We start from the raw sequence: 65,006 nt of genomic DNA on the forward strand, positions 1-65,006 counted from the left end.
GATGCTGATTTAGTTAGGTCCCTTCATTTCATAATGGCTTATTCAGTGTGTGATTGTCAATGAAACGGCAACGTACCAGCTCGAGCTCAGCGATCTATGTTTTTCTACGTCATTGGGGCCATCAGTATACCAAGTTTGGGCCCAGAGGCTGCTTTGGTTCTTGAGCTAGAGGGTGCAAAAAGTGATCTTGAGAAGAAGAAGAAGAAGGAGAAGGAGAAGACTAGAAACCACAGTTGTGTTTGACCAAACACGAATATCTATGCCCGTGGCCCACACTCTCTCTAACACCCCAACAGACCATATCACTCTCTTATACTCCACCAGACACTCACTCGCTCTAAAACACCACCAGACTGGACCACACTCTCTCTAATACCCCACTAAGCCTTCACTCTCTCTTATACCTCATCAGACCATCAATCTCTCTAAAACACCACCAGACTGGACCACATTCTCTCTAATACCCCACCAGACCCTCTCTCTTATACTCCACCAGACACTCACGAAAACACCACCAGGCTGACCCATGCAACTCTCTCTAATACCCCACCAGACCCTCACTCTCTCTTATACGCCACCAGACACTTACTCGCTCTAAAACACCACCAGGCTGACCCAAACTCTCTCTCTAATACCCCACCCAGCCATCACTCTCTGTTATACTCCACCAGACACTCACTCGCTCTAAAACACCAACAGGCTGACCCATACTCTCTCTAATACCCCACCAAGCCTTCACTCTCTCTTATACTCCACCAGACACCCACTCGCTCTAAAACACCAACAGACTGACCCATACTCTCTCTAATACCCCACCAAGCCTTCACTCTCTCTTATACTCCACCAGACACTCACTAGCTCTAAAACACCCCCAGATTGGCGCACACTCTCTCTAATACCTCACCAGACCCTCACTCTCTCTTATAATCCACCAGACACTCACTCGCTCTAAAACACCATCAGGCTGGCCCAAACTCTCTCTAATACCCCACCAAGCCATCACTCTCTCTTATACTCCATCAGACCCTCACTCTCTCTGAAACACCACCAGACTGGAGAATACCCCTTTAATCCCAAAACATTGTGTCCCTTTAAGCGGTTAACCTCTTAACCCCCATTGTACGTCTTGACGTATATTTGAAGCCTTCATCATTGCAAATACAGGTAGCTACCAAAATGCTACCTATTGCGATACACTGTGTTAACCGGTCGTACCTATTTTACTTTTTAAAGCATATGAACTTTGACCTCTGGGGTTGCGGCTAGCATAGCATACTTCTAGGGTCATAGGCCATCATTGTACCAAGTATGAACCCTGAGGGCGCTATAGTAGTTGAGCTAGAGCTGTTTGAAATTTTACACATATTGCCCCCTGTAGCCCATGACCTTTGACCTTTGGGGTCGGGGGGTACCCTAGGATGTATCTAGGGGTCATGGGCCATCATTGTACCAAGTATGGGCCCAGGGGCTACTTTAGTTCCTGAGCTAGAGGGGTGCAAAGGACTGATCTTGAGAAGGAGAAGGAGAAGGCGAAGAAGGAGAAGACGGACTAGAAACCACAGGTGTGTTTGACCAAACACGAATATCTATGCCCGTGGCCCACACTCTCTCTAACACCCCACCAGACCATCACTCTCTTATACTCCACCAGACACTCACTCGCTCTAAAACACCACCAGACTGGACCACACTCTCTCTAATACCCCACCAGACCCTCACTCTGTCTTATAATCCACCAGACACTCACTCGCTCTAAAACACCATCAGGCTGACCCATACTCTCTCTAATGCCCCACCAGACTCCCACTCTCTCTTATACTCCACCAGACACTCACACGCTCTAAAACACCAACAGGCTGACCCATACTCTCTCTAATACCCCACTAAGCCTTCACTCTCTCTTATACTCCACCAGACACTCACTCGCTCTAAAACACCACCAGACTGGACCACACTCTCTCTAATACCCCACCAGACCCTCACTCTCTCTTATACTCCACCAGACACTCACTCGCTCTAAAACACCATCAGGCTGACCCATACTCTCTCTAATGCCCCACCAGACTCCCACTCTCTCTTATACTCCACCAGACACTCACACGCTCTAAAACACCACCAGGCTGACCCATACTCTCTCTAATACCCTACCAAGCCTTCACTCTCTCTTATACCTCATCAGACCATCAATCTCTCTAAAACACCACCAGACTGGACCACATTCTCTCTAATACCCCACCAGACCCTCTCTCTTATACGCCACCAGACACTCACTCGCTCTAAAACACCACCAGGCTGACCCAAACTCTCTCTAATACCCCACCAAGCCATCACTCTCTCTTATACTCCACCAGACACTCACTAGCTCTAAAACACCACCAGACTGGCACACACTCTTTCTAATACCCCACCAGACCCTCACTCTCTCTTATACGCCACCAGACACTCACTCGCTCTAAAATACCACCAGGCTGACCCAAACTCTCTCTAATGCCCCACCCAGCCATCACTCTCTCTTATACTCCACCAGACACTCACTCGCTCTAAAACACCAACAGGCTGACCCATACTCTCTCTAATACCCCACCAAGCCTTCACTCTCTCTTATACTCCACCAGACACTCACTCGCTCTAAAACACCACCAGGCTGACCCCAACTCTCTCTAATACCCCACCCAGCCATCACTCGCTCTTATACTCCACCAGACACTCACTAGCTCTGAAACACCCCCAGATTGGCTCACACTCTCTCTAATACCTCACCAGACCCTCACTCTCTCTCATAATCCACCAGACACTCACTCGCTCTAAAACACCACCAGGCTGGCCCAAACTCTCTAATACCCCACCAAGCCATCACTCTCTCTTATACTCCATCAGACCCTCACTCTCTCTGAAACACCACCAGACTGGAGAATACCCCTTTAATCCCAAAACATTGTGTCCCTTTAAGCGGTTAACCTCTTAACCCCATTGTACGTCTTGACGTATATTTGAAGCCTTCATCATTGCAAATACAGATAGCTACCAAAATGCTACCTATTGCGATACACTGTGTTAACCGGTCGTACCTATTTTGCTTTTTAAAGCATATGAACTTTGACCTCTGGGGTTGTGGCTAGCATAGCATACTTCTAGGGTCATAGGCCATCATTGTACCAAGTATGAACCCTGAGGGCGCTATAGTAGTTGAGCTAGAGCTGTTTGAAATTTTACACATATTGCCCCCTGTAGCCCATGACCTTTGACCTTTGGGGTCGGGGGTACCCTAGGATGTATCTAGGGGTCATGGGCCATCATTGTACCAAGTATGGGCCCCGATGCTACTTTAGTTCTTGAGCTAGAGGGGTGCACACGGTTGTTTGATGGCATGTAAAACTGAGTCATTTTTAAGAAAAGTTGAACAATGATGGCGCTATTTATCTAAAACATTGTTTGCATCTTTACAAGAGGAAGACACTTGTAAAATGGTATTAGAATATCCGCAAACAGACTAACAAATGACAAGTGAATTTTCAAAAAACTTTTTATCATGAAATGTTAGGTACAACTCATATTAATTGGCTTATTTAAATTTAAAATATATGTAAATAGCGCCCTCAATTTGCACACCTATGTACAGTTTATTGAATTAAATTTGCCATAAAAAAGCAGAAAAAGATGATTAATTTGATATAGAAACGAAAATTTATGTTAAAAATTGCTGCAAAATATATGCGCATATACAATTTATTAGTGTGATAGCTGTTGGTATTATTCAGGTCTAGAATTGAACATTATAATAATGTTTTGTTAAACAAATTAATAAATGATCACATCAAACAGCCGTGTGCAAAGGACTGATCTTGAGAAGAAGGAGAAGGAGAAGGAGGAGAACTAGAAACCACAGTTGTGTTTGACCAAACACGAATATCTATGCCCGTGGCCCACACTCTCTCTAACACCCACCAGACCATCACTCTCTTATACTCCACCAGACACTCACTCGCTCTAAAACACCACCAGACAGGACCACACTCTCTCTAATACCCCACCAGACCCTCACTCTCTCTTATACTCCACCAGACACTCACTCGCTCTAAAACACCATCAGGCTGACCCATACTCTCTCTAATGCCCCACCAGACCCCCACTCTCTCTTATACTCCACCAGACACTCACACGCTCTAAAACACCAACAGGCTGACCCATACTCTCTAATACCCCACTAAGCCTTCACTCTCTCTTATACTCCACTATACACTCATTCTCTCTAAAACACCACCAGGCTGACCCATACTCTCTAATACCCTACCAAGCCTTCACTCTCTCTTATACCTCATCAGACCATCAATCTCTCTAAAACACCACCAGACTGGACCACATTCTCTCTAATACCCCACCAGACCCTCTCTTATACGCCACTAGACACTCACTCGCTCTAAAACACCACCAGGCTGACCCAAACTCTCTCTAATACCCCACCAAGCCATCAATCTCTCTTATACTCCACCAGACACTCACTAGCTCTAAAACACCCCCAGACTGGCACACACTCTTTCTAAAACCCCACAAGACCCTCACTCTCTCTTATACGCCACCAGACACTCACTCGCTCTAAAACACCACCAGGCTGACCCAAACTCTCTCTAATACCCCACCCAGCCATCACTCTCTCTTATACTCCACCAGACACTCACTCGCTCTAAAACACCAACAGGCTTACCCATACTCTCTCTAATACCCCACCAAGCCTTCACTCGCTCTTATACTCCACCAGACACTCACTAGCTCTAAAACACCCCCAGATTGGCGCACACTCTCTCTAATACCTCACCAGACCCTCACTCTCTCTTATAATCCACCAGACACTCACTCGCTCTAAAACACCACCAGGCTGGCCCAAACTCTCTCTAATACCCCACCAAGCATTCACTCTCTCTTATACTCCATCAGACCCTCACTCTCTCTGAAACACCACCAGACTGGAGAATACCCCTTTAATCCCAAAACATTGTGTCCTTTAAGCGGTTAACCTCTTAACCCCATTGTACGTCTTGACGTATATTTGAAGCCTTCATCATTGCAAATACAGGTAGCTACCAAAATGCTACCTATTGCGATACACTGTGTTAACCGGTCGTACCTATTTTGCTTTTTAAAGCATATGAACTTTGACCTCTGGGGTTGCGGCTAGCATAGCATACTGCTAGGGTCATAGGCCATCATTGTACCAAGTATGAACCCTGAGGGCGCTATAATAGTTGAGCTAGAGCTATTTGAAATTTTACACATATTGCCCCCTGTAGCCCATGACCTTTGACCTTTGGGGTCGGGGGTGCCCTAGGATGTATCTAGGGGTCATGGGCCATCATTGTACCAAGTATGGGCCCAGGGGCTACTTTAGTTCCTGAGCTAGAGGGGTGCAAAGGACTGATCTTGAGAAGGAGAAGAAGGAGAAGAACTAGAAACCACAGTTGTGTTTGACCAAACACGAATATCTATGCCCGTGGCCCACACTCTCTCTAATACCCCACCAGACCTTCACTCTCTCTTATACTCCACCAGACACTCACTCGCTCTAAAACACCATCAGGCTGACACATACTCTCTCTAATGCCCCACCAGAACCCCACTCTCTCTTATACTCCACCAGACACTCACACGCTCTAAAACACCAACAGGCTGACCCATACTCTCTCTAATTCCCCACCAAGCCTTCACTCTCTCTTATACTCCACTATACACTCACTCTCTCTAAAACACCACCAGGCTGACCCATACTCTCTCTAATACCCTACCAAGCCTTCACTCTCTCTTATACCTCATCAGACCATCAATCTCTCTAAAACACCACCAGACTGGACCACATTCTCTCTAATACCCCACCAGGCCCTCACTCTCTCTTATACTCCACCAGACACTCACTCGCTCTAAAACACCACCAGGCTGACCCAAACTCTCTCTAATACCCCACCAAACCATCACTCTCTCTTATACTCCACCAAACACTCACTAGCTCTAAAACACCACCAGACTGGCACACACTCTTTCTAATACCCCACCAGACCCTCACTCTCTCTTATACGCCACCAGACACTCACTCGCTCTAAAACACCAACAGGCTGACCCATACTCTCTCTAATACCCCACCAAGCCTTCACTCTCTCTTATACTCCACCAGACACTCACTCGCTCTAAAACACCAACAGGCTGACCCATACTCTCTCTAATACTCCACCAAGCCTTCACTCTCTCTTATACTCCACCAGACACTCACTCGCTCTAAAACACCACCAGGCTGACCCAAACTCTCTCTAATACCCCACCCATCCATCACTCTCTCTTATACTCCACCATACACTCACTAGCTCTAAAACACCCCCAGATTGGCGCACACTCTCTCTAATACCCCACCAAGCCATCACTCTCTCTTATACTCCATCAGACCCTCACTCTCTCTGAAACACCACCAGACTTGAGAATACCCCTTTAATCCCAAAACATTGTGTCCCTTTAAGCGGTTAACCCCCATTGTACGTCTTGACGTATATTTGAAGCCTTCATCATTGCAAATACAGGTAGCTACCAAAATGCTACCTATTGCGATACACTGTGTTAACCGGTCGTACCTATTTTGCTTTTTAAACCATATGAACTTTGACCTCTGGGGTTGCGGCTAGCATAGCATACTTCTAGGGTCATAGGCCATCATTGTACCAAGTATGAACCCTGAGGGCGCTATATAGTAGTTGTGCTAGAGCTGTTTGAAATTTTACACATATTGCCCCCTGTAGCCCATGACCTTTGACCTTTGGGGTCGGTGGTACCCTAGGATGTATCTAGGGGTCATGGGCCATCATTGTACCAAGTATGGGCCCCGAGGCTACTTTAGTTCTTGAGCTAGAGGAAGGCAAAGGACTGATCTTGAGAAGGAGAAGGAGAAGAAGGAGAAGGAGAATCCGAAGACTAAACAGAACAAATACAATATCTATGCCCCGTTGCACGGGCATAGATAACTAGAAACCACTTGTGTTTGACCAAACACGAATATCTATGCCCGTGATCCCACCCCTTAACCAAGCACCCTCCTTGTCCCATCATGAAAACCTTTTGAAGTGGTCCAAGGAACCAAAATCAAAATGCCTACACATTCCCTTTTAAGGGAGTTTTTGTCAAGTGATCAGTTTTCTTGACGTACGATTCAGACCGTTATCATTGCAAACACAGGTAGCTAACAAAATACTACCTATTGCGCTACACTGTGTTAATATGTTTTACCAATTTTGCATTTTAAAGTCTTTAGACTTTGACCTCTGGGGATGCGGCTAATATAGAATACATCAAGGGTCATGGGTCATCATTGTACCAAATATGAACCCTGAGGGCGCTGTAGTTCTTGAGCTACAGCTGTTTGAAATTTTACACATATTGCTCACTGTAGCCCATGACCTTTGACCTCTGGGGTCGATGTTACTGCAGGAAATATCTAAGGGTCATGGGTCATCATTGTACCAAGCATGAACCCTGAGGGCGCTATAGTTCTTGAGCAAGAGCAGTTTTAAAAATTTACACATATTGGCCCCTGTAGCCTGTGACCTTTGACCTCTGGGGTCGAGGCTACATTAAGTTACATCTAGGGTCATGGGCCATCTATATACTAAGTATGAACCCAGAGGGCGCTATAGTTCTTGAGCTAGAGCCGTTTGAAATTTTACACATATTGCCCCCTGTAGCCCACGACCTTTGACCTCTGGGGTCGGGGGTACCCTAGGATGATGCTAGGGGTCACGGGCCATCACTATACCAAGTTTGGGCCCTGAGGCTACTTTTGGTTCTTGAGCTAGAGGAGTGCAAAAAGTGATCTTGAGAAGAAGAAGAAGAACTAGAAACCACAGTTGTGTTTGACCAAACACGAATATCTATGCCCGTGACCCCACCCCTTAACCAAGCACCCTCCTTATCCCATCATGAAAACCTTTTGAAGTGGTCCAAGGAACCAAAATCAAAATGCCTACACATTCCCTTTTAAGGGAGTTTTTGTCAAGTTCACTATCTTTTATACCCCCATCAGACCATCACTCTCTTCAAAACACCACCAGACTGGACCACACTCCTCTAACACCCTTTAACCCACCCCGACACCCTTAACCTACATTAATACTTCTTAACTCGGCATACTTAATAGTTCGCCTTTATCCACCCTAACAGCCCATAAACCACCATGACTCTCCTTAATTCACAGTACCACCACTCAACTGTAACGCAACTTACCATGCATTTATACTCAATCGCTTTTGCAGAAACCTGAATCGCACGCATGATCAGTGCACTAAATCGCCGTCGCATTTGCCTGCTGAGCATGCGCATGATTCGCTGTTTTTCGAAAGCGACACGTAGGCCTATATTAAATCCATCTGTCGGTCAACGTCGTAGTTAACGACAATGATTCAGTCTGATGATGAGTAACCCATGGGTATAAACACAGCTTTACACAATGACTAATTTACATAGGCACAAAAGACCGTGTTCATGTACCGTTACTCAGCCAAACATGGCAGAGTAGGTCCCGGATCTTCGTACATGTTCCTATCTCCTCAACGTTATACCTTTCCAACAAGGAAAGAGATACGAAAGGCGAACGTCTAACTCACCTGATAGATAGCGTGTTGATTTGACCAGTCAGTCCCACTTCAACTCGGCCCCCTGTCAATTCGGACCCGTGCCATTCGGTACCATACCAATTCGGCCGCAAACCAATTCGGACACATGCCAATTCGGTCCCAAACCAAGCCATGCAAAGCTCATGCCGAAAGGGGGGGCAAGCAATTTTCGGCAAGCCAAGAAGGGGGGCAAACGATTTTTGGCACGCATTCATGGGACACCATTTTAATAAAACACCTTAGGAAAAGTGTCAGTGTAGGCCTAATATTAAAAAAATGAAGGCCTATAGGGTATATTGATCCATGAATTACCCTTTTCTGGTGCATTGTGGGATTAAAAAGGGAGCAAATTAGCGATCGATTTGCCCCCTTTTCTATCCCACAATGCACCAGAAAAGGATAATCAATGGATCAGCAATATACCCTATTCCATAAATTATTATTAGGCCTATACTTCTTAAAATTATGCTTATGCATTAAACCGGGCACCTGTGACTACAGTTTCTTTAATTTTGGCATAGGCCTATCTCCCTTATTGTCCTCATTCATTTCGTCTTTTAATATTAAGCATGTGACCGAATTGGTTTGGGACCGAATTGCCATGTGGCCGAATTGGTAAGTGGCCGAATTGGTTTGGTCCGAGTCGACCTGCTACCCCGTGAATGCCGTTTTTATAGAGGTCCATTCTCCGATAAAGCGTTCAAGTTTGGTCTCAGGAATGACAAAATGCCAACCACGAAGAATTCATAAAATTCATTCAGATCGTAAACTTTAATAGTTTAATAACACAAAACAATGCATGGGTGATTTTTCAACAATACTTCATTTTGAGCAATATTACTTGTACGTATTGGGGGTAAGGTAACGTCTGTGGTAACGTATCTGTGAAGCCTTTCCCACCGTCTTAATCGTGCAAGTGTAAAAACTGACCGACTTAATACCCATACTTGATCAGTCATCACCCAATGTACTAAAGTCTGGTATGGTATTTGGCTTCATTTATCACAGCGTTTTTTCCGAAGGGAGTAGAATTTAGTAACGTATCTGTGACGACATGAACGTATAAACGTCAGGACTTTTTGCCATTAATAGACCTGATTTTTTTAACTTTGAAACCATTGTGTATATGTTCCATATAATATAATATAACTATGGAGCCTGCTTGATCCATCACATATGAGAACATTTATCTAGCCAATTATTTTCACAGATTGTTATCCATTAGAAATATGGTAATGTATCTGTGAACAATATTGGCGACAGAGTCTCAAAGTCCTGTTGGAAAAATTTAATAATCTGTGTTGTGATGTTTTATACTTTATAATTAGGGCATGATACCAGCTAATGAAAAGTACCTATAATCCATTATATGCGCGCATGTTTAGAGAGCAGGGACATATTATACGGAACACACCTTGGCTGGCGACATGCAGGAAAACAATGGACATGCATATAAATCAGCTTTATTGTTTACTTTCTAGGCACGTTACAACCTCTAGCCTCACACATTTTAGAAAGCAACTCCTAAGTATAAGTTAGGCCTATATTAATAAAAGTTATTTCTTTCTGACGAAACAAGTCTGAATACGACTTGAAACTATGGGCGACACAGATTGGGCATTTTGAACACTTTATCGGAGAATGTCCCTAGAGTTTAGGAATACGCAATATCCTGTTGCGTAAATGCAGCATGGTGATGGTCATATTCCTTCATTTAGACTATGAACTTTGACCTCTGGGATTGCAGCTACCATAGTATACTTCTAGGGCCACGGTCCATCAATGTTCTAAATATGAACCCTGAGGGCGCTGTAGTTTTCGAGCTAGAGCTGTTTGAAATTTAACACATATTGCCCCCTGTAGCCCATGACCTTTGACCTCTGGGGTCGGGGGTACCTTAGGATGTTTCTAGGGGTCATGGGCCATCATTATACCAAGTATGGGCCCCGAGGCTACTTTAGTTCTTAAGCTAGAGGAGTGCAAAGGACTGATCTTGAGAAGGAGAAGGAGAAGGAGGAGAAGGAGAAGGAGAAGGAGAAGCCGAAGACTAAACACAACAAATACAATATCTATGCCCCGTTAACACGGGCATAGATAAGAAGGAGAAGGAGAAGACTAGAAACCACAGTTGTGTTTGACCAAACACGAATATCTATGCCCGTGGCCCACACTCTCTCTAACACCCCACCAGACCATCACTCTCTTATACTCCACCAGACACTCACTCGCTCTAAAACACCACCAGACTGGACCACACTCTCTCTAATACCCCACCAGACCCTCACTCTCTCTTATACTCCACCAGACACTCACTCGCTCTAAAACATCATCAGGCTGACCCATACTCTCTCTAATGCCCCACCAGACAGCCACTCTCTCTTATACTCCACCAGACACTCACACGCTCTAAAACACCTACAGGCTGACCCATACTCTCTCTAATACCCCACTAAGCCTTCACTCTCTTATACTCCACTATACACTCACTCTCTCTAAAACACCACCAGGCTGACCCATACTCTCTCTAATACCCTACCAAGCCTTCACTCTCTCTTATACCTCATCAGACCATCAATCTCTCTAAAACACCACCAGACTGGACCACATTCTCTCTAATACCCCACCAGACCCTCTCTCTTATACTCCACCAGACACTCACTCGCTCTAAAACACCACCAGGCTGACCCAAACTCTCTCTAATACCCCACCAAGCCATCACTCTCTCTTATACTCCACCAGGCACTCACTAGCTCTAAAACACCACCAGACTGGTACACACTCTTTCTAATACCCCACCAGACCCTCACTCTCTCTTATACGGCACCAGACACTCACTCGCTCTAAAACACCACCAGGCTGACCCACACTCTCTCTAATACCCCACCCAGCCATCACTCTCTCTTATACTCCACCAGACACTCACTCGCTCTAAAACACCAACAGGCTGACCCATACTCTCTCTAATACCCCACCAAGCCTTCACTCTCTCTTATACTCCACCAGACACCCACTGCTCTAAAACACCAACAGGCTGACCCATACTCTCTCTAATACCCCACCAAGCCTTCACTCTCTTATACTCCACCAGACACTCACTCGCTCTAAAACACCACCAGGCTGACCCCAACTCTCTATAATACCCCACCCAGCCATCACTCTCTTATACTCCACCAGACACTCACTAGCTCTAAAACACCCCCAGATTGGCGCACACTCTCTCTAATACCTCACCAGACCCTCACTCTCTCTTATAATCCACCAGACACTCACTCGCTCTAAAACACCACCAGGCTGGCCCAAACTCTCTAATACCCCACCAAGCCATCACTCTCTCTTATACTCCATCAGACCCTCACTCTCTCTGAAACACCACCAGACTGGAGAATACCCCTTTAATCCCAAAAAATTGTGTCCCTTTAAGCGGTTAACCTCTTAACCCCCATTGTACGTCTTGACGTATATTTCATCATTGCAAATACAGGTAGCTACCAAAATGCTACCTATTGCGATACACTGTGTTAACCGGTCGTACCTATTTTGCTTTTTAAAACATATGAACTTTGACCTCTGGGGTTGCGGCTAGCAAAGCATACTTCTAGGGTCATAGGCCATCATTGTACCAAGTATGAACCCTGAGGGCGCTATAGTAGTTGAGCTAGAGCTGTTTGAAATTTTACACATATTGCCCCCTGTAGCATCATTGTACCAAGTATGGGCCCTATTCACAAACAAAAACTTGGTGAGCACCATGTGAAACCCCTTGTTTTAAACTTTCATTTGATATACAAGTCATGTAGGCCTAATGCTCATAACACTAGACTGGCCCACACTCTCTCTAATACCCTACCAAGCCCTCACTCTCATTTATACCCCACCAGACCCTCACTCTCTCTAAAACACTACAGACTGGACCACACTCTCTGATACCCCACCAGACCCTCACTCTCTCTTATACTCCACCAGAAACTCACTGGCTCTAAAACACCACCAGGCTGACCCATACTCTTTCTAATACCCCACCAAGCCTTCACTCTCACTTATACTCCACTATACACTCACTCTCTCTAAAACACCACCAGACTGGCCCACACTCTCTCCTATACCCTACCAAGCCTGCACTCTCTCTTATATCCCATCAGACCATCAATCTCTCTAAAACACCACCAGACTGGACCACACTCTCTCTAATACCCCACCAGACCCTCACTCTCTCTATACTCCACCAGACCATCACTCTCTCTCAAACACCACCAGACTGGACCACACTCTCTAATACCCCACCAGACCCTCACTCTCTCTTATACTCCACCAGACACTCACTCGCTCTAAAACACCACCAGGCTGACCCATACTCTCTCTAATACCCCACCAAGCCTTAACTCTCTCTTATACTCCACTAGACACGCACTCTCTATAAAACACCACCAGACTGGCCCACACTCTCTCTTATACCCTACCAAGCCTTCACTCTCTCTTATACCCCATTAGACCATCAATCTCTCTAAAACACCACCAGACTTGACCACACCCTCTCTTATACCCCAGACCCTCACTCTCTCTTATACTCAACCAGACACTCACGCTCTAAAACACCACCAGACTGGCCCACACTCTCTCTAATACACTACTAAGCCTTCACTCTCTCTTATACCCCATCAGACCCTCACTCTCTCTTAAACACCACCAGACTTGACCACACTCTCTCTTATACCCCACCCCTTAACCAACCACACTCCTTGTCCCATCATGACAACCTATTGAGGTGGTCCAAAGAACCAAAATCAAAATGCCTACACATTCCCTTTTAAGGGAGATTTTGTCAAGTGATCAGTTTCCTTGACGTACGATTCAGGCCGTTATCATTGCAAATACAGGTAGCTAACAAAATGCGGCCTATTGCGCTACACTGTGTTAATAGTTCGTACCTAATTTGCAGTTTAAAGCCTTTGAACTTTGACCTCTGGGGTTGCGGCTACCACAGAATACATCTAGGGTTATGGGCCATCATTGTATCAAGTATGAACCCTGAGGGCGCTATAGTTCTTGGGCTAGAGCTGTTTGACATTTTACATATATTGCCCCCTGTACTGTAGCCCTTGACCTTTGACTTCTGGGGTTGAGGCTACCATGGGTCACTTCTGGGGGTCATGGGCCATCATTGTACTAAGTATGAACCTTGAGAGCGCTATAGTTCTAGGGCTAGAGCTGTTTGAAATTGTACACATATTGCCCCCTGTAGCCCATGACCTTTGACCTCTGGGGTCGAGGCTACCATATGTTACTTCTAAGGGTCATGGGCTATCATTGTACCAAGTATGAACCCTGAGGGCACTATAGTTCTTGGGCTAGAGCTGTTTGAAATTTCACACATATTGCCCCCTGTAGCCCGTGACCTTTGACCTCTGGGGTCGAGGGTACCCTAGGATGTTTTAAGGGGTCATGGGCCATCATTGTACCAAGTATGGGCCCCAAGGCTACTTTGGTTCTTGAGCTAGAGGAGTGCAAAGGACTGGTCTTGAGAAGGAGGAGGGGGAGGAGAAGGAGAAGGAGAAGGAGAAGGAGAAGACTAAACACAACAAATACAATATCTATGCCACCGTTCCACGGGCATAGATAACTAGAAACCACTTGTGTTTGACCAAACACGAATATCTATGCCCGTGACCCCACCCCTTAACCAAGCACCCCCCTTGTCCCATCATGAAAACCTTTTGAAGTGGTCCAAGGGACCAAAATCAAAATGCCTACACATTCCCTTTTAAGGGAATTTTTGTCAAGTGATCAGTTTTCTTGACGTACGATTCAGACCGTTATCATTGCAAACACAGGTAGCTAACAAAATACTACCTATTGCGCTACACTGTGTTAATATGTCGTACCAATTTTGCTTTTTAAAGTCTTTAGACTTTGACCTCTAGGGGATGCGGCTAATATAGAATACATCAAGGGTCATGGGTCATCATTGTACCAAATATGAACCCTGAGGGCGCTGTAGTTCTTGAGCTAAAGCTGTTTGAAATTGTACACATATTGCTCACTGTAGCCCATGACCTTTGACTTCTGGGGTCGATGTTACTGCAGGAAATATCTAAGGGTCATGGGTCGTCATTGTACCAAGCATGAACCCTGAGGGCGCTATAGTTCTTGAGCTAGAGCAGTTTTAAAAATTTACACATATTGCCCCCTGTAGCCTGTGACCTTTGACCTCTGGGGTCGAGGCTACATTAAGTTACATCTAGGGGTCATGGGCCATCATTATACGAAGTATGAACCCTGAGGGCGCTATAGTTCTTGAGCTAGAGCCGTTTGAAATTTTACACATATTGCCCCCTGTAGCCCACGACCTTTGACCTCTGGGGTCGGGGGTACCCTAGGATGATGCTAGGGGTCACGGGCCATCACTATACCAGGTTTGGGCCCCGAGGCTACTTTGGTTCTTGAGCTAGAGGAGTGCAAAAAGTGATCTTGAGAAGAAGAAGAAGAAGGAGAAGGACTAGAAACCACAGTTGTGTTTGACCAAACACGAATATCTATGCCCGTGGCCCACACTCTCTCTAACACCCCACCAGACCATCACTCTCTTATACTCCACCAGACACTCACTTGCTCTAAAACACCACCAGGCTGGCCCTACTCTCTCTAATACCCCACCATGCCTTCACTCTCTCTTATAGCCCATCAGACCATCAATCGCTCTAAAACACCACCAGACTGGACCATACTCTCTCTAATACCCCACCAGACCCTCATTCTCTCTTATGCTCCACCAGACACTCACTCGCTCTAAAACACCACCAGGCTGGCCCTACTCTCTCTAATACCCCACCAAGCCTTCACTCTCTCTTATACCCCACTATACACTCACTCTCTCTAAAACACCACCAGACTGGCCCACACTCTCTCTAATACCCCACCAAGCCCTCACTCTCTCTTATACCCCACCAGACACTCACTCGCTCTAAAACACCACCAGACTGGCCCACACTCTCTCTAATACCCTACCAAACCTTCACTCTCTTATACCCCAGCAGACCCCCACTCTCTCTTATACTCCACCAGACACTCACTCGCTCTAAAACTCCACCAGGCTGGCCCCATATACTCTCTCTAATACCCCACCAAGGCATCACTCTCTCTTATACTCCATCAGACCCTCATTCTCTCTGAAACACCACCAGACTGGAGAATACCCCTTTAATCCCAAAACATTTTGTCCCTTTAAGCGGTTAACCTCTTAACCCCATTGTACGTCGTGACGTATATTTGAAGCCTTCATCATTGCAAATACAGGTAACTACCAAAATTCTACCTATTGCGATACACTGTGTTAACCGGTCGTACCTATTTTGCTTTTTATAGCATATGAACTTTGACCTCTGGGGTTGTGGCTAGCATAGCATACTTCTAGGGTCATAGGCCATCATTGTACCAAGTATGAACCCTGAGGGCGCTATAGTTTTGAGCTAGAGCTGTTCGAACATTTATACATATTGCCCCCTGTAGCCCATGACCTTTGACCTTTGGGGTCAGGGGTACCCTAGGATGTATCTAGGGGTCATGGGCCATCATTGTACCAAGTATGGGCCCCGAGGCTTCTTTGGTTCTTGAGCTAGAGGAGTGCAAAGAAGTGGTCTTAAGAAGAAGGAGGAGGAGAAGGAGAGGGAGAAGACTAAACACAACAAATACAATATCTCTGCACCGTTGCACGGGCATAGATAAGAAGACTAGAAACCACAGTTGTGTTTGACCAAACACGAATATCTATGCCCGTGACCCCACCCCTTAACCAAGCACCCCCTTGTCCCATCATGAAAACCGTTTGAAGTGGTCCAAGGAACCAAAATCAAAATGCCTACACATTCCCTTTTAAGGGAGTTTTTGTCAAGTGATCAGTTTTCTTGACGTACGATTCAGACCGTTATCATTGCAAACACAGGTAGCTAACAAAATACTACCTATTGCGCTACACTGTGTTAATATGTCGTACCAAGTTTGCTTTTTAAAGTCTTTAGACTTTGACCTCTGGGGGATGCGGCTAATATAGAATACATCAAGGGTCATCATCATTGTACCAAATATGAACCCCGAGGGCGCTGTAGTTCTTGAGCTACAGCTGTTTGAAATTTTACACATATTGCTCACTGTAGCCCACGACCTTTGACCTCTGGGGTCGATGTTACTGCAGGAAATATCTAAGGGTCATGGGTCATCATTGTACGAAGCATGAACCCTGAGGGCGCTATAGTTTTTGAACTAAAGCGGTTAAATTTTTTTACACATATTGCCCCCTGTAGCCTGTGACCTTTGACCCCTGGGGTCGAGGCCACCATAGGTTGCTTCTAGGGATCATGGGCCATCTTTATACTAAGTATGAACCCTGAGGGCGCTATAGTTCTTGAGCTAGAGCTGTTTGAAATTTTACACATATTGCCCCCTGTAGCCCATGACCTTTGACCTCTGGGGTCGGGGTACCCTAGGATGATGCTAGGGGTCATGGGCCATCACTATACTAAGTTTGGGCCCCGAGGCTACTGTGGTTCTTGAGCTAGAGGAGTGCAAAAAAGTGGTCTTGAGAAGAAGGAGGAGAAGAAGCCGAAGACTAAACACAACAAATACAATATCTATGCCACCGTTCCACGGGCATAGATAACTAGAAACTCACAGTTGTGTTTGACCAAACACGAATATCTATGCCCGTGACCACACCTAACCCCTTCCCTATTCACAAACGAAAACTTGGTGAGCACCATGTGAAACCCCTTGTTTTAAACTTTCATTTGATATACATGTAATGCTCATAACACTAGACTGGACCACACTCTCTCTAATACCCTACCAAGCCTTCACTCTCATTTATACTCCACCAGAAACTCACTCTCTCTAAAACACCACCAGACTGGCCCACACTCTCTCTTATACCCTACCAAGCCTTCACTCTCTCTTATACCCCATCAGACCATCAATCTCTCTAAAACACCACCAGACTGGACCACACTCTCTAATACCCCACCAGACCCTCACACTCTCTTATACTCCACCAGACACTCACTCGCTCTAAAACACCACCAGACTGGCCCACACTCTCTCTAATACTCAACCAGACCCTCACTCTCTCTTATACTCCACCAGACCATCACTCTCTCTAAAACACCACCAGACTACCACACTCTCTCTAATACCCCACCAGACCCTCACTCTCTCTTATACTCCACCAGACACTCACTCGCTCTAAAACACCACCAGGCTGGCCCATACTCTCTCTAATACCCCACCAAGCCTTAACTCTCTCTTATACTCCACTATACACGCACTCTCTCTAAAACACCACCAGACTGGCCCACACTCTCTCTTATACCCTACCAAGCCTTCACTCTCTCTTATACCCCATTAGACCATCAATCTCTCTAAAACACCACCAGCCTGGACCACACTCTCTCTAATACCCCACCAGACCTCACTCTCTCTTATACTCCACCAGACACTCACTCGCTCTAAAAAACACACCAGACTGGCCCACACTCTCTCTCTCTAATACACTACTAAGCCTTCACTCTCTCTTATATCCCATCAGACCCTCACTCTCTCTCTCTTAAACAACACCAGACTTGACCACACTCTCTCTTATACCCCACCCCTTAACCAACCACACCCCTTGTCCCATCATGAAACCTATTGAGGTGGTCCAAGGAACCAAAATTAAAATGCCTACACATTCCCTTTTAAGGGACTTTTTGTCAAGTGATCAGTTTCCTTGACGTACGATTCAGGCTGTTATCATTGCAAATACAGGCAGCTAACAAAATGCGGCCTATTGCGCTACACTGTGTTAATAGTTCGTACCTAATTTGCAGTTTAAAGCCTTTGAACTTTGACCTCTGGGATTGCGGCTACCACAGAATACATCTAGGGTTATGGGCCATCATTGTACCAAGTATGAACCATGAGGGCGCTGTAGTTCTTGAGCTGGAGATGTTTGAAATTTTATACATATTGCTCCCTGTAGCCCATGACCTTTGACCTCTGGGGCCGATGTTACTGCAGAAAATATCTAAGGGTCATGGGTCATCATTGTACCAAGCATGAACCCTGAGGGCGCTATAGTTCTTGAGCTAAAGCAGTTTTAAAAATTTACACATATTGCTCCCTGTAGCCTGTGACCTTTGCCCTCTGGGGTCGTGGCTACCATAAGTTACTTCTAGGGGCCATGGGCCATCATTATACTAAGTATGAACCCTGAGGGCGCTGTAGTTCTCGAGCTAGAGCTGTTTGAAATTTTACACATATTGCCCCCTGTAGCCCATGACCTTTGACCTCTGGGGTCGGGTGTACCCTAGGATGATGCTAGGGGTCATGGGCCATCAGTATACCAAATATGGGCCCTGAGGCTACTATGGTTCTTGAGATAGAGGAGTGCAAAAAAGTGGTCTTGAGAAGAAGAAGGAGGAGAAGGAGACGGAGAAGACTAAACACAACAAATACAATATCTATGCCACCGTTCCACGGGCATAGATAAGAAGACTAAACAGAACAAATACAATATCTATGCCACCGTTCCACGGGCATAGATAACAGAACAAATACAATATCTATGCCACCGTTCCACGGGCATAGATAACTAAACAGAACAAAGACAATATCTATGCCACCGTTCCACGGGCATAGATAAATACATCAAGGGTCATGGGTCATCATTGTACCAAATATGAACCCTGAGGGCGCTGTAGTTCTTGAGCTACAGCTGTTTGAAATTTTACACATATTGCTCACTGTAGCCCATGACCTTTGACCTCTGGGGTCGATGTTACTGCAGGAAATATCTAAGGGTCATGGGTCATCATTGTACCAAGCATGAACCCTGAGGGCGCTATAGTTCTTGAGCAAGAGCAGTTTTAAAAATTTACACATATTGGCCCCTGTAGCCTGTGACCAAATCCAAAAGTTGATGACCATTATGTGGAAGCCCTTTTTATAAGCTTTAATTGATATAAGTATCATCCTCATAGCACTTAAAATAAAGTCACCCCCTTACTAACCATGACAATCCTTAACCCTCCTAATACCCATTAACCAACCACACGCCATGTCCCACAATGACAGCCTTTTGAGGTGGTCCAAGGCACCAATATCAAAATGCCTACACATTCCCTTTTAAGGGAATTTTTGTCAAGTGATCAATTTTCTTGACGTACGATTCGGCCTGTTATCATTGCAAACACAGGTAGCTAAGAAAACGCTACACTGTGTTAATAGGTTGTACCTAGTTTGCTTTTTAAAGCCTTTGAACTTTGACCTCTGGGGTTGCGGCTACCACAGAATACATCTAGGGTCATGGGCCATCATTGTACCAAGTATGAACCCTGAGAGCGCTGTAGTTCTTGAGCTAGAGCTGTTTGAAATTTTACACATATTGCTCACTGTAGGCCCATGACCTTTGACCTCTGGGGTCGATGTTACTGCAGGAAATATCTAAGGGTCATGGGCCATCATTGTACCAAGCATGAACCCTGAGGACGCTACAGTTCTTGAGCTAAAGCGGTTTTAAAAATTTACACATATTGCCCTCGGTAGCCTGTGACCTTTGACCTCTGGGGTCGAGGCTACAATAAGTTACTTCTAATGGTCATGGGCCATCATTATACCAAGTATGAACCCTGAGGGCACTATAATTCTAGAGCTAGAGCTGTTTGAAATTTTACACATATTGCCCCCTGTAGCCCATGACCTTTGACCTCTGGGGTCGAGGGTACCTTAGGATGATGCTAGGGGTCATGATCCATCCCTATACCAAATTTGGGCCCCGAGGCTACTTTGGTTCTTGAGCTAGAGGAGTGCAAAAAAGTGGTCTTGAGAAGAAGGAGGAGAAGGAGGACTAGAAACCACAGTTGTGTTTGACCAAACACGAATATCTATGCCCGTGACCACACCCAACCACCCCTTCCCCTATTCACAAAACGAAAACTTATACCCCTTGGTATAAGCTTTAAATGATATAAGTATCATTATCATAGCACCTAAAATTAAAAAAACCGCCCAATTAGGCGCCAAATGCAAAAGTTAGTGACCATCATGTGAAAGCCCTTGTTATAAACTTTTATTGATATAAGTATCATCCTCATAGCACCTAAAATAAAAAAGCGCCCAATTGGGCGCCAAATCAAAAGTTGGTGACCACCATGTGGAAGCCCTTGTTATAAACTTTAATTGATATAAGTATTATCCTCATAGCACCTTAAATAAAAAAAGCGCCCAATTGGGCGCCAAATCCAAAAGTTGGTGACCATAATGTGGAAGCCCTCTTTATAAGCTTTAATTGATATAAGTATCATCCTCATAGCACTTAAAATAAAAAAGCGCCCAATTGGGCGCCAAATCTAAAAAAACTGGTTACCACCCCCTTGGTCACCCCCTTACAAACCGTGACAACCCTTAACCCTCCTAACATCCATTAACCAACCATACGCCATGTCCCAAAATGACAGCCTTTTGAGGTGGTCCAAGGCACCAATACACATTCCCTTTTAAGGGAATTTTTGTCAAGTGATCAATTTCCTTGACGTACGATTCGGGCCGTTATCATTGCAAACACAGGTAGCTAACAAAACGCTACCTATTGCGCTATACTGTGTTAATAGGTTGTACCTAGTTTGCTTTTTAAAGCCTTTGAACTTTGACCTCTGGGGTTGCGGCTACCACAGAATACATCTAGGGTCATGGGCCATCATTGTACCAAGTATGAACCCTGAGGGCGCTGTAGTTCTTGAACTAGAGCTGTTTGAAATTTTACACATATTGCTCCCTGTAGCCCATGACCTTTGACCTCTGGGGTCGATGTTAATTCAGAAAATATCTAAGGGTCATGGGCCATCAATGTACCAAGCATGAACCCTGAGGGCGCTATAGTTCTTTAGCTAAAGCGGTTTTAAAAAATTACACATATTGCTCCCTGTAGCCTGTGACCTTTGACCTCTGGGGTCGTGGCTACCATAAGTTACTTTTAGAGGTCATGGGACATCATTATACTAAGTATGAACCCTGAGGGCGCTGTAGTTCTTGAGCTAGAGCTGTTTGAAATTTTTCACATATTGCCCCCTGTAGCCCATGACCTTTGACCTCTGGGGTCGAGGTATCCTAGGATGATGCTAAGGGTCATGGGCCCATCAGTATACCAAGTTTGGGCCCCGAGGCTACTTTGGTTCTTGAGCTAGAGGGGTGCAAAAAGTGATCTTGAGAAGAAGAAGAACTAGAAACCACAGTTGTGTTTGACCAAACACGAATATCTATGCCCGTGGCCCACACTCTCTCTAACACCCCACCAGACCATCACTCTCTTATACTCCACCAGACACTCACTCGCTCTAAAACACCACCAGACTGGACCACACTCTCTCTAATACCCCACCAGATCACTCTCTTATACTCCACCAGACACTCACTCGCTCTAAAACACCATCAGGCTGACCCATACTCTCTAATGCCCCACCAAACCCCCACTCTGTCTTATTATACTCCACCAGACACTCACACGCTCTAAAACACCAACAGGCTGACCCATACTCTCTCTAATACCCCACTAAGCCTTCACTCTCTCTTATACTCCACTATACACTCACTCTCTCTAAAACACCACCAGGCTGACCCATACTCTCTCTAATACCCTACCAAGCCTTCACTCTCTTATACCTCATCAGACCATCAATCTCTCTAAAACACCACCAGACTGGACCACATTCTCTCTAATACCCCACCAGACCCTCTCTCTTATACTCCACCAGACACTCTCTAGCTCTAAAACACCACCAGACTGGCACACACTCTTTCTAATACCCCACCAGACCCTCACTCTCTCTTATACGCCACCAGACACTCACTCGCTCTAAAACACCACCAGGCTGACCCAAACTCTCTCTAATACCCCACCCAGCCATCACTCTCTCTTATACTCCACCAGACACTCACTCGCTCTAAAACACCAACAGGCTGACCCATACTCTCTCTAATACCCCACCAAGCCTTCACTCTCTTATACTCCACCAGACACTCACTCGCTCTAAAACACCAACAGGCTGACCCATACTCTCTCTAATACCCCAGCAAGCCTTCACTCTCTCTTATACTCCACCAGACACTCAGTCGCTCTAAAACACCACCAGGCTGACCCCAACTCTCTCTAATACCCCACCCAGCCATCACTCGCTCATATACTCCACCAGACACTCACTAGCTCTAAAACACCCCGAGATTGGCGCACACTCTCTCTAATACCTCACCAGACCCTCACTCTCTCTTATAATCCACCAGACACTCACTCGCTCTAAAACACCACCAGGCTGGCCCAAACTCTCTCTAATACCCCACCAAGCCATCACTCTCTCTTATACTCCATCAGACCCTCACTCTCTCTGAAACACCACCAGACTGGAGAATACCCCTTTAATCCCAAAACATTGTGTCCCTTTAAGCGGTTAACCTCTTAACCCCATTGTACGTCATGACGTATATTTGAAGCCTTCATCATTGCAAATACAGGTAGCTACCAAATGCTACCTATTGCGATACACTGTGTTAACCGGTCGTACCTATTTTGCTTTTTAAAGCATATGAACTTTGACCTCTGGGGTTGCGGCTAGCATAGCATACTTCTAGGGTCATAGGCCATCATTGTACCAAGTATGAACCCTGAGGGCGCTATAGTAGTTGAGCTAGAGCTGTTTGAAATTTTACACATATTGCCCCCTGTAGCCCATGACCTTTGACCTTTGGGGTCGGGGTTACCCTAGGATGTATCTAGGGGTCATGGGCCATCATTGTACTAAGTATGGGCCCAGGGGCTACTTTAGTTCCTGAGCTAGAGGGGTGCAAAGGACTGATCTTGAGAAGAAGGAGAAGGAGAAGGAGAACTAGAAACCACAGTTGTGTTTGACCAAACACGAATATCTATGCCCGTGATGACCACACCTAACCCCCTTCCCTATTCACAAACGAAAGCTTGGTGAGCACCATGTGAAACCCTTGTTTTAAACTTTCATTTGATATACACGTAATGCTCATAACACTAGACTGGCCCACACTCTCTCTAATACCCTACCAAGCCTTCACTCTCATTTATACCCCACCAGACCCTCACTCTCTCTAAAACACCACCAGACTGGACCACACTCTCTCTGATACCCCACCAGACCCTCACTCTCTCTTATACTCCACCAGAAACTCACTCGCTCTAAAACCCCACTCGGCTGACCCATACTCTCTAATACCCCACCCAGCCTTCACTCTCTCTTATACTCCACAATACACTCACTCTCTCTAAAACACCACCAGACTGGCCCACACTCTCTCTTATACCCTACCAAGCCTTCACTCTCTCTTATATCCCATCAGACCATCAATCTCTCTAAAACAACACCAGACTCCTTGTCCCATCATGACAACCTATGAGGTGGTCCAAAATGCCTACACATTCCCTTTTAAGGGAGTTTTTGTCAAGTGATCAGTTTCCTTGACGTACGATTCAGGCCGTTATCATTGCAAATACAGGTAGCTAACAAAATGCGGCCTATTGCGCTACACTGTGTTAATAGTTCGTACCTAATTTGCAGTTTAAAGCCTTTGAACTTTGACCTCTGGGGTTGCGGCTACCACAGAATACATCTAGGGTTATGGGCCATTATTGTACCAAGGATGAACCCTGAGGGTGCTGTAGTTCTTGAGCTGAAGATGTTTGAAATTTTACACATATTGCTCCCTGTAGCCCATGACTTTTGACCTCTGGGGTCGATGTTACTGCAGAAAATATCTAAGGGTCATTCGTCATCATTGTACTGAGTATGAACGCTGAGGGCGCTATAGTTCTTGAGCTAAAGCGGTTTTAAAAATGTACACATATTGCCCCCTGTAGCCTGTGACCTTTGACCCCTGGGGTCGAGGCTACCATAAGTTACTTCTAGGGATCATGGGCCATCATTATACTAAGTATGAACCCTGAGGGCGCTATAGTTCTTGAGCTAGAGCTGTTTGAAATTTTACACATATTGCCCCCTGTAGCCCATGACCTTTGACCTCTGGGGTCGAGAGTACCCTAGGATGTTTCTAGGGGTCATGGGCCATCATTGTACTAAGTATGGGCCCCGAGGCTGCTTTGGTTCTTGAGCTAGAGGAGTGCAAAGAAGTGGTCTTAAGAAGGAGAAGGAGAAGGAGAAGAAGGAGAAGACTAAACACAACAAAAACAATATCTATGCCCCGTTGCACGGGCATAGACATAGATAAGGAGGAGAAGGAGAAGTCGAAGACTAGATGGCACAGTTGTGTTTGACCAAACACGAATATCTATGCCCGTGTTTCCCACCCTAACCCACCATGACACTCTTAATCCATCATGACACCCCGTATTCTAAAAGGGCTATCAGTATACCAACGAAAAAAATTAAAATTAATTAATTAAAAATCAAATAATACCCTTTAATTGCATTTGCTGTGTAAACGCTTGAGGGCGCTCCTCCTTAAATAATGCAACAAACATATTCCAAAAAAAAAAAAAAACAAAACAAACAAAAACAAAATCTAAATACCCCTTTAATTCCAAAACGGATTGTCCCTTTAATGGCTGTTCCATCACCCCATCGTCCCTTAACTTACCATGACACCTTTAATCCACCCTGACACTCTGTAATATTTTTGATTCTAAAAGGGCTATCAGTATACTGACTCAAATATTAAAATATTAACTTGAAAATCAAGGAATGCACCTTTAATTGCATTTGCTGTGTAAACGCTTGAGGGCGCTCCTCCTTAAATAAATCAATAAACATGTTCCATGCAAAAAAAAATCAAAAAAAAAAAATCAAAAATTCTGAATACCCCTTTAATCCTAAAACGGAGTGTCCCTTTAATGGCTGTTCCATTGAATTTACATACTCCATCTGGAATAGCTTTATAACAATACCTATATACATAAGAATCAATTGGACACATGCTAATTAAGCTATTGTCACATCCTGATTTAAGTATCCTTGGCAATAGCGCGATGAGCACAAGGCTAACATCCTATATACCTTCAAGGTTGACATCCTATATACCTCTTACGTAGAGATGGTGACATTCCTAAATATACACATATTGCTCCCTGTAGCCTATGACCTTTGACCTCTGGGGTCACTGCTAACATATTATACTTTTAGGGTCATGGGTCATAATTATACTAAGTATGAACCCTGAGGGCGCTATAGTTCTTGAGCTAGAGATGTTTTAAATTTTACACATATTGCCCCCTGTAGCCCATGACCTTTGACCTTTGGGGTCGGGGGTACCCTAGGATGTATCTAGGGGTCATGGGCCATCATTATACCAAGTATGGGCCCCGAAGCTACTTTAGTTCTTGAGCTAGAGGAGTGCAAAGGAAGCGTCTTGAGAAGGAGAAGAAGAAGAACTAGAAACCACAGTTGTGTTTGACCAAACACGAATATCTATGCCCGTGGCCCACACTCTCTCTAACACCCCACCAGACCATCACTCTCTTATACTCCACCAGACACTCACTCGCTCTAAAACACCACCAGACTGGACCACACTCTCTCTAATACCCCACCAGACCTTCACTCTCTCTTATACTCCACCAGACACTCACTCGCTCTAAAACACCATCAGGCTGACACATACTCTCTCTAATGCCCCACCAGAACCCCACTCTCTCTTATACTCCACCAGACACTCACACGCTCTAAAACACCAACAGGCTGACCCATACTCTCTAATCCCCACCAAGCCTTCACTCTCTCTTATACTCCACTATACACTCACTCTCTCTAAAACACCACCAGGCTGACCCATACTCTCTCTAATACCCTACCAAGCCTTCACTCTCTCTTATACCTCATCAGACCATCAATCTCTCTAAAACACCACCAGACTGGACCACATTCTCTCTAATACCCCACCAGGCCCTCACACTCTCTTATACTCCACCACACTCACTCGCTCTAAAACACCACCAGGCTGACCCAAACTCTCTCTAATACCCCACCAAGCCATCACTCTCTCTTATACTCCACCAGACACTCACTAGCTCTAAAACACCACCAGACTGGCACACACTCTTTCTAATACCCCACCAGACCCTCACTCTCTCTTATACGCCACCAGACACTCACTCGCTCTAAAACACTACCAGGCTGACCCAAACTCTCTCTAATACCCCACCCAGCCATCACTCTCTCTTATACTCCACCAGACACTCACTCGCTCTAAAACACCAACAGGCTGACCCATACTCTCTCTAATACCCCACCAAGCCTTCACTCTCTTATACTCCACCAGACACTCACTCGCTCTAAAACACCAACAAGCTGACCCATACTCTCTCTAATACTCCACCAAGCCTTCACTCTCTCTTATACTCCACCAGACACTCACTCGCTCTAAAACACCACCAGGCTGACCCAAACTCTCTCTAATACCCCACCCATCCATCACTCTCTCTTATACTCCACCAGACACTCACTAGCTCTAAAACACCCCCAGATTGGCGCACACTCTCTCTAATACCCCACCCAGCCATCACTCTCTCTTATACTCCATCAGACCCTCACTCTCTCTGAAACACCACCAGACTTGAGAATACCCCTTTAATCCCAAAACATTGTGTCCCTTTACCCCATTGTACGTCTTGACGTATATTTGAAGCCTTCATCATTGCAAATACAGGTAGCTACCAAAATGCTACCTATTGCGATACACTGTGTTAACCGGTCGTACCTATTTTGCTTTTTAAACCATATGAACTTTGACCTCTGGGGTTGCGGCTAGCATAGCATACTTTTAGGGTCATAGGCCATCATTGTACCAAGTATGAACCCTGAGGGCGCTATAGTAGTTGTGCTAGAGCTGTTTGAAATTTTACACATATTGCCCCCTGTAGCCCATGACCTTTGACCTTTGGGGTCGGTGGTACCCTAGGATGTATCTAGGGGTCATGGGCCATCATTGTACCAAGTATGGGCCCCGAGGCTACTTTAGTTCTTGAGCTAGAGGAGGGCAAAGGACTGATCTTGAGAAGGAGAAGGAGAAGAAGGAGAACTAGATGCCACAGTAATGTGTTTTACCAAACACGAATATCTATGCCCGTGACCACACCTAACTCCCTTCCCCTATTCACAAACGAAAACTTGGTGAACATCATGTGAAAGCCCTTGTTTTAAGCTTTCATTTGATAAACATCTAATGCTCATAACACTAGACTAGTCCACACTCTCTCTAATACCCTACCAAGTCTTCACTCTCTTTTATACCCCATCAGACCGTCACTCTCTCTAAACCACCACCAGACTGGACCACACTCTCTCTAATACCCACCAGACCCTCACTCTCTCTCATACTCCACCAGACCATCACTCTCTCTAAAGCACCACCAGACTGGACCACACTCTCTCTAATACCCCACCAGACCCTCACTCTCTCTTATACTCCACCAGACACTCACTCGCTCTAAAACTGCACCAGGCTGACCCATACTCTCTCTAATACCCTAACAAGCCTTCACTTTCTCTCATACTCCACTATACACGCACTCTCTCCAAAACACCACCAGACTGGCCCACACTCTCTCTAATACCCTACCAAGCCTTCACTCTCTTTTATACCCCATCAGACCACCACTCTCTATAAAACACCACCAGACTAGACCACACTCTCTCTAATACCCCACCAGACCCTCACTCTCTCTTATACTCCGCCAGACACTCACTCGCTCTAAAACACCACCAGACTGGCACATACTCTCTCTAATACCCCACCCCTTAACCAACCACACCCCTTGTCCCATCATGACAACCTTTTGAGGTGGTCCAAGGAACCAAAATCAAAATGCCTACACATTCCCTTTTAAGGGAGTTTTTGTCAAGAGATCAGTTCCCTTGACGTACGATTCAGATCTTTATCATTGCAAACACAGGTAGCTAACAAAATACTACCTATTGCGGTCCACTATGTTAATAAGTCGTACCTATTTTGCTTTTTAAAGCCTTTAGACTTTGATCTCTGGGGATGCGGCTAATATAGAATACATCTAGGGTCATCGGTCATCATTGTACCGAGTATGAACCCTGAGGGCGCTGTAGTTCCTGAGCTAGAGCTGTTTGAAATTTTACACATATTGCTCACTGTAGCCTATGACCTTTGACCTCTGGGGTCGATGTTACTACGGAAAATATCTAAGGGTCATAGGCCATCATTATACCAAGCATAAACCCTGAGGGCGCTATAGTTCTTGAACTAAAGTGGTTTTAAGAATTTACACATATTGCCCCCTGTAGTCTGTGACCTTTGACCTCTGGGGTCGTGGCTACCATAAGTTACTTCTAGGGGTCATGGGCCATCATTATACTAAATATGAACCCTGAGGGCGCTATATTTCTTGGACTAGAGATGCTTCAAATTTTACACATATTGCCCCCTGTAGCCCATGAACTTTGACCTCTGGGGTCGAGGCCACCCTAGGAAATTTCTAGGGGTCATGGGCCATCATTATACCAAGTATGGGCCCCGAGGCTACTTTAGTTCTTGAGCTAGAGGAGGGCAAAGGAAGCGTGAGAAGAAGAAGGAGAAGGAGAAGACTAAACAGAACAAATACAATATCTATGCCCCGTTGCACGGGCATAGATAAGGAGAATCCGAAAACTAAACAGAACAAATACAATATCTATGCCCCGTTGCACGGGCATAGATAAGAAGAACTAGAAACCACAGTTGTGTTTGACCAAACACGAATATCTATGCCCGTGATGACCACACCTAACCCCCTTCCCCTATTCACAAACGAAAGCTTGGTGAGCACCATGTGAAACCCTTGTTTTAAACTTTCATTTGATATACACGTAATGCTCATAACACTAGACTGGCCCACACTCTCTCTAATACCCTACCAAGCCTTCACTCTCATTTATACCCCACCAGACCCTCACTCTCTCTAAAACACCACCAGACTGGACCACACTCTCTCTGATACCCCACCAGACCCTCACTCTCTCTTATACTCCACCAGAAACTCACTCGCTCTAAAACCCCACTCGGCTGACCCATACTCTCTCTAATACCCCACCCAGCCTTCACTCTCTCTTATACTCCACAATACACTCACTCTCTCTAAAACACCACCAGACTGGCCCACACTCTCTCTTATACCCTACCAAGCCTTCACTCTCTCTTATATCCCATCAGACCATCAATCTCTCTAAAACAACACCAGACTCCTTGTCCCATCATGACAACCTATGAGGTGGTCCAAAATGCCTACACATTCCCTTTTAAGGGAGTTTTTGTCAAGTGATCAGTTTCCTTGACGTACGATTCAGGCCGTTATCATTGCAAATACAGGTAGCTAACAAAATGCGGCCTATTGCGCTACACTGTGTTAATAGTTCGTACCTAATTTGCAGTTTAAAGCCTTTGAACTTTGACCTCTGGGGTTGCGGCTACCACAGAATACATCTAGGGTTATGGGCCATTATTGTACCAAGGATGAACCCTGAGGGTGCTGTAGTTCTTGAGCTGAAGATGTTTGAAATTTTACACATATTGCTCCCTGTAGCCCATGACTTTTGACCTCTGGGGTCGATGTTACTGCAGAAAATATCTAAGGGTCATTCGTCATCATTCATACTTTTAGGGTCATAGGCCATCATTGTACCAAGTATGAACCCTGAGGGCGCTATAGTAGTTGTGCTAGAGCTGTTTGAAATTTTACACATATTGCCCCCTGTAGCCCATGACCTTTGACCTTTGGGGTCGGTGGTACCCTAGGATGTATCTAGGGGTCATGGGCCATCATTGTACCAAGTATGGGCCCCGAGGCTACTTTAGTTCTTGAGCTAGAGGAGGGCAAAGGACTGATCTTGAGAAGGAGAAGGAGAAGAAGGAGAAGGAGAATCCGAAAACTAAACAGAACAAATACAATATCTATGCCCCGTTGCACGGGCATAGATAAGAAGAACTAGAAACCACAGTTGTGTTTGACCAAACACGAATATCTATGCCCGTGATGACCACACCTAACCCCCTTCCCTATTCACAAACGAAAGCTTGGTGAGCACCATGTGAAACCCTTGTTTTAAACTTTCATTTGATATACACGTAATGCTCATAACACTAGACTGGCCCACACTCTCTCTAATACCCTACCAAGCCTTCACTCTCATTTATACCCCACCAGACCCTCACTCTCTCTAAAACACCACCAGACTGGACCACACTCTCTCTGATACCCCACCAGACCCTCACTCTCTCTTATACTCCACCAGAAACTCACTCGCTCTAAAACCCCACTCGGCTGACCCATACTCTCTCTAATACCCCACCCAGCCTTCTCTCTCTTATACTCCACAATACACTCACTCTCTCTAAAACACCACCAGACTGGCCCACACTCTCTCTTATACCCTACCAAGCCTTCACTCTCTCTTATATCCCATCAGACCATCAATCTCTCTAAAACAACACCAGACTCCTTGTCCCATCATGACAACCTATGAGGTGGTCCAAAATGCCTACACATTCCCTTTTAAGGGAGTTTTTGTCAAGTGATCAGTTTCCTTGACGTACGATTCAGGCCGTTATCATTGCAAATACAGGTAGCTAACAAAATGCGGCCTATTGCGCCACACTGTGTTAATAGTTCGTACCTAATTTGCAGTTTAAAGCCTTTGAACTTTGACCTCTGGGGTTGCGGCTACCACAGAATACATCTAGGGTTATGGGCCATTATTGTACCAAGGATGAACCCTGAGGGTGCTGTAGTTCTTGAGCTGAAGATGTTTGAAATTTTACACATATTGCTCCCTGTAGCCCATGACTTTTGACCTCTGGGGTCGATGTTACTGCAGAAAATATCTAAGGGTCATTCGTCATCATTGTACTGAGTATGAACGCTGAGGGCGCTATAGTTCTTGAGCTAAAGCGGTTTTAAAAATGTACACATATTGCCCCCTGTAGCCTGTGACCTTTGACCCCTGGGGTCGAGGCTACCATAAGTTACTTCTAGGGATCATGGGCCATCATTATACTAAGTATGAACCCTGAGGGCGCTATAGTTCTTGAGCTAGAGCTGTTTGAAATTTTACACATATTGCCCCCTGTAGCCCATGACCTTTGACCTCTGGGGTCGAGAGTACCCTAGGATGTTTCTAGGGGTCATGGGCCATCATTGTACTAAGTATGGGCCCCGAGGCTGCTTTGGTTCTTGAGCTAGAGGAGTGCAAAGAAGTGGTCTTAAGAAGGAGAAGGAGAAGGAGAAGAAGGAGAAGACTAAACACAACAAAAACAATATCTATGCCCCGTTGCACGGGCATAGATAAAGAGGAGGAGAAGAATAAAGAGCATAAGCAGAATATCTATGCCCCGTTACTACGGGCATAGATAACTAAACACAACAAATACAATATCTATGCCCCGTTGCACGGGCATAGATAAGGAGGAGGAGAAGGAGAAGACTAAACACAACAAATACAATATCTATGCCACCGTTCCACGGGCATAGATAAGAAGACTAAACGCAACAAATACAATATCTATGCCACCGTTCCACGGGCATAGATAACAGAACAAATACAATATCTATGCCACCGTTCCACGGGCATAGATAAGGGACGCACCATTAGACTTCAAGGGGGGGTGGAGGAAGTTGGGGTCGGGGAAAGAAATTTTTTTTTGCCGCCAAAGGCGGCGAAGTTTTTTTTTTCGCTGCCAAAGGCGACAAGTTTTTTTTAAAAAATTTTCATGCATTTATACAGTTAGGTGGGGAAAGGTTTTTTTTTTTTTTTTTAGTGTTGGTGGGGAAAGTTTTTTTTGCTAATGTAGTAGGGGAAGCTTTTTTTTTTCCAAAACTTCCTCCCCACCCCTTGAAGTCTAATGGTGCGTCCCTAAGTAGTTTATAACACAGTTGAACATCAGAGAACATACTGGCATTTTGGCACCTTGCACAGGCTTGCAGGCCTTTTAAAATTGGTGGCGCCCTATCAAATTATATAATAGGGGGCAAAGGTCACCAAAAAGTTTGTTTTTGTGAGAAACTCGGAGAAAGCATCGTAAACAGGTGATGCAGAAAGCAAATGACATGACATAACCCCAAAATTTAATAATTTTGCACTGATAATATGGGGTCCAGACATGAGAGTAGCGACAGTGATGAAGCAACAGCGTCCGGGACTGAGAGTGATGCAACACGGATATTCACGATGTTGATTCGCAGGTAAAGACAAGCAACAACAACAAGTAACTTGCATGCTTGGTGGGCAGGTGGTAAGCTTTTAAGCTTTTAAGCTTACCACCTGCCCACCAAGCATGCTTAAAAGCTTACTAGTAGTACTAGTAGTAGTAGTAGTAGTACTAAGTAGTAGTAAGTTACGGTACCGGTACTTACAAAGTTCGTACCTGGTACGAAACTACATACATGACATACGTTATAGTCAGATTTTGCACCGGCATATTTCACCAGTTTAGCTTCATTTAAATTGAAAATATATTAAATGTAGTTACACTTTTTTTTTATAGTCCAAACAAGATTTTATTTGTTTTGAAAATAAAACATTTTTTTAATAGCAACACAGTTTGGTTTATTTCGTTTTCATGACACTATATACTAAAATGCAGTAAACCTTTGACGAGCGTGTATTGTAAGGATACATTAAATTCGTCGAACAACTGAATACAACTGCAAGCACAACGTAACCAATAGGCTATATTTTTGTAAACATTTTAGGCCTATAACAAAATATATATTTCGTATAAATTGTACAACTATAGTTTCAACCCTATGACCTATAAAAGTTACCTGTTATCAAAGTGTCTGCAAAAAACTGGTCATCGCAAGTATCTTTGATGCTGAAAACTAAGGATATTCACGCAGGGACAGGCCAAAACCTTACCTCGATCGTAAAATCCAGCCGATGCATGTCATAAATAATTCATTATCCCATTGTGTAAATGTCACTGATTGTGTCCATGTATTGTTATTGCACCTGCGATCTCGCGCGAGAGCAGTTGTCAAGCTGAATTTATACTCGATCGCTGGATTAATTACCACGTGAATTCGCCTCTCGAAAACCTCTACGAGGTTGTTGCATCGTGCACGCTGACTGGCTTTGCAATTATCAAAGTAGTTTTGTAAACCAATCAGGTTAGACGTACTTTACTGGCGAGTCACATTAATTAATACCGTAAAAGGCCGTCGCGTTCATTGATTGGCTTACGATTTCAAAGAATGGCTTTTGCAACCAATCACAATACGGGTTATATGACGCCGTCGGAAATTTTTCATACGTCCACGATGTCCTTTCCCAACATGAGCCTTTATATGATTAACCAGGTGATTGAAAGAGTTTCCTCTGTCAAGTTCCTTGGTATTCATATTTCTGACAACTTATCTTGGAATGAGCATGTCAATTTCATCTCTAAGAAAGCCAGAAAAACCATAGGCTACATTCACAGAGCATTCAATTGTGCCTCACCAACTATCCGGCATTTGCTCTACTTAGCCCTTGTCCAACCAATTCTGGAATATGGCAGCATCACCTTCCATCCATTAAATGTCACATTAACCAACAGGCTCGAGTCCACTCAGAGATTTGCTTGCAGAGTCATTCTCCAATCCTGGAATCTCTCTCACGCAGAACTTCTCTGTAAATGCAATCTCCCAAGCCTGTCTAAGCGTCGTGACATTGCTGCCCTTAGCCATCTTTTTAAGATCCTCAACCACCTCTGCTCTTCTCCCAACCCATTCAAGCCCCACCCCAAGACCACTCTCCGCAATCTCAGTAGCCTCTCTCTTGATACACCTTTCCGAAGGCTCACACTCTGCCAAAGGTCATTTTACCCATATGTTCCCACCTTGTGGAACTACCTGCCCGAGGATGTTGTCAAAAGCACCTCCCTACCAGCCTTTAAATCTGCTGTTTGTCTCCACCTCATGTAGCCATTTCGTTTGGTCTCCTTTTATTTCTCCATTCCACCTGTCCTTGTCGTAATTATGTTTTTTTATTTTGTTTTTGTTTTTGATGTATAAATGGGCATCCCTTTAATTTAGTGATTTCACTATTGGGTTTGTCCAGGCTTTCTAGCCTATTGTTATAAATAAATAAATAAATAAATAAAATACGTCATGCCACGAGGCTGGCTTTTCTCCGAAAGTGAGCGAGTGGTATAAATCAGTAATTTTATGAACAGCTTTCTCCAGACTTAGGTACCCCACCAGTACCAAAGTATATAATTGTTGATGAAAGACCATCTCAAAACCGGTATTAATGCTTAGATCATCTTTACAGGCATTTTGCAACAGATTGAGAAAAGATTTGAATTTGTTTTCATAAAAATGAAAAGAAATTAACAATTTTTCTAATCACTAGAAACATGATGAGGTAATCCTTAAATTTCCATTATTTACTACCTATCCTCTACCCCTACAACAAAGAAAAAGTGCTGATTATGATCAGCAGGGGATGTCAGACATTTTGAGAGTTTCAATTTTGATTATTTCCATTTCAATGTTCAGATAATTGACTTTTTTATGAAAATAATGAAAGTTTTGGTCAAATTGAAAAAGTGATCCGGGCGGTCAATAGGAAACTAACAATCGAGTTCCATTAGCCTAACCTACAATGTACTATACATAAGGGATTATCTCAAGGATATAATTTTGTTCTCTCTCCTTTTCTTACATCTTCTCTGTGCTACATGTACCATACACGGAGTGACATGTATGTGTGAATTTTAAAATGAAGTCGCCCATTCAGGTAACCCCATTTCAAATTCACACTGCCAGTGTGGAAAATTAAGGTATATAGGGCCTACCGTACTGACGCGAGTATAGTCCCACCTTCGAGTAAAGTCCCACCCCAAACTTCAAAAAAATTCAGAAATTAAAAAATTATTTATTTTTTCGGCATTGGAGTGTCCCAGGACCTGGACCTAAATGCTAGGATCATTCATGGTTGACCTAAAAAAAAATAAAAAAAAATTCAAGATGTTTTGTATTTTTAATATGAAAATTGATAATTTGTATTCATGTCATACTCTATTAATGATTTCAAAATGCATTCAAATTCAATTCAAAATTTTTTTTTTTAATTCGAGTATAGTCCCACCCCAAAATTTGAAAAAATGTTCACCCAAAAACGGGGTGGGACTATACTCGCGTCAGTACGGTATTCCATGGTTTTAAGAATTTCAACTGGATTTAGCCCAATTTGTCCATAATTGATAATCCATAATTGATACATTTGAATAATTTTCTCTTTCAGTGGTCAAATCCGTCTTCTTACTCAAGACAGGCACTTTGATGATAGCAGTGATGATGATGATGATGATGAAAATCCATACATAGAATGCAATCCTGAAGGTTTGTGTGTTTTTATGGTGCAGGAGTGGGGGTGTGTTTACCGACAAACAAGGACACACACAAGGGGTGTGATTGCGCAATAATCTGACAACATACGAAGAGCTTAGTTGCAAAAGCCCTTACATCCACCTCTGGCTGAAATTGAGTTATTAGCATGACATTATAGTGTGGGTGAAAATAGACATTTTGGTGGTCGTTTGACCTTCATACCACCTTCCCTTCCAGAGATATTGTATACCGTAAACGTTCGCCTAATGGCGCACCTGGGCTACTTTGCCTTGAGGTAAATTTCATGTACAAATATAGAGCTCCTTCCTGCAAAAACCCAACAAAAGTTAAGGGTACGTGCCCTCATTTGCTGGTGAGATTTTTATGGGAGGGCACTTTTAGTTTGTGTCTAAAATTCCAGTTATGTCAAGGAAGCCCATTAGGCGAACGATTACAGTATGGCCTGTTTGGGAAATCGTAGAGCATTTCCGGAAATCTGAACATAAAATGAATGTAAAGTACCGTATTCGTTCCAATAAGCGCCCATGCCCCAATAAGCGCCCACCCAGGGTATTTTCAATTTGCTAAAGGGTACCATTAATGTTGAAGTGTCAGACAGATGTCAAATTTGTCGATACAGTGAAATAGCTGGAGGAGTACACGTCCTGTATAAACTTTCAATACATGTTCTGCATCAGAAAAGCTAGAACGTCTCGGGACCCTTTTATAGCATGTAAATTCGTCTCTAATAAATGCCCCTTACAAAAAAATTAGGTAAACCAGGTAAAAAATAAGCGCCCACCCAAAATGACTTTGTTTAGTGCCCTGGGCGCTAATATTGGAATGAATACAGTAGATTTGTTTTACTTGTTTGATGTACAGTAGCCTTGAATGTTCTACTTTTAAAACCAATTTAAGGAACTGTTTTGGGGTCACTGTGTTTGAAAAAAATCAGTTTAATTAACAAAAGTTGTAGTTCGGAAATACTCATGGCATTTTGCCGAATTAAAATTCATAATTAAAAAAGCAAGATATTTCAAGTTACATGTACATATATGGTACCCGGTAACTAATGCAAAAAATGGGCTCAAGATTGATTGCAAAGGTGGTTTCTAAAAAGGGGTTAATTCATTTTGCTGCAAAAGCCCTTACATCCACAAAAGAAACAATATAAAAGAATATAATAAAATGAATAAGAAGGCTTCAAAATTGTACCAAACCTATCTTTATTCATCAACACTTTATCTAAAACCAAAATGAATCAAAACAAACAAGTAATAATAGCACATTATTATTAAAGGGCTGTTTTCTCAAAAAGTCAAAAAGTGGAAGTAAGGGCTTTTGCAACAAAGCTCTTTATAGGCACAAAAAGGTTGGCTAGCCAGGTCACCACATGTGGGTCGCTATCATGGGTAGGTTGCACCACATCCTAGGGGTCCTAATAGTCCCCAGGGTTTTAGGTAGTGGTGTATGCAACTGTGTGTTTCAGACAAAAGCTTTGATTTAATTAATTGTACAGAATCAGGACTGGAAAAGTGTGTGGAACCCAGGAAGCTCATTCCAGAACTTATGGTGGTACTTGGCCCTATAATATATGTGACTATCCACCACGAAATGGTAGTAAAGTCGGCTCTAGATCATTTTCTGTTTATTGCAGATGTTGAAAGAATTCACTTTCAAGTTTCAGCTTTAAAATGACACCTCAACCAGCTTCATCTGACATCTGGAAGTGAAGTTATGGTTCATCAAAGGTCAAATTCCTACTGTATTTTACTAGAAATCCATATACTGTTTTTGATCTCAAAATGGAAAATGCAGACTTTACGACCAGTTTGTGGTGGATGGGCACATATAATAACTTTTGTTACCAGTGTGTTATTATTTTTGGAGAAAAATGCAAATATAGTCAAAAATTTTTCAAGGGGTGTAGTATAGAATTTGTAGAGAAATTTTGCTTCCTCATTGTAAGAAATTTTGCATTTAAACATGTAGATTATGGAATATATTCCCGAGTGAAATCCAGCCCTGTACTGGATTCTTGCAGTAACTAAATACCATCAATTAAAAATGTTTATACTAGGAATAGGATTTAGTAGGTGACCTTGTCCTTACATATATGTATATCACAATGTTCTTTTACACATGGTCTGGACCTTAACAAGGTGGACTCTTCCATGGATTATGTTTTGCCATAAAATGTTGAGCTTGTCTAACATTTATGAATAAATTCAGATGTGCTGTTAACTCTTTAAGAAATAAGCCCACAGGAAATTTTGGTATCCAAACACTACTTGATTGGTTCTCTTGTTTTTAAAAAGTATGGAAGAACACAGCTACATGTAGTTATCCACAGCATATGAGCAGGTGTGTATGCTACCTTCAATCATTTTCACTGAAAAAGTACAAGCCATTTGTGAAATTGTATGCATTATTTATAAACAAATCTACATTTATGCTTTTTATGCACAAATCTTATTTCTTATTCTTATTTACAGCTGACAAGTGCCCTGATACGAAAGCTATTGATGTAAGTATAAGATACTTAAACCCCATGAGTACTACCTGCCGATTGGCTAAAATGAATACTGTGTCTAATTTTGAACCAATCAAAGAGGCTATAAGATCATCTGCAAATGCAAGTTTCACTATAAAACCAAGTTATAATTGGCAATTGAAATGAGCATTTCAAGTTATCAACCAATCAGAAATGCTATTAGATGACCAGTAGTGTCCAGGGGGTTAATGGGCACAAGCGAAAAAATGCTCTGCAGACCATTTGCGTTGCTTTAAAAAAAAAATTTTTATAGTGCATACATGTAGGTAATTGTCGATGTTTAAGTTCTTCTTTTTGTTCAGGGAAGAAATCTGAAAAAGTGGGCCAAAATGCAATAGAAAATTGTGTATATCCCCCCTGGATTACACAGCCTCATTTATTGACAGTCTGAAGTGTTGATTTATCTCTCCACATGACCAGTGCTCATTGCCTAGGCCTTTGCAGTAGTGTGTTATTTAAAAAATAATAATATTTTTCCGACTTACCGACCCACTCAAAAAATACACCTGCACCCTGGACCTGCACTAAGGTATCCACATAGTATTTGGTATCTATTTATCAGTAGTACTCAGAGCAAATCCTTCACCATTTTATTTGTTCATAACTTGAGGGGGAGGGGGTAGAAAGTTACATACGCTTTGTGCGTAAGCGAAAATTATGGATGATGCTTTCATACATTTATACATTGACAAATGACCAATTGTGATGCGATCAAGCAAAATCAGTTGGAACTCGGAATGATTTTGAGATACAGCCAAACAAAGGAAATATTTCCTTTTGTTTCCTTTTGTTTTGGAAACTCTTTAATTGCTCATATCTTTGGAACTGGTTGTTCAATTTCAGTGGGGTTTTCTGCCAAATGCAGCTTTATAAAATCTTTTTTACTATCCTATAAGAAACTGAAAATTCAATATTTCTGAGTTCCGACTGATTTTGCTTGATCACATCACAATTTATTAGTGAAAATCAATAATTGCAGCAAGATTCTTTTTTATGTGTTTTATTCTTATTCACAGAAAAGTGAGTTTAAACAACAGATGCTAGGCCAGGCTGGTTTAAAACATGATGCCTCACTACCTACTGCAGTGTCTGTCAACAGATTGTTGAGAAAGGTAAATAAGTATGTACATCCCATGTGATATATCGGTTTGATTTGCATGTGATATAACATGATGACCACCTATAGACCACTTGACATCAGCAAAGGCGAGGGACTGGTCGATCAATATGCTTGAATGAACCGCTACACTGTTCAATGTTTGTCTTGGACTATGAAATGTAGTGGCTGATTTAAAATGCATGTGCCCTGAGCAAACTACGATGCATACACAGCACACATCGCAGGGCAAAGAACAGTGGAAATTGTCATAATTTGTGTGCATACTGCCGGGCAATGACATCACATGTCAAGTGGTCTATACTTGAGTGTCTGTCAACAGACTGCTTAAAAAGATTTAACTTTTACACTATACATCTCATGTGAGTATGATGTACATGTGATAACACATGGTGACCACCTACTACTGGAGTGTCTGTCTGTCAGCTGATTGAGTTAAATACATGTAGTGTACACATGAACATATCCCATGTGATATTGGTTTGATGTGCATGCGATTAAACATGATGACCACCCAGCTACTAGAGTGTCTGCAGATTGCTGAGAAAGGTAAATAGGTACACATGTGCATATCGGTATGATGTGCATGTGATTCATCTTGATGACCCACGTAGCTACTGGACTGTCTGTCAGCAGATTGCTGAGAAAGGTAAATGGGTACACATGTACATCCCATGTGATATCGGTATGATGTGCATGTGATTCATCTTGATGACCCACGTAGCTACTGGACTGTCTGTCAGCAGATTGCTGAGAAAGGTAAATGGGTACACATGTACATCCCATGTAATATCGGTATGATGTGCATGTGATTCATCTTGATGACCCACGTAGCTACTGGACTGTCTGTCAGCAGATTGCTGAGAAAGGTAAATGGGTACACATGTACATCCCATGTGATATCGGTATGATGTGCACAGGGACGGATTTAAGCAGTGGCCCGGTGGCCCGGGCCAGTGGATTTTGCGTCGGGCCAGTAAACTTCCAACAACGCTGGCCCGGCGGGCCACAAGATTTTGAGCCAACACATATGAGACAAGATATAATCAGTCATGGACATTATTTACACAGTCTCTGCTCCGCCTGTCACCTGTAATTTATATCTTTATTCAATGATTTTTCGTATATTTTCATTCTTATTCTTGCATTGCTAGCAAGTTGGAAATATACGGCCGCTTTTTTACGGCGATAGTAGGCCTACGTAGCCTATACTACTACGCCAATTTTGTTTCTTGCCCCGGGCGCTACCAACCCTAGTTACGCCACTGGGCAGGACTACTGACTGAACTTGCCTTAGTGACTAATACACTCTCTACATTGAGTACATTCAGTACAAAACAAATGTTAAGGTTTGCTTGACTTTAAGGGCTCGGTTAGCGATGTTTCCACTTATTTTTTGTGGGATCTGAGAGCACATCAGACATATCGAATTGCATTTTGAAAATGAGGAATGTCCTTCTGATATCAAATAATTTTGATTTTTTGAAATTTGTGATATAATACACATTTTAATGGCAAATGATTAAAAATTGATAGATTTTTTTGCAGTAGAACATATGATATTGAAATAGCTGGGCCAGTAAATTTATTGCAGGGCCACTAGATCTGACATTTCACTGGCCCGGAGGACCAGTAGAAAACTGAAACCTAAGTCTATCCCTGGATGTGCATGTGATTCATCTTGATGACCCACGTAGCTACTTGACTGTCTGTCAGCAGATTGCTGAGAAAGGTACATATAGGTACACATGTACATCCCATGTGATATCGGTATGATGTGCATGTGACTCAACTTGATGACCCACGTAGCTACTGGACTGTCTGTCAGCAGATTGCTGAGAAAGGTTAATACATGTAGTTACTCATGTACAAAAATTGTACATCCCATGTGATATTGGTATGATGTGCATGTGATAAAACATAACCTATTGGAGTGTCTGACATCTGTCAACAGATAATTGCTGAGAAAAGTAAATAGGTACATATATATATATCCCATGTCATATTGGTTTCATTTTCCTGTGATATAACATGATGACCACATGTATGTACTGGATTGTCATGATGTAGTCCCAGGCTTCTGTGATGGTATAAAAATCTGACATTTTTGGAGTGGATTTATATGGATAAGGAAGTGCCTTTTAAAGATTTGTGTCTATTCCAACTGAAGTTTGTATTTTGTTTATGTATGCTTTGTTTTTGTTTATTGTTTCAACCTATTTAGGACCGCCATCCCTATTTTTTTACTTTTACCAAAAGTAATGAAAGCAGACGGTCGCGAAAGCCGGAAAGATTTGTGGTTCGTGATCCACCTTAAATTTGAAAGTAGCTTGATAGCATAATTTAAAATTTGTAAAAAGTTGATATTCAGGTTCAGGGAATGGTTTATATTGTTGTTGTTTTTCAGAGGTCATTGGGCGGCTGTTCTCATGGGCATTTTACTCCCAACGACTGTGCCATGTTGGGGGCAAAGTAAGTGGATTTTTACCAGCTACTCTTGATGAACCCCAAAGTCATGATAGAAGAACTATTTTTATTGGTTACAAAGATAGTTATATCTTGTAATTTCATGGCCACTGCAAGGAAGAGTAACTTTTATAATATCTCCTTTAATCTTTTAGGGGCTGTGCAGTAATTATGAGCCTTGGGGGAGGGTGAAATTAGGGGGAAAACATATATTTGGCCAGCCGAAAGTGGGAGCCGGCAACTTTTGGCAAGGCGAGATGAGGGCAAGCGATTTTTGGCACACATTCATGGGGTGCCTTTTAAATGGAATGCTCTAAAAAGGATTAGGAAACATTACAGAAACACTTAAATATGCAACTTTTCCTACGCATTGCACTCGCAATATATATCTAGACCATTTAAGGTTTGCAAATTGGGATTCCACAAATTTGCCATATTCAAAGTGGGAGGTGCAAAGGCCGAGAGGTTGGGGAAAGCAATTTTTGGCAGGCTGAGAGAGGGGGCAATTATATCTTGGCACACAGTTTGGAAATTTTATCCCGGGGTTCATAATTATTGCACACAGCCCATTTTAGCATCAAATCGTAACCTGTTGATGACTTTGAGGCAAATTTGCGTAGCGTGTTACTAGTACCGGCGCATGCTTTATAAATACAAATTTACACAAGCGTAAGTTGCAAAATGAAAATCCGAATAACTTTTGCCAAGTAAATGCTGAACTAAGTATATGGTAGCTATCTGACGAGAGAGAGAGAGAGACAGGAGCACTTATATGTTACATGAAATACCTGCTCTTTTTGTTTAAACTCCTCAGCTATTTACCAAACCAGATGGAAATCGTAGAGAGGTTCATTACAAAAGCATTCTGTGGCACCTACTCCAAAGATGGCAATGTCTTCCTGTCTGCGTGTCAAGACCAGTATCTAAGACTCTATGATGTCACTAAGGAGAGGTTCCACAAATTCAGAGAAATCCGTGCCAGAGATGTTGGGTGGAGTATAATTGATACTGCCTTTAGGTGAGTGACTTGCTTATATTTTTCATCCATCCAATTACTACATATTCCAGAAAGTCTATATTTTGTACAAAATACTGAGATACGTTATAAACGTGAAATTCAATTTTCATGTGGCTTGCATCAAATCTTAGAATTGGGCTATTCCATTTGAAATCCACACTGCCCCTGTGGAAGATTTTGGAAATATCTTCTACAGGGGGAGTATGTTTTTTAAATGTAATTGGTCAGAGTTAATCATTTTGAAACCCAAATTCCTTCTGTATTATGGCTTTACCTATATATTCCACAACTGGAGTGAGTATTTCAAATAGAAGTTACCCAACTGTCTATTCTAATCAAAGTTCATACTCCCACTGTGGAAGACTTAAGCTAAATCTTCCACAGGGGTAGTATCGACTTTAAATGGAATAGCCCATTTATGAAACCCTAGTAACCATGGTAACTGATTAAAAAATATTTTTGATATTAGACTACTTTCCCATGATCATATCATACATGTGTTTTGATTTTCTTTTGCAGTCCTGATGGCTGCTTCCTCATCTACTCCAGCTGGTCTGAATGCAGTAAGTTATGTTCATTTTCTGACTCAAAAGTCTAGCTTCAAATTAGCTCACCAGTAGCTTCACATTCGCGTCCAAAGCTCCCGAAATCTATTTGAAATTGAGGAAGCATGACACAGCTAAAAAAATGGAAGTTCAGAAATAAACACAGGTGATCATGACAGGCGATCACATCAAAAATTTAGACTGTTCAAAACAGGCAGCCTTAAGATGCAGTTGATTCATCAAAATAACTATCATTCAAATTTAAATACAGAATATTTAACATGCCTTGCAAAAATGACAAAGCTGATCTACCAAAAATACTTGGGACTGAAGCCTTGAATGCATGATTATTGTGTGCAAATTTGAAGCGGCAGTTCTTGAGTAGTCATTTTCCTGGTTTTTGTCAGTGTTAATGCTAGAATCACTCACAGTGCCATAGCTAGTTGCTTGCTGTTTCGTCACCCTCATAACAAAACTGCCAAGTCATTATTACATGTTTCTCATTTGCAATTTTGTTTTTCTGAGTAATAAGCCCATTATTAATCAAATTTCCAGCCGCATTCTTCATTAACTTGTGGAATACATCAACAGAGATGTTGTTTTTGTTTTGAGAGTGACGGTTTGTATCTCTCTGCTGGGAGGGAAAGTTTTGGAACATCCAGGCCCTACTCTAATGTTTGGCTAATTACAGATGAACACAGTCTTTTGTGCTATTATGTAAATTAGTCAAAGCAGAGTTTATACTCACTGAATCCTTCATCACCACGAACTGCACATGTTATTTTACATTATGTTTCTTAGTGAACATTAACCAACTGAGGGTGTCAGTCTGTGCTCAATTGCTATCGCTTTTATGGCAAAGCAAATCCCACACATGCTCGGTGTGCCAAAGCAACAGCGATTGTGCACAGCGTTGTTATGGGATGGAATAGTCAAGAGCTTCATCATATTTTTAATGAGATGAAGAATAATGGATAAGCGTTTTGTTTCTGTTTGAATTTCAGTTCATCTTTGTAACATCTATGGAGATTACAACACCCATCATGCCCTAAACTTGCGTCCTGGTGGCGGACATTTCTGTGCTTTCTCTGTAAAATTCTCAAGCGATAACTCGGAAATTGTAGCTGGGTAAGTAGTAGACTCCCAATTCCTGCACTAATTGGCAATATGACAGTAATGAAAAGAAAAGTAGCAATTTTCATAATTTTTCAGCACTTTAGATTTGCACATTTTGACACTTGGCAACGTAAACATCAAATTCTTACACAAGACATGCGTTGATGTGGAATAAATATGCAGTTCTGATGCCTTCTGATAGGAATGCAATGAACATCATTCGAATCTTATACCCATAGATTTATATCTTCCGCTCTTCTCCACCATGCCGCTCTTCTCCAACATGCTTCTCCACCATGCCGCTCTTCTTCACCATGCCGCTCTTCTACAGCATGCCTCTGTGGCTCAGTTGGCTGGAGCGTCATGTATTACAAAGGTTGCCGGTTTGAATCCAGCCAGATACACTGTTTTTGGGGTGTTATTTATTAAAATTCTCCACACATTTGTATAATGTTGTAATGTTATTATGGAACCCGTGGTCACATTGTTACACCCTGACGACAGTCCTGTCAATAAAGCAGGGCAGAGAAAAATAATTTCCTTTCTGGGAACGTGAACTGTTGTTTGAAATATTTTCTGTGAACGTGAGGAGCCGGAGTACGAGTAAGAACACAATAATTGAACAAGTGGGGTCCAGGGGCGAAGCCCCAGCGCCGTCCAGGCAGGGCTTAGTGGATTTTTTATGGGCAAAAGACAGCATTCTGAAAAGTGGAGACTATTTGCATTTTCAATTCCTTAACCTTAAGGGATCTGGAATGAGCGTTTTGAGCGTTTCTACAGTATTTTTGTGGGACATGAGAGCACATCAGACATATCAATTGCATTCTGAATACGAAGAATGTCTTTCTGATATCAAATAATTTTCATTTTTGAAATTCACGATATAATACAAATTGCATGACAAATTATAAAAATTCAATATTTTTCACATTTTTGATATATAACAGTCCTCGAAGTAACGATATATTCTTAAAGTGTATGTAGCTGGGAGGAAAAGCCGATGATCAATTGAAAATTTTGACCTTTCATATTAAAGATATGGATTTTTTTGTTTTTTTTTTTGGTGTTTTGAAAAAAATCCATATCTTCAATACAAAAGGTCAAAATGTTCAATTGATCGTCTGCTTTTCATCCCACCTAAATACACTTTAAGTATAAATCATCATATTTATAAAGTTTACTTCGAGTAGACCTACTGTTAAATATCCAAAATATAAATGTTTAATCATTTGCCATAAAATGTATACTGTAAAAAAATTTTCGCGAGGTTTTTATTTTCGCGAATTTCGCGAGTGGACATAAAATCGCGAAAATAAAAACTCATGAAAATAAACTTTTGCATTAGGTTTCTATTGTATCAATATCAAAACCGCGAAATTTAATTCTCGTGCAATTGACAAAATCTTCAAAATCGCGAAAATATCTTATCGCGAAAATATTGACTTTTACAGTATTACATTGCGAATTTCAAAAATTTGATATCAGAAGGACATTCTTCGTATTCATAATGCAATTCGATATGTCTTATGTGCTCTAATGTCCCACAATAAATACTGTCCAAACGTTCATACCCCATGCCTTAAACAGTTAGCTCCTGTTAAAAAATATTAAGTATTGGTGTTTGTTACAGTACTAGTAATTATTGAAATAATAAAACTTGAATGAATTGGTTGACCATCCAAATGAGTGACTATTTTCATGTAAATAAAGCTACAAAACTCACAATCTCTCTTTGATGCAGTTCACTTTCATTTACTTTTTAACAACATTTATGTGGGTAAAAATCTTCAGGTAATACCATTTTAACTATGATTTACTTAAGTTAAGTGACCATTTTATATGTGGTGTGATCAAGCAAAATCAGTCTGAAGTCGGGCATATTTAATTTTCAGTTTTCTATATGATTCCATGTTCCGACAGTCAATGAAAAACCTGCTTTTCTGGGAGCGAATCTCAGTTAGGCTCTACCGCATGTTGAAAATCTCGGGGGAATCCCAGTTAGGCTCTTTCTGTTACTTCATGTTACTTTCTGGGATCCCAGCGGTGTGTACGATAGTCTGGTCTGGAGTTCATGTTGACGCAGCAGCGTTAGAGACTACAGTGAATCGAGTCATACACAATTAAAATCAACACACGGTATCTGTTTTACTTTGTTTACATATTTATTCCTGTCACTGGCATTTAGTTTTAGTTTTCAGTTAGCGTCCAAGTTTGCAGAAAATATTTCACGAGTGGTAGTGTTCACAGCATATTTCTAGAACTTCAGACAAAATTATATTAAAGATTAGGACGTTTTAAATTATTTTTCCCGTCTTGATTTTTTTCTGCGACTCTTGATTTTTTTCTGGGAACGCCGGTACCACGATACCGGGGATTTCGTAGCCCTGCAATAAAGGATCAGCATGGGATAATTTGAATGATCAGTGGTTTTAGTTTTATTCCTTTTTCCTGGATGAACTGGACTATTAACATGCCTGGGAGAACTGGACTATAACATGCTTTATTTTTATTGTTACTATTTTTTCAGAGCTAATGATGGACATCTTTACATTTATGACAGGGAGAAAAATGATAGGATTTTAAGAGTAAGTGACACTAAGATAGTATTGTCTGTGGATTGCATAATGGGTATTCCATTTAAAATCCGCTCTACTCCTGTGGAAGATTTAGCTAAAGTCTTCCACAGAGGGAGTATGAGTTTCAAATAGAATAGACATTTGGATAACTTCCATTTGAAATACTCACTCCAGCCTTGGAAGATTAGATAAAGCCATAAGTCAGGGGGAGTATGGGTTTCAAAATGATAAACTCTGGCCAATTACATTTGAAAAACATAGTCCCCCTGTGGAAGATATTTCCTAAATCTTCCACAGGAGTAGTGTAGAGTTCAACTTGAATAGCTCAATTTATAGGCTTATTCATTGATCCCAGCAAAAGCGAGAAACATGCAAATTGTGTATAAATTACCTTACAGTGAAGGAAAATTCTTTAAAATTGTCATTAAGTATTTTTGAAATAAAACATTTAGGCAAAAAAAAACTAGGAAAATGGGAGTATTGACAAAGTTGATATTATATTTTCATGGAAAACTAGCAGGCTATGTTAATACCTATGACACTAACAAAGGTGCCAAAAAACTGGATTTTGATGATTTTTACGACCCTTCTGATGAGCAAATCACTGAATAGGCCTTTAAAAACAATTTGCTCTTATTCCCAGTTTTTTGTGTCGGAGGGGGGATGGGGCACTGGTTACGCCACTGCTGTCTGATGGAGATCATGAAATGGGCGATCAATGTTCAAAAATATTTGAAAAGGTTAATTACAATATTGTAAGTTTGACAAAATTGTTTTTCACAGATTGATGCACATGAAGATGATATCAGTGCTGTGTGCTTTGCAGACGATAGCTCTCATATTATTTTCTCCGGCGCAGATGATGGACTGTGTAAAGTATGGGATAGGCGTATGCTTGATGATAACAATGCAACTCCAGTAGGCATATTAGCTGGCCATCAGGATGGCATCACATATATTGACTCAAAGGTAGGGTGTTATGGTTTCATGTTTATGATGGATAAGTAACTCGCACAGAAATTGTAAGATAAGTAGATTGTTGATAAAACAATTACATTAATAGGCATATTAGCTGGACATCAGGATGGGATCACATATATTGACTCAAAGGTATGGATTTATGGTTTGATGTTTATGATGGATAATTCTTAGTCAGTGGGAGTGGTCTAGTTCTTAGACACATTTCTGATTGGACAATCGCATTATTTTGGTGCCGTCTATCAGGCCGTAGACGACCCCACGTCATCATGCGTCTTGATAATCCGTAACATGCGTGTAGAGGTGCGCGTATGTATCGCGCTGGATGCGTGACTAGTGCGGAATCGCGAGCGCGCTAGCAGTACAGCGCAACAGAATACGTAAAGTTGTAAACAAGTTTCGTTCATTTTATAATGAGGGAGTTTTATGACGGTAACTTAGTTTTTTTAAAAAATTGTTTACAGTTATTAAAATAATATTTAACTGACTAAGAATGAGAATAAGCGATAGGAATTTTTATTTTGCCTATCCTCTACCTATGATAGGCGACAGGCAGGTCCAATATTTTTATCGTAGTGGATACGGCTGCGCCGGCATCCACTACTCAAAATATTGGACCTGCCTGTCATCTATCACACGATAGAGGATAAGCAAAATAAAAATTCCTATCGTTATTCTCTAAGTAACTCGCATAGAAATTGTAAGATAAATATATAGATAGTTGATAAAACAACGACTCTAGTAGGCATATTAGCTTGACATCAGAATGGCATCACATATATTGACTCAAAGGTAAGATGTTATGTTTGATGTTTATGATGGATAAGTAACTCGCATAGAAATTGTAAGATAAGTAGATAGTTGATAAAACAATGATTCTTATTAGGCATAGTAGCTGGATACAGGATACAAGATTTGCCCAGGATTTTTGCAAAAGATTGAAATGCTAATTGAAACTGTAAATAGCAAGTTTGGAGTCACATTTGCTTGGACTAATTTTGTAAGAATATGAATAAAAAAATCATGGGCCAATACAACCCCAATCCCCACCTTCATGCTCAAAGGTAAGCTGTACTCTCAAGGAAAGTGCTAGGTCAAATTTGGCCCTAGGGCCTAGTTGAGCAAAACTAATGGTTATAATTTGGTTCATCTCAAGTTTGGTAGTGACGTATGTGCGTATTTCGCTCGCCACAGTATCAAATCGCGCTCGTAAAGTTAAACGCCCTAAGTGTAAACGCACGCGTACATGGACGGTTTGTTGGTACACTAGCAGTGCAAACACGACGTAGCATTGACGTCACTACCAAACGTGAGGTGAACCAAATTATAGCTCATAGCTTATATTCATTTGAAGATATGTGACAGGATCAAGGGGAATGAGTCACATGTCGACCCTGGTCGAAAATGAGTTTTACATATTTTTCCATAGAGGACATGTAGAGCTTTCAGAAACTGAAAACCCTATGTTGATCAATTAAGTTACATCAATTTATCAACCACTGAAAACAATATAAAACAAAAGAATTTAAACGCTTTTTTGCCAAAATCTCAAAATCAATATAAGCGATATCCGACTCATTTCCCTTTATCGTGTCACATATTAGAAAAATGGAATGAAATACCTTAGAAGGGAGTGTGCTAGCTCCCCTCTTTTGTTGGAAGAAGTTGGAACATGTAAATAATTATTAAAATATCTGTTTGTTTACAGGGCGATTCCAGGCATTTGATAACCAATTCCAAAGACCAGAGCATCAAACTATGGGATATGAGAAATTTTTCAAGTCGTAACACCATTGACAAATGCCGTCGATGCGGTGGCTTCCCAACACTGGGATTACAGATGGCAATCTGCGCCAAGACGATGTAAGTAGTCATAGTCAGTGGCTCACACCGACATCGCCTGGTTAATAATTACAGCAGAGACACTAAAATCAATACCCGGGATCGATACATGTGAATGTGCTATGCGCGATTTGATTTTCAGACGATAAATCTTTGGATACCGGAGTAGAAAATGATGAATATCTCACGTAATTTTTTTATTCTAAAGAAGCCATATTTTTTCCTTGCACTTGAATATATGTGTTGAAAGGATATGTGCCGAACTATAGCGCAGCGTAGGACACTCGTTGTAATATTGTAGTATCCCTTTAATTCCAGATTGATACGTGTTCAGTAATGTCAGCCTTAAACTACCTTTGTGTGTTTGTTGGAGTTATCTTTACTTGTGAAATACACCATCAACGAAAGTAATGTCCGAGTCACTTTAGTCATCATTTATGTCTGATTTTATCTAATACGTAACCCCTAAAGTTACTTCACTCGTGGAGGCAGTCTAAAAGCAGATGACCTCGCGGCGCATACCATGCTCACTCACACAGAGAGGTCAGTCACCGGGCTATTGTCAGTAGCCTTAGTTCGATGTTCCTCGGCCCAGTATGCATCTCAAAATGGCCATGCGTGGCTGTGGATTCAACCTACTATTATATGGCGATTTCTGTCATGAAGATATCGGGGCGATGACACTGTGTGGCTATAGCGCTGAATATCATTGGTTCGTGTATGCAGTCTATCACACGGTAGACGGCATCAATCACATCATCACGGAAGACCATCATTTGGTCTTGACAAATGAACTCAAAATAGTGCTTATTGGTCAATTTGGAGCATTTATAAAATACCATTTGCTACTGTAATGCATTATTATATGTATATTAATTCATCCCACAGCAAAGAGAAAATCAATTAGTGGTGATTCATCCCTGATGACATACAGAGGTCATGGAGTACTACATACACTCATCAGATGCCATTTCTCACCCACATTCTCCACTGGCCAGGTGAGTTTATTTATTGTGACTAGTCCTTAATGAGAGATATCAGTATAGTGACTGGTCCCTGATAACATACAGAGGTCATGGAGTACTACATACTCTCATCAGATGCCATTTCTCACCCACATTCCCTAATGTGCTGGTGAGTTTACCTACTGTGACTAGTCCCTAATGAGAGGTCTCAGTATTAGTGACTGGTCCCTGATGACAAGATCATAGTGACTGGTCTGCGATGACGTACAGAAGTCATGGAGTACTACATACCCTCATCAGATCCCATTTCTCACCCACATTCTCCACTGACCAAGCGAGTTTATTTATTGTGACTAGTCCCTAGTGAGAGGTATCAGTAATAGTGGCTGGTCCGTGATGACGTACAGAGGTCATGGAGTACGGGTACTACATACTCTCATTAGATATTTTTTCTCGCCCACATTCTGGTAGATGTCTAATTTAATACAGACATCACGATAATATGCTAATTACGGTCAGTGGTAACGGTTGTTAGGGTTATTAACATATTGTGATGATCCATTGGCCAGGTGAGTTTATTTATTGTGATTAGTCCCTAATGAGAGGTTTCAGTATAGTGACTGGTCCCTAATGACATACAGAGGTCATGGAGTACTACATACTCTCATCAGATGCTATTTTCTCCACTGGGCAGGTGAGTTTATTTATTGTGACTAGTCCCTAATGAGAGGTATCAGTATAGTGACTGGTCCCTGATGACATACAGAGGTCATGGAGTACTACATACTCTCATCAGATGCTATTTTCTCCACTGGGCAGGTGAGTTTATTTATTGTGACTAGTCCTTAATGAGAGGTATCAGTATAGTGACTGGTCCCTAATAACATACAGAGGTCATGGAGTACTACATACTCTCATCAGATGCTATTTCTCACCCACATTCTCCACTGGGCAGGTGAGTTTATTTATTGTGACTAGTCCTTAATGAGAGGTATCAGTATAGTGACTGGTCCCTAATAACATACAGAGGTCATGGAGTACTACATACTCTCATCAGATGCTATTTCTCACCCACATTCTCCACTGGGCAGGTGAGTTTATTTATTGTGACTAGTCCCTAATGCGAGGTATCAGTATAGTGACTGGTCCCTAATGACATACAGAGGTCATGGAGTACTACATACTCTCATCAGATCCCATTTCTCACCCACATTCTCCACTGGGCAGGTGAGTTTATTTATTGTGACTAGTCCTTAATGAGAGGTATCAGTATAGTGACTGGTCCCTGATGACATACAGAGGTCATGGAGTACTACATACTCTCATCAGATGCTATTTCTCACCCACATTCTCCACTGGGCAGGTGAGTTTATTTATTGTGACTAGTCCTTAATGAGAGGTATCAGTATAGTGATTAGTAACTGGTCCCTGATGACATACAGAGGTCATGGAGTACTACATACTCTTAATCAGATGCCATTTCTCACCCACATTCTCCACTGGCCAGGTGAGTTTATTTATTGTGACTAGAGAGGTATCAGTATTGTGACTGGTCCATTATGGCATACAGAGGTCATGGAGTACTATATACTCTTTATCAGATGCCATTTCTCACCCACATTCTCCATTGGCCAGGCGAGTTTATTTATTGTGACAAGTCCCTAATGAGAGGTATGAATATATAGTGACTGGTCCCTTATGGCATACAGAAGTTATGGAGTACTACATATACACTTATCAGATGCCATTTCTGACCCACATTCTGGCCAGGTGAGTTTATTTATTGTGACTAGTCCCTAATGAGAGGTATGGGTATATAGTGACTGGTCCGTTATGGCATACAGAGCTCATGGAGTACTCTAATTGAAGACAGATAAAACAACTAAATTAATGCATCTGACGTCATCTGTCAATTAAACTCAAGCACGGTTCGTTTACAAGTGCGTTGTGATGATGAATTGCTGAATGTGGCGGTAATAAAACCAGTCGCCTTATTGTTAATTTTGAACCTTCAAACATACAAACCATCTCAATAGTTAGGTCTTTATAGTAGGAAACTTTCTTTCCCGAAGACACCATGTCAACAATGTCTAGAAAAGTTGCTTTTTCAGCTTGTAAAAGTACATATTTGTTTGCAGGTGAGTTTATCTATTGTGATTGACTAGTCCCTAGTGACGAGGTTTCAGTATAGTGACTGGCCCCTGATGACATACAGAGGTCATGGAGTACTGTATACTCTTATCTGATACTTTTTCTCACCCACATTCTCCACTGGCTAGGTGAGTTTATTTATTGTATAATGCATTATTACTACAGTCATGTATTTTGTTTGTTTGTATTACAGAGGTACATATACACAGGATGTGGAACTGGAAAAGTTGTCAGTAAGTATTGGCTTTCTTACCGCATTTCTGATTGGTTAACTCAGTAAAGAATAACCAAATTAATCAAAATTCAACCAAAATCAAGGCTTAAATGACAAAGCGTTTTGCTAATCCTAAACTCTTTGTGTCTTTTCTCCTAGTATATGATGTGCTAACAGGGGAGGTAGTAAGCAAGCTTCATGCACACCATGAAACTGTAAGAGATGTGTCTTGGCATCCGTATGAACCCAAGCTTATCAGTACATCAGTAAGTATGGCATGTATAGTCCGACATCTTTCTGTTGCGATACTCACAGAGTTTTCCACTTGCGCATATATTTTTCAGGTCATAGCTGTGATAAGGCAAACAAAGGCATGCAAAGATTGTAATATCCAATGTGGAATGCTAGCATTTTTCCATCTCCCCCCCCCACACGGACTCTAAAAGCTTGAGAAAAGTTAAGATGCTCAGAACTTTCAAAACTATTATTATACGTTTTCTTTTCTATTATTATGCCTAAAACATAATGAAATATTTTCACTAATTTAAAGGCTGAATTCCACAATTTTTCCAACAAATGCTTTTAAAACATGTTTTCCCAACATTTCTTTAAAACAAAATTGCCCAATTTATCCAAGACAAAGGCCACTGCAAACAAATTGTCAAGTTTTTACAGCTTTTCCTTTGTTTTGGTAAATTGGAAAAATGACCCATCCATATTTCAAAATGGCCCAGAGAAAGGGCTCATTGCTATACCACAAAGCCGAAAATGCGACCAATGTTTGCAGTATATCCTGGAGGTTGGGTCAACAAAGGACAATTTAGAACCCATTAGCGACATAATAATCTGGTCCATGAAGGCCAAAGGAGGCATTTTTGAATGCTTATACAAACATCATAATATATTGAAAAAAACATCAAAGGTCTAGCATACTTGTGGTTAAGTTTTTTAATGTCTTATTTTCTTACATATTTTATTGTCTTACTTCATATTTTTGCCTTTATCTTAATTTCAAATTTGCCGCCTTTGGTCTCCATAGACCAGATCGTATTTCATGTTAATAACTTATAATATCTTTTATTTCAGTGGGATGGCACTCATGGTTTATGGACATACCAAAAGGACGACTACCCAGAGGATGAAAACCCAGAAGATAGTGAATCCAGTGACGATGATGATACCGACATCTTCAGAGCCTTCCGTAGGGAAGAGTCGTAGGTTACAGGATCAGAGACGACAACAAGAACGTAGGCAGCAAAGAATGGTTATCGACATTTAATTTTTTTCTGGCCACCTCTGTGCGCTCTTGTAGTTAGTGTTTGCCGAGATAGAGCTTTCATCTTTTTATTGACCTGAAAGGGGGGGTACTTTCATACCAAAGTGCTACCAACTCACAGACAGTGGCGTAGCATCATAGGGGCATGATCGAGAGGAGCATGTGCCCCCAATCGATTTCAAATTTAAAAATAAAATAGGAAAATTGCCAAAAACGGCTTGTGCCCCCTCAATCAGACCCCCCCCCCCCCCCAAATGATGACCCATGCTATGCCACAACCCACCCATGTCTGACAACCTCTGGAAGGAATGAGCAATTGCAACAAAATTATAAAAATAACCATGCAACAACAGGTCAAACAGTTGATAGCTCTCTCTGAAGCTACAGATAAAATAATGGATTACAATTTAGATTTTAATCATGAGAATTATATGAAGCTTTTATTATATGGGCAAGTGGAAGAGGAATTTGTTTTATCTTGTTATATAACAATTAATAATGGTGTGTGATATATATATTTATTGATATGTATAGATACATACATACAAAATCAATAGTTGCACGATTTTGTATTATTATTTTTTAGATTTTGTACATGTTTATATATCGTATAAAGGAAAATAGTGTGTGATATATATGTTGTTTTGTGTATGATTTTGTAATACTATCTTGTAAATTATTTGTATATTCATAAAGAATTGATAATGGTGTGTGATATTATACAATGTATATGTAACACAATCTGCCATGGAGGTCATAGGCGTCAACTTTGAAATTGAGATAAAGGCAAAAAATGTGGAGTAAAAACAATAGAAAATTGACATCAAAAACTTTAGAATCGTGTATGTTAGACATTTGGTGTTTTCAGAATTTTGTTATTACCTTGTACAAAATATTAGGCTAACTCAAATGTTCAAAATGCCTCCTTTGGCCTCCATTAGCTACTTGCAGTTCGCCATTATGCACTATGTGCGGGAGAGCCTCGAACTGGCAGCATACATGAATGGGAATTGAACTAGTCATAACGTTCTGTGTAAGGTTACATAATTCTTCCTTTCATGTATGCTGCCAGTTCGAGGCTCTCCCGCACATAGGGCATAATCATGAACTGCAAGTAGCTTAATGGACCAGATTGTGTCACATATTATTAAGTGTTTTATACAGGGTGTCTAGAAAAGAACTGTAGCATCATAAGTTTTAATTTTTGGTATTTTTCTGCCCCAGCAATGCAGCAGAAAGGAATAGTGTATGGCATAGGCACCGATCCGGGGATGGGGGGGCCAAGACAACCCCCAATATTTTGATAGGAAGGATGGTCCATACATGTACAATTACCCACCCACCCCCACCCCCATGGTGATGCATGTATGTGGGTTTCTGACCAAATTAACCTCATATTTGTTAATTTTAGCGCAAATTTATTCCACTTTTGCTCCATATTTCACCAGTTTAGCTTCAATTATGCCAACATTTCTCACACACATTTGTACCATAAACTTATTCTGTCACCAGAATGAGCTGCATCCACTATATATACTTCAAAAATCCCCCCCCCCCCCGTTAAAAAGAAATCTACGCCACTGTTGTACATGTATGTATGTATTATAAACCAGCTATCACACATATTTTGTTTGAATTCTGAAAAATGTCCCCTCCGAAATTTGAATAATTAAACTATTTTTAATCCATTCCATGGGACAAAAGAATGGCCATTGAATCATACTCATGTATTTTATTATTGGTTTGTAGGTACTGTACATGTATGTGATGTGCATACAAAATTGTAACTAGGTTTTATCTTGTAAATTATGTCTCTCATAAATTCATAGTAAGCTATATAGTAGCGTGTGGTATGATGTAATATAATTGTTTTGTAGGTACATACATTACCAGATTCCTTTTGCTCACACCCCAGAGGTTCAGTCTATCCAGCTACTTATTTGGCACCGTGTGGGTATTGTAGATATGACACACATAAAGGAATTACTTACTAGTACACATGTCACTGCACATACTAGTGAAGCATGTAGCAACGATAGGCAGCAGTGTAACTCTGGGGTCTGCAGACATAGGAATCTGGTAGTGATGTATTCAGTTGTGATTTTAACTTTCGATTATGAATGCGCAGAAACACATGACCATATCTTCATTTGAACCATTTTCAGAAAAAGGTGATTGAAGATATTGATCATACTTTATAAGCACATTACTTGGTATTACATTAGTCAAGAATTATTAAATTTAGAGAATTTTCCCAATAACAATCCTTAAGAGGAGGCCCCGCCAGAGCAGTTTTCCTGGGGTTAACCAAACCTGCCTGCTTATCAAATTAATCAGTGTTAAGATTATCTCTGAATTTGACAAGTGCTGAGTGATGTTTTAATGTTTAATTGCATCAATTAGCATCTGTTAAATTCAGAGATAACCTTGTCGCTGATTAATTTGATAACCAGGCAGGTTTGGGTCAATCCCAGAAGAATTGCTCTGGCAGGGTTTCTCTTTAAGGTTATTAATTATTTTAAACTGTTGTGATTTGGTAGTTCACAGCATCTTACTTAATGGTAGTGAGCTTTGGCAAAAACTGCATTGCTCAATTCATAGCGAAGCGTGTAGAAGAATTAAAATATCACAGATATACTTTTATATGTGCTGTGGTTCTTGAGTAAAGAGGGCTGAAACAACAACACTTTTGTAAAACGTACATAACTCATTAAAAACAATGAAAAATATATTGATCTAGATAATGAAAATCGATTTTTAGGTTGATTCGACCAACAATACCTCGTCTACCCTTAAGGTAGTAGACTTGCCGGATATACCGTATTGACAACATTGTTGTCATGGGGAGATAGGATTTTTGACCTGAGCATATTTGAGTAGTGGGGATGAGGCCATGTGTTTCTGAGCCTTCATTAATTTGGAATCATTTGACAGGGTATAACCAGCCACTCTGGGAAAATGAAAATGCATTTTTCCAGACAGGGAATAGAAGAGAATACTCAGGGAATTTGAATGGCTAGCCCAAGAGGGCAATTTTTTTGGAAATACATGTGTCTTCCATGCGTCTTCCATGCAAGTTAGAAAGTATGAATCCAAATTGATGTACTACAAACAACCATTACTGAGTTCATATTTCATACATTTGGAAAGAATGCTCCCTTCTTTGTCTTTATAGGGAGTCATTTGTAAAAGCCCACATCCTGGTAAAAGTATTTTTCATGGAATTTGGAAGTTTTGTCAGGGATCCAATGCTGGGAACCCTGATTTGAAATGGACCAAAGGATTGGTGTCCTATTTTCAATGTGCTATCCCACTGCCAAAGTGGACTTTTTTTTTCAAAATTTGGCTATTTTTTGTCCAAAAGACAAAAAAAAACCTCACTTTTTTTGCCCGCTGTGCTTCCAAGTGGGACTTCTCCTCCCCCATTTAAGGTGTTGGGGGGAGGTTGTCTCCCTAGCCCCCCCCCCCCAGTTACAGGCTTGGGAGATGGTGCTCATTAATCAATGTCTTTTAGCTGAAGTCTGTCCATCAAAGGAAAAAGGATGCTGAAGTTATTTACTGTTACTGAAGGTATTCCAATAAGTAACAGTAGTCATTTTTGGCTGGGAGATGGTGCTCTGGAAGCCAATGCAACCATTCAGAGTATGGTACTGTCAGTGGCGTAACTAGGGTTGGTAGCGCCCGGGGCAAGAAACAAAATTGGTGGCCCTACCCACCCACCCCTGAGAATATCTTAGACGCGGGCAATCCTTGAAACAATTGCGCGCGGAGCTGAATTGGTCAATTTGGCCTCCCCCTGCCCCACCCTAGTTACGCCACTGTATTGTAATACTATAGTGATATTCACTATTTTCTTTTTATATTTTGATAAAACCTTGTTTTAAATTGAATATGTTTTAATTTAAATAATAAATTTTGTCACAAAATATGGAGTGAGAATTTTGAATCTGTCGGTGTGAGAGTGTATTTCAAAGGATCAGAGCCAAAAGGCCCAAAGTACAAAAATGCCATTTAACGATACAGGCATTTTTGTACTTGGGAGCCTTCTGGCTCTCACACATTTCATGCAGAGTGTGACTTTCCATTTTCACTGTTAACAGTTTCTGTGGCTATAACTTGTTTATGGTATACAATCACAAGGTGCCCAGTGTTGTAAGGAATATTTTGGTAATGAAATCTCATTTTGGCCAAAAATGCACTTCAAGCCTTTTGGCTATAGCCCCTTGATATCACAAGGTATTTTCCTCTGGGGAAAAGTGTATTATTTCAGGGGCAAAATTAAAATCTGAACATAATCAATTTCTAGGTTGTGTAGAGCTTAAAAATTAAAGTTGCTAAATTTTCTTGTTACTAATTCAGTATCAGGAATGATATAGTGGAACCTCTTTAAGGCCCCATGTCGCATGGGAAATTGCCTAAAGTTGTCATTATTGACAATTGTCAAATATTAACCTCGAGTAATTTTGCGCAATTTTATGTAACTTTTTTATTTCCCCTGTGACATGGGGCCTTCTTTAGCATGAAATCTATGGGGACAAAGGTGTCAGTTTGTGTTATCAGGCCCTAAGGTCAAAGGCAAGGGCCACAGTTTCCAAATGCCCATGAAAATTTTAACACTGAAATGGGTCAAAATAAATAAGGACAAACCCACAATTGAGATACCACAAGAGTGTGGCCCAACCTGTGATTGAGATACCATATGACGGTGGACCGAAGCACCAATTCCCTTCAGATCTTGTAGTATGTGACCCAAAGGGCCAAATCCACAATTAGGATGGCCATAAAACATTGGCCCCTGGGGCAAAATCCCTTTTTTCAAATCCTTGTAATCTATGCCCTAGGGGTCAAACCCAACATTGAGATCCATCCCATAAGACACTGGCCCCAGGGGCCAAATCCTTTCTCAAATGTCTTCAGTCTATGACCCAAGGGGCCAGACCAGCAATTGAGATACCACAAGACAGTGGCCCTGCGGGCCAAATCCCTTCTCAAATCTTTGTGGCCCCTGAGGGCCAAATCCCTTCTCAAATCTTTGTGGCCCACAATTAAGATACCACAAAACATACAGTGGTTCTAATCCCTTATTAATCAATTCTTGCAGTCTGTGGGCCCAAGGGGCCAAATCCACGATTGAGATATCAAAAGCTATAGGCAATAGTAGTATATCTTTGTAGTTTGTGGCCAAATCCATCATTGAAATCCCATAAGACACTGGCCCCAGGGGCCAAATCCCTTCTCAAATGTAGTAAGTCTGTAGCCCAAGGGGCCAAACCCACAATTGCGATACCACAAGACAGTGCCCTTATTAAGGGGAAATCCCTTCTCAAATTTTTGTAGTCTGTGGCCCAAGAGGCCAAACCCACAATTGAGATGCCAAAAGACATTGGCCCCAGGGGCCAAATCCCTTCTCAAATGTCTGAGTCTGTGACCCATGGGGGAAACCCATGATTATGATACCACAAAACAATGGCCCCAAGGGTTTTGTAGTCAAAGGCCAATCTCACGATTGAGATGTCAGAATGTTGGCCCAGGGCCAAATCCTTCTCAAATGTCCCAAGTATGTGGCCCTAGGGGCCAATCCCACAATTGAGATACCATTAGACATTGGCCCCAAGGGAATTGTGGCGCAAGGGAAATCCCTTTCCAAATGTCTCAAATGTGTGGCCCAAGGGGCCAAACCCATTATTAAGATACCACAAAACAGTGGCCCCAAGGGCCAAATCCCTCCTCAGATATCTGTAGTCTGTGGCCCAAGGGGCCAAATCCCTTTTCAAATATCTCAATCTGTGGCACAAGGGGTCAAACCCATGACTGAGATATACCACAAGACAGTGGCCTCAAGGCCCAAATGCCTTCTCAAGTTTGCAGCCAAATGGGCCAAATCTACAATTCAGGTTAAAGACATTGGCCCCAGGGGCCAAATCCCTTCTTAAATATCTGTCTGTGGCCCAAGGGGCCAGACATCTGCAATTGTCATACTAGAAGACAGTGGACAAGGGCCAAATCCCTTCTCTAATGTCTCAGTATGTGACCCATGGGGGCAAACCCATGATTAAGATACCACAAAACAATGGCCCCAAGGGTTTTTGTAGTCAAAGGGCCAATCTCACGATTGAGATGTCAGTAATGTTGGCCCAGGGCCAAATCCCTTCTCAAATGTCCCAAGCATGTGGCCCTAGGGGCCAATCCCACAATTGAGATACCATTGGCCCCATGGGAATTGTGGCGCAAATGAAATCCCTTTCCAAATGTCTTAAATTTGTGGCCCAAGGGGCCAAACCCATTATTAAGATACTACAAAACAGTGGCCCCAAGGGCCAAATCCCTCCTCAGATATTTGTAGTCTGTGGCTCAAGAGCCAAATCCCTTTTCAAATATCTCAATCTGTGGCACAAGGGGCCAAACCCATGATTGAGATATACCACAAGACAGTGGCCTCAAGGCCCAAATGCCTTCTGAAGTCCTTGAAGTTTGCAGCCCAATGGGCCACATCTACAATGCAGGTTAAAGACATTGGCCCCAGGGGCCAAATCCCTTCTTAAATATCTACCTGTGGCCCAAGGGGCCTGACATCTGCAATTGTCATACCAGAAGACAGTGGCCAAGGGCGAAATCCCTTCTCAAATCTTTGTAGTTTGTGGCCCAAGGGGGCAAACCCATGATTATGATACCACAAAACAATGGCCCCAAGGGTTTTGTAGTCAAAGGGGCCAATCTCACGATTGAGATGCCGTAATGTTGGCCCAGGGGCCAAATCCCTTCTCAAATGTCCCAAGTATGTGGCCCTAGGGGCCAATCCCACAATTGAGATACCATTAGACATTGGCCCCAAGGGAATTGTGGCCCAAGGGGCCAAACCCATTATTAAGATACCACAAAACAGTGGCCCCAAGGGCCAAATCCCTCCTCAGATATCTGTAGTCTGTGGCCCAAGGGGCCAAATCCCTTTTCAAATATCTCAATCTGTGGCACAAGGGGTCAAACCCATGACTGAGATATACCACAAGACAGTGGCCTCAAGGCCCAAATGCCTTCTCAAGTCCTTGAAGTTTGCAGCCCAATGGGCCAAATCTACAATTCAGGTTAAAGACATTGGCCCCAGGGGCCAAATCCCTTTTTAAATATCTGTCTGTGGCCCAAGGGGCCAGACATCTGCAATTGTCATACTAGAAGACAGTGGCCAAGGGCCAAATCCCTTCTCTAATGTCTCAGTATGTGACCCATGGGGGCAAACCCATGATTAAGATACCACAAAACAATGGCCCCAAGGGTTTTGTAGTCAAAGGGGCCAATCTCACGATTGAGATGCCGTAATGTTGGCCCAGGGGCCAAATCCCTTCTCAAATGTCCCAAGCATGTGGCCCTAGGGGCCAATCCCACAATTGAGATACCATTGGCCCCATGGGAATTGTGGCGCAAGGGAAATCCCTTTCCAAATGTTCCAAATTCCAAATTTGTGGCCCAAGGGGCCAAACCCATTATTAAGATACTACAAAACAGTGGCCCCAAGGGCCAAATCCCTCCTCAGATATTTGTAGTCTGTGGCTCAAGAGCCAAATCCCTTTTCAAATATCTTAATCTGTGGCACAAGGGGCCAAACCCATGATTGAGATATACCACAAGACAGTGGCCTCAAGGCCCAAATGCCTTCTCAAGTCCTTGAAGTTTGCAGCCCAATGGGCCAAATCTACAATGCAGGTTAAAGACATTGGCCCCAGGGGCCAAATCCCTTCTTAAATATCTACCTGTGGCCCAAGTGGCCAGACATCTGCAATTGTCATACCAGAAGACAGTGGCCAAGGGCCAAATCCCTTCTCAAATCTTTGTAGTTTGTGGCCCAAGGGGCCAAATCCACGATTGAGATGCTGTAAAACATTGGCCCCAAGGGCCAAATCCCTTCTCAAATGTCTCAGTTTGTGGCCCAAGGGGCCAGACCCATGACCATAGATATCACAAGAAAATGACCCTAGGGGTCAAATTGCTCTTGAAATCATTGTAGTTTGTGGCCAAAGGGGCCAAACAATGACTGAGATGCCATACATAAGACATTGGCCCCAGGGGCCAAATCCCTTCTCAAATCCTTGTAGTATGTGATCCAAGGGGCCAAAGCCACAATTGAGATACCACAAGACAGTGGCCCTGCAGGCCAAATCCCTTCTCAAATCCTTATTAATAAATCCTTGTAGTCTGTGGCCCAAGGGGCCAAATCCATGATTGAGATATCAAAACCTATAGGCAATAGTATAGTAATCAATTATTTCTGAAAAAGCCAAGAAAAACATTATTTAAATTTGTTTTTGTATTTCAAATCATTTTTAAAAAGAATTTTGCCTTAATACAACATAAAAATCACCAAAACAATAGTTGTTTTCCATTTTTAATTATTTACTCATTTTATGCTTAATAAAGATCACAATCAGTACAATGATTCTACATCTACATCTACTTTTTTCCCAATACGTTGAAAATAACATTTATTTCACTTGCTACCTTAAAATGATAGCAGTGCAAAAATGATTCGCACAAACAAGGTGGTTCTCAAACCACAAGTCTTGCCTGCTTTTGAAAATTACCTTACGCACCACGACCCAATATCCATTATGAAAATCTCACATACTTCACTAATTTGACCTGTCATGATAATCCATGATAATCTTGAAGTGACCTAGCAAAATTTATTTTTTGATTGCCCAGCCATTCAGGGTTGTAACACGGAACACCATTCGTGAAAGTTATAAAAATAAAACCCTCATGTAAATTAACACTACAGTATTACCACTTTATAAAGCTTCAACCTCAGTGTGAACAGTGGAGAAATGATACATGATATTAAAAGTGATAAACGATCTGCAGTTCTCAAGCCACAAGTCTTGCCTACTTGGGTAATTACCTTGTTCAAAAGTACCACAAGAGTGGGGACAAGAGCAAATTATCCATCATAATTTTCTGAAAATCTCACATAATTTAACCTCAGCCAATTCCTGATAATCCATGATAATCTTGAGGTGACCTTGTAAATTTTGGTACATAATGCTGACCATTTCCACCAAGTTCCATATAAAAACCATTCCTTATTGACCTCACATATTCAGGCAAAAGGTGATTCTTAACACCGCCACAAATGACCTTCAGGGTCAGAAATTCGCAACCAAGTGTGAGAATCCTTTTGGATTTTCCCTGTGGAATTTTGCAAGAATCCATGGATTTAGATTCTTGCAATTTTGTTGACCAGAATCTTTGCAAGAATGGATTCTCGGATTCTCACCGAATTTCTGACCCTGGACCTTTGACCTCAGTGCTTGAGTTTTTTCATCACCATCATATCACAGACAGATACCCAACAATAACCAATGACCCACGTTTGATTGTAAATGGACATAATTAAGTTTGCTTTGTTGAGCAAAAACAAAAGTTTCCTCTTCACATGAGAACAATTGTATATAACACATACCCAAGACCGCAGCCAGGGGATCTACCCCCAGAACGACAAAAAGGTACATTTTTAGGGTACATGTGTTAAATTGAACCTATGATTATGAAGGTCCACATTTTGTCCATTAGGGGTAAGGTAAGTCCACTTTTTGCATGTAAGCAAATTTGTTGTTAAAAAAGGTCCACATTTTGGAAATTCTGCAGCTCTAAGAAAATTCTGGCTGCGGGCATGCCAATACCATGAAGTTGTCACACACATCCATACATGCATACTAAATATTACTGATTACATTTGTCTCTTCCTTAAAGGCGAGAATAAAATGGTTAATCACATAAAAGCTATTTACAGAATATTGTGTACAAAGGTTTTCACATAATACTATTACTATATCTATAAATGACCTTTTGTCTGTATTGTTTAAGTGCAGCTCGAAAAATTCACTGCAAAAATAGTGTTTCCTTGACCTGCTGAACATATTATTTCATCAAAGGTCCTTGACCCGATCAACAGCCTCATCCCCCATTTTTCTTCATCACAACTGAGATTTTACAATCAGGAGAAAGCTCATAATTATACATGTATAGCACATTTAACACTTTCAACTTTCCTTGGAATTTCACTGATGTTTTTGCATTCTTGCAATGAATTCCCTCATATATCATGATGCAATAAAAAGCCAAATTTGGACAACCTCATGTATTTATATAGTAACAGAGCAAGTTCCCATAAATCTTCAACATTAAGAAAAATCA

General features: G+C 42.0%; 1 pseudogene; it reads left to right on the forward strand.

Moving 5' to 3' along the window:
- The first annotated feature begins 32,696 nt into the window (after nucleotides 1–32,696).
- LOC140146617 (DDB1- and CUL4-associated factor 11-like) lies at nucleotides 32,697–55,050 on the forward strand (annotated as a pseudogene).
- Nucleotides 55,051–65,006: the final 9,956 nt, after the last annotated feature.

This window comes from Amphiura filiformis, chromosome 2, assembly GCF_039555335.1.
Source record: "Amphiura filiformis chromosome 2, Afil_fr2py, whole genome shotgun sequence".
NCBI lineage: Eukaryota > Metazoa > Echinodermata > Ophiuroidea > Amphilepidida > Amphiuridae > Amphiura > Amphiura filiformis.